At 36.2% G+C, this 67,682-nt stretch overlaps 13 protein-coding genes and 1 non-coding gene across 18 annotated transcripts in view; 4 read left to right on the top strand and 10 right to left on the bottom strand.

Annotated features, from left to right (window-relative positions):
* LOC106370407 (F-box protein At1g30790-like) overlaps positions 1 to 1,443 on the bottom strand; it is a 1,617-nt gene extending 174 nt beyond the window's left edge. Inside the window, exon 1 of the mRNA XM_013810417.3 lies at positions 1 to 1,443. This exon is cut by the window's left edge and continues 174 nt beyond it. Coding sequence (XP_013665871.2) covers positions 1 to 1,161 — 1,161 coding nt within the window. The 5' untranslated portion in view covers positions 1,162 to 1,443.
* A 1,696-nt stretch (positions 1,444 to 3,139) lies between these two features.
* Positions 3,140 to 6,891, top strand: LOC106371636 (magnesium transporter MRS2-11, chloroplastic). The gene is made up of 14 exons (XM_048743049.1): positions 3,140 to 3,646; positions 4,080 to 4,152; positions 4,291 to 4,361; positions 4,522 to 4,607; positions 4,672 to 4,762; positions 4,984 to 5,052; positions 5,344 to 5,424; positions 5,511 to 5,676; positions 5,748 to 5,793; positions 5,883 to 5,963; positions 6,040 to 6,122; positions 6,342 to 6,385; positions 6,454 to 6,571; positions 6,643 to 6,891. Exons 1-13 carry the CDS (start codon positions 3,230 to 3,232, stop codon positions 6,547 to 6,549), a joined length of 1,404 nt encoding a protein of 467 aa, XP_048599006.1. The 5' UTR covers positions 3,140 to 3,229; the 3' UTR covers positions 6,550 to 6,571; positions 6,643 to 6,891.
* On the bottom strand, positions 6,861 to 9,403 carry LOC106371635 (SRSF protein kinase 1-like). The gene is made up of 4 exons (XM_013811714.3): positions 8,873 to 9,403; positions 7,630 to 8,565; positions 7,512 to 7,559; positions 6,861 to 7,436 (listed from the first exon to the last, which is right to left on the bottom strand). Exons 1-4 carry the CDS (start codon positions 9,074 to 9,076, stop codon positions 7,014 to 7,016), a joined length of 1,611 nt encoding a protein of 536 aa, XP_013667168.2. The 5' UTR covers positions 9,077 to 9,403; the 3' UTR covers positions 6,861 to 7,013.
* A 378-nt stretch (positions 9,404 to 9,781) lies between these two features.
* Positions 9,782 to 12,526, bottom strand: LOC106371634 (aspartic proteinase 36-like). 2 transcript variants are annotated; one of them, XM_048743048.1, is made up of 11 exons: positions 12,000 to 12,525; positions 11,778 to 11,907; positions 11,445 to 11,695; positions 11,142 to 11,369; positions 10,898 to 11,060; positions 10,748 to 10,821; positions 10,554 to 10,650; positions 10,409 to 10,475; positions 10,244 to 10,315; positions 10,019 to 10,158; positions 9,782 to 9,963 (listed from the first exon to the last, which is right to left on the bottom strand). In XM_048743048.1, exons 1-11 carry the CDS (start codon positions 12,230 to 12,232, stop codon positions 9,865 to 9,867), a joined length of 1,554 nt encoding a protein of 517 aa, XP_048599005.1. In that variant the 5' UTR covers positions 12,233 to 12,525; the 3' UTR covers positions 9,782 to 9,864. The 2 variants fall into 2 exon arrangements, with proteins under 2 accessions (XP_048599005.1, XP_048599004.1); XM_048743047.1 differs by having other exon boundaries at positions 9,782 to 10,158; positions 12,000 to 12,526.
* Positions 12,527 to 15,116: 2,590 nt separating this feature from the next.
* LOC125579218 lies at positions 15,117 to 16,261 on the top strand. 2 transcript variants are annotated; one of them, XM_048743045.1, is made up of 3 exons: positions 15,117 to 15,279; positions 15,705 to 15,807; positions 15,910 to 16,261. In XM_048743045.1, exons 2-3 carry the CDS (start codon positions 15,725 to 15,727, stop codon positions 16,034 to 16,036), a joined length of 210 nt encoding a protein of 69 aa, XP_048599002.1. In that variant the 5' UTR covers positions 15,117 to 15,279; positions 15,705 to 15,724; the 3' UTR covers positions 16,037 to 16,261. The 2 variants fall into 2 exon arrangements, with proteins under 2 accessions (XP_048599002.1, XP_048599003.1); XM_048743046.1 differs by having other exon boundaries at positions 15,143 to 15,279; positions 15,711 to 15,807.
* A 10-nt stretch (positions 16,262 to 16,271) lies between these two features.
* Positions 16,272 to 16,899, bottom strand: LOC106371632 (histone H2B.10). The gene has a single exon (XM_013811711.3). The coding sequence runs from the start codon at positions 16,834 to 16,836 to the stop codon at positions 16,411 to 16,413; it is 426 nt and encodes a 141-aa protein (XP_013667165.1). The 5' UTR covers positions 16,837 to 16,899; the 3' UTR covers positions 16,272 to 16,410.
* A 722-nt stretch (positions 16,900 to 17,621) lies between these two features.
* Positions 17,622 to 20,571, bottom strand: LOC106370406 (protein SENSITIVE TO PROTON RHIZOTOXICITY 2-like). Its single transcript, XM_013810416.3, has one exon. It carries the CDS (start codon positions 19,042 to 19,044, stop codon positions 17,887 to 17,889), a length of 1,158 nt encoding a protein of 385 aa, XP_013665870.2. The 5' UTR covers positions 19,045 to 20,571; the 3' UTR covers positions 17,622 to 17,886.
* Positions 20,572 to 20,750: 179 nt separating this feature from the next.
* LOC106370405 (protein SENSITIVE TO PROTON RHIZOTOXICITY 2) lies at positions 20,751 to 26,729 on the bottom strand. Its single transcript, XM_048743044.1, has one exon. It carries the CDS (start codon positions 25,465 to 25,467, stop codon positions 24,337 to 24,339), a length of 1,131 nt encoding a protein of 376 aa, XP_048599001.1. The 5' UTR covers positions 25,468 to 26,729; the 3' UTR covers positions 20,751 to 24,336.
* Positions 26,730 to 30,387: 3,658 nt separating this feature from the next.
* Positions 30,388 to 31,701, top strand: LOC106369734. Its single transcript, XM_013809851.2, has one exon. It carries the CDS (start codon positions 30,388 to 30,390, stop codon positions 31,699 to 31,701), a length of 1,314 nt encoding a protein of 437 aa, XP_013665305.2.
* Positions 31,702 to 34,406: 2,705 nt separating this feature from the next.
* LOC106370786 (cation/H(+) antiporter 9-like) lies at positions 34,407 to 39,460 on the bottom strand. Its single transcript, XM_013810775.2, has 4 exons — positions 37,612 to 39,460; positions 37,038 to 37,519; positions 35,881 to 36,427; positions 34,407 to 35,771 (listed from the first exon to the last, which is right to left on the bottom strand). The coding sequence occupies exons 1-4, from the start codon at positions 37,855 to 37,857 to the stop codon at positions 34,644 to 34,646; spliced, it is 2,403 nt and encodes an 800-aa protein (XP_013666229.1). The 5' UTR covers positions 37,858 to 39,460; the 3' UTR covers positions 34,407 to 34,643.
* Positions 39,461 to 47,859: 8,399 nt separating this feature from the next.
* On the bottom strand, positions 47,860 to 48,861 carry LOC106369733. Its single transcript, XM_013809850.1, has one exon. It carries the CDS (start codon positions 48,859 to 48,861, stop codon positions 47,860 to 47,862), a length of 1,002 nt encoding a protein of 333 aa, XP_013665304.1.
* An 8,244-nt stretch (positions 48,862 to 57,105) lies between these two features.
* LOC106371631 lies at positions 57,106 to 59,011 on the top strand. Its single transcript, XM_013811710.3, has 2 exons — positions 57,106 to 57,280; positions 57,896 to 59,011. Exons 1-2 carry the CDS (start codon positions 57,227 to 57,229, stop codon positions 58,553 to 58,555), a joined length of 714 nt encoding a protein of 237 aa, XP_013667164.1. The 5' UTR covers positions 57,106 to 57,226; the 3' UTR covers positions 58,556 to 59,011.
* A 169-nt stretch (positions 59,012 to 59,180) lies between these two features.
* On the bottom strand, positions 59,181 to 61,791 carry LOC106371630 (E3 ubiquitin-protein ligase RZFP34-like). 3 transcript variants are annotated; one of them, XM_013811708.3, is made up of 12 exons: positions 61,512 to 61,757; positions 61,327 to 61,414; positions 60,775 to 60,834; positions 60,652 to 60,684; positions 60,501 to 60,578; positions 60,383 to 60,426; positions 60,266 to 60,306; positions 60,093 to 60,175; positions 59,923 to 60,014; positions 59,776 to 59,845; positions 59,659 to 59,700; positions 59,181 to 59,587 (listed from the first exon to the last, which is right to left on the bottom strand). In XM_013811708.3, exons 1-12 carry the CDS (start codon positions 61,598 to 61,600, stop codon positions 59,420 to 59,422), a joined length of 888 nt encoding a protein of 295 aa, XP_013667162.1. In that variant the 5' UTR covers positions 61,601 to 61,757; the 3' UTR covers positions 59,181 to 59,419. The 3 variants fall into 3 exon arrangements, with proteins under 3 accessions (XP_013667162.1, XP_013667163.1, XP_048599000.1); XM_013811709.3 differs by lacking the exon at positions 60,266 to 60,306 and having other exon boundaries at positions 61,512 to 61,764; XM_048743043.1 differs by lacking the exon at positions 60,266 to 60,306 and having other exon boundaries at positions 60,383 to 60,578; positions 61,327 to 61,791.
* A 4,627-nt stretch (positions 61,792 to 66,418) lies between these two features.
* LOC125579626 lies at positions 66,419 to 66,525 on the bottom strand. The gene has a single exon (XR_007317686.1). It is a non-coding gene; the product is annotated as a small nucleolar RNA R71 (small nucleolar RNA).
* Between the last annotated feature and the right edge of the window lie 1,157 nt (positions 66,526 to 67,682).

Raw genomic sequence — 67,682 nt, 5'->3', positions numbered from 1 at the left:
ACCACGTCTAAACTCACTATCCGCGATACCTTCCACTGTTGCACTTCTGAAACTCTCTCTGATCATGTCGTAATAGTAAACAGTGAAAGGCTTAGACGACTCCAACGTATCAGACACCAACATAACTTCTCCTGTATGAATCTCTCCCGGAGAAGACAGTCCTTTGTCTCTAAACAAATCTCCCCAGTCAGTAGGCACATCGCAAGTCATGATGTTCCATGATTCATCTTCCTCTTCTTGAATCCACAAACGCATAAGATGGAATTCCTGATAATCAGTTCCTCCTAACTTACCTTGGTGGTTTACAAGAGTCCAACAGTGAGCGTTTATTGTTGAGATATCGTCTGAGCTATGGTAAACGATTACTTTTTTGATATCCTCTTCGTTTAACATATCTTCTTGTGGTGCGTTAATAAGCTCCACCTTCTCGGATCTAACATCGAACCTAGCTATCTTTTTATGTCCAATTACATAATATATACCACCACTGATGCAAACCCCTCCTTTGACATCCGTGTAAGGATCTCCGACGTCGATGAACTCAATCTTTCTCCACTCTTGTTGTTGACATCCCAATGTGAAAACGAAATGCTCCTGCTCTATATTGTCTTTTGTGCGGCTGTCAAACCCGTCATGCATCATCACACACAAGACTTTGTACTGGTCTTGGACAGGATCGTAACCGAGACGTGCGTACATGTCTCTTCCGTTGAGTGTAACATCTGGCAGTTTCAAGATTTGTCTGGTGGTGGGATTACAAACTGCTATCGATGAACCACGCGTGCAACATATCAGACCGTTCACAGGGCGAGATTTGATGTAGTAGCTGACGAGGTCCGAGATTGTCATGTCGTGTCTGGCTGTGGATGAGTTTTCTTCGGTGTCGTGTTCTGGAGCAGAGAAGATGAAACGTTGCCTGGAATCGAAGTGCTTGAAGGTGAAAAGTAGACGTGGTCGAGTCTTTGAGTGAATCAGGAACGAGTCTGCGAGATCTTTGCTGCGGATGATAGAGGACCAAAGCTTGGATACAGATTGGAACCTGATGATGGATTTGGCAGGAAGTCTCGAGAGTATCTCAAAAGTTAGGTCAAATGGAATGTTTTTTGGAGAGTTTTGGTCGTGAGCTAGGTCACGTGTTGGTGACGGTTCCATGGCGGCCATGTTTAGAACCCTAGAACACACAAAAGCCGCTTGTGTAATAGAAACTACTTTTAGAAGAAAACTTTTTTTGTCAACAAATATAAACTACTTTCTATTTCCATAAAAAAATATCTCTTGTTTGTTTGATCAACAAAAAAAAAAAAAATATCTCTTGTTTTTCTCATTACTGATTTATTTTTGATGCTTATTGAATTTAAATTATAAATCTTTTGTAATCAAAAGAACTTAAAAGAACGTTATTACTATGAAATCCATCTCATAAAAATACGATTTTACCATAAGGCACTTCTAAACTATTAAAACAAGAGTACATTTTGTATTTAGTCCTGAGTTTTCCTCGATAATTACAATGACATGCCACTTGAATTAAAACTATGTCGTTTAATATATATCTTTTATTAGAAAATTACTTTATTCTAACATACTTAGATATTTGTTTCTTTTGATTCAAAATTGTTTAATTTTAATAGACTAAACTAGTCATCATATATTTCTATTCTTTGTCCAAATATTTATTAAATAATGACAGCTTTCTTATTTTTGTCACATATTTAAGACCAACCTTCTCAATTAGGTTCTCAAATTAAGTTTCTCTGATAGAAAAAAAATACTATTTTATTATGTTTTATTAAATATTTAATTTTATTTATTTTTAAAAATTACAACCGCTTATAGTTTGACAGCTAAGTAATAGAGTTTCTAAGAGTATGGTTAATGAGGGGGTTCTTAAGATAGGATTTGTAGCGGAAAATAAGAAACTGTCTTTTAACTTTTAACTAAAAAAATTAAGAACCGGTTTTTAAAAGCTCTTAAATAGTTTTAAGAACCGGTTCTTAAGTTTTTTTGATTAAAAGTTAAGAAATATTTTTTTTATTTTCCGCTAAGAATCCCGCTTTAAGAACCCCTCATTATCATGCTCTAAGAATATCCTAGCTTAAAGCTTACGCCTCTATCTCTCTCATACTTTTTCTGCTTTTCATTTATTTTTAATCTTAGATATCATGTGAAATCTATTAGTTGTAAGTGTTCTTAATTTTGATATCTCCTATATATTAATCGAGAAGCATTACAATATTTTTTGTATCCTAGTGCTATCACTATGATGATTTTTAGAATTTAAAAAAAAATAGATTGATCCATCTAAATATATAATAAGTTTTTTCTTAATCTAACCATAAATTCATTGTGTAAGCACCGTAGCCTACTGGTAAAAGTTTAAAGGATTCTACACCCAGATATTGGATTCGAACCTCAGACTATGCAATTTCTTGCAGATTACAGGAAATCATGGTTTCAAGTCCCGGAGAAAGCGATTTATTAATGCAGACTACAGAAGAAATGTTTACAAGAAATCTTCAACATGGTTCAAATACAATTTTTTTGGGTGATGGATTTGATTCCTTTCAAATATAATTTTTTTAAAAAATATTAAAACGACGTCATTTAGACTTAACAAAATTGTTTTTAATTTGGTTTAGTCAAATTAAATTAAAGTTTAAAATGATTATTCAAGTTAAGTTGGTACTTTAAATAACTTAGAGAAATTTCATTATTTTTTAATCAAATTTGAAAGTTGATTATTTAAATGACAATTTTCCAGATCTATTTCCGATTACACCCCTTTCAAACAAACGAAAAAATCAACTCTTCAAGGGAAACGAACACCGGACAGGTGGCATCAAAAATATTATTCAGACATCACGCGTGAACCATTTTTCTCAAACTAATCCTCCGCCACAAAATTAACGGCTAACGACCAATTAATTATTTTATTGATTAGTTAAACAAAAACCTGGTTGGTTTAGCGAAATAAAATAAACCATACTTGTGCCGTAAATACGAGAGATTCTTATCCTTTTGAATCAATTATGAAAAATACCGATTGTAATTTTTAGTATAATTCATCGAATTTGTAGAAATGCCACAAAAGCAGAGATTATTAAGACTGTAGATGGTTCGGAAACATTTCGAAAGTGACAAATAATTAAAAAAAAAAAAAAAAAGTTGGATATTGTTTTATGCTTCTTCTCATCTATAAGCTTAGCGAAGACGAAGAATCTCTCCAACAATGGCGTTAACTCCAACTCCATCCACACTCACTTCTCGTGTAAACATCTCCTCCGATCATCATCATCCTTCCTCTCCCTCTCTTCACTTTCTTCTTCCTCCTCCTGGATCATTATCCTCTCCTCCCTCTTCCTTTTCTCTCCACTTATCCGCGCTGAACAGATCCATGATCTGCTTCGAAACACTCAAGGTTCTCTCGAGATCCAAGTGTTTTGCCAAATCTCCAACAACCGCCGAGGATTTCGTCGGTGATTACGATTCTCTTAACGTTAGCGGCGACGAGGACGACGACGATGGTAGTAGCGGCGGTGATGGAGGAAGAGAGGATGCAAAGAAGATCGATTCTTCTTCTTCTTCGTCTACTGTATCTTCCTCGAGTGATTCTACCTCTCTGGGGATTCGTGAGCCGGTTTATGAGGTTTTATGAATTCTTCTTTTTATCTGATCATTGCATGTCTACAATTCTCAGAGATATGGTTTCACTTCTTACTTAGGCTCCGAATGGTAATGTGCAAAAGAACATACAGTAAAAAAAACATATAGATACGTACTTAGATATATGTAAATATTTTTGTTAATATTAACCGCGACCATGCTTAGAACATGTTTAGTGGAGGTTCTTAGGTAGGGTTCTTAGCGGAATATAAGAATCGGTTTTTAGCATTTTTAGTTAAAAGTTAAAAACGGGGTTTTTATATTCCGTTAAGAATCCCACGCTAAAAACCTCCATTAAACATATGCTCTTAGTGTGTGAAACCTCTGAATAGCTTTGGGCTTAGGTTTAGAAGCTGTAACTTCTTCGTATCTCAACGAAGTTTCTTACCTTGTGTCTGTGTGTAATAATAAAAAAGGTTGTTGAAGTGAAGGCGACGGGAGCAATATCTACAAGGAAGATTAGCAGACGACAGCTTCTCAAGTCCAGTGGTTAGTGAAAGCCTTTTTTTTCTTCTTCTACATTTACATTTGTGGAATCAAATGACATTTGATCTTCATGTTGCTAAAAGTTTGTAACTTTATTAGCTCTGTGATAAAGTCTACTTTCTCTTTTTTTTTAACTATCAGGTCTTCGGCCAAGAGATATCCGAAGTGTTGATCCTTCATTGTTTATGACAAACTCCATGCCATCTCTGTTGGTTAGTAGTAGGGCTTTAAACAAGCACGTCTCTATAGTCTGTCATGTACATTTTGCTTTCTACAGTTACGAACCCTCCTAAAAGGAGTTGGAGAACCGCCCTGTATATTTGTCTCTATGTGAGAAATGGTGAAACCTTTTTCTTACCTGTTCTTAATTAGGTCCGTGAACATGCAATTCTGCTTAATTTGGGCTCTCTGCGAGCGATAGCAATGCGTGACCGTGTCCTTATTTTTGATTATAACCGGTAATATTATAATACTTCTTGTTCTTCGGATCATTTACTGGCGTTAATCCAAGATTATTTTCAGGAGAGGAGGAAGGGCTTTTGTTGATACATTGATGCCTCGGATCAACCCAAGAAGTATGAATGGAGGTCCCTCTATGCCTTTTGAACTCGAGGTTAGCTTTAGCTCATGCAAATTAACTTTATGGGATAATACTTTACTTTCCTGTTAGTTTGTGGAGAAAAAAGAATCTTAGATTTTGGAACTAAAATAAAATATGATGATCATGATATATAGATCCCACCCCATTGTCATTGGATTAACTGAATATATATTTTCATCCCTACATAACATGAGTTCATAATGATTTCTATCATCTTGGTTGCTTTCTAAAAGGTTGTGGAATCGGCGCTAATCTCAAGGATACAGCGGTTAGAGCAAAGGCTTATGGATATAGAACCCCGAGTGAGTATGCATACTAGTGAGTATATTTCAGTTAGATCTTCTTCACTTCAGCTGCTGGACTGTGAATTCTCTACAATTTGGATGCTTCTATGTCTCCAAATTGGACTGAGTTTTGATATGGAAAAACGACACGTCCATTTGTAGACGGACAATGCATTTTCCTTGTTATATATAAGTTTGAGTTCTGTAAACATCACATGAGACACTGTAGTTTTGTCCAAACATTGACTTATGCCTTTTTCAAGACCACTCCCTTTCCTCTAAATCTTTATTTTCTGCCATTTGACTCAGGTCCAAGTTCTTCTTGAGGTTTTGCCCAACCGCTTAACTGCTGATATATTGGAGGAACTTCGTATTAGCAAACAAAGACTGGTACACTTCATTTAGTTGTTTATGTATGTGGCTGTTCGCTTCAGGGAACTCAATGTTCGTTCCCTTGTATTGTATATTTGAAAAAGGTTGAATTGGGGTCGAGAGCTGGAGCTCTTAGACAAATGCTACTTGATCTCTTAGAGGATCCACATGAAATACGCCGCATATGCATCATGGGAAGAAACTGCACACTTAGAAGAGGAAATGACGACATGGAGTGTTCATTGCCCTTAGATAAGCAGATTGCTGAAGGTAAGACCGCAAACGTTTCCACCAAAGTTAGGTGAGTGTATCGATATTGATATTCTTTGCCTTCATTGCAGAAGAAGAGGAGGAAATTGAAATGCTCTTGGAGAACTATCTGCAAAGGTCTTGCTTTTCATTCCACGCCACAAACTTTTAGTCTTGAAGCATATGAATATGGTACGTAGTGAAACTCTATGGATTGGTATGTGCAGATGCGAGTCATGCCATGGTCAAGCAGAAAGGCTTCTGGATTCTGCAAAGGAAATGGAAGACTCAATTGCTGTCAATCTAAGGTTTTGAAGATAACACAACACTCTTTTCCTCCTAAATTACTAGGCACTTACTGTTATACTTGTATCTTATCCTCAGTTCTCGGAGACTTGAGGTCAGCAGATTCGAACTACTTCTTCAGGTCGGAACGTTTTGCGTTGCAGCTGGTGCTCTCGTCGCAGGTACATTCACTAACTGTTTATGATTTGCTTCCATTTTCTCTAGAAACCTTTAAACTTGTGATAGAGGCTTGCTCCTTCCTTTCGACTTCCATATCTTGAATTTAACGACAAAAAATCGTTGCTCCGTCAACAAAATGTCAAGGCCGACCATTCCTATATTTTCCATGTTCATTGTAAAGGGCTTATTATTATACCCCTTTTGTTTGGGGGTGCACGCAGGCATATTTGGAATGAACTTGAAGTCCTATCTTGAAGAACAACCTGTAAGTCATAAAACTTCATGAAGCAACAACAATCACTTAACTCATTAGAGTCTCTATCGTACTCGCAGTTTGCATTCTGGCTAACAACGGGCGGAATCATCTTAGGAGCTGCAGTAGGCTTCTTCCTCATGTATTCCTATCTCCGTAAACGCAAAATCTTTTGAACCTTCAATGGTGAAAGAAGAGGTAAACCCCATCTTTCCCTCTTTACTTTTAAGACTGATGAAGGGAGCTCAAAACAAACGTATATGTTACAGGTGAACATCCGTGAAGAAAGAGACTTTCATTACACAATGTGGCATTAGGCCCCCTTGCTAGTAAGTTACTTAGAGAGAGATGATTTCATAAAATGTCAGATATATATATTACTCTGGTGGCCTCCATTGAACTCAGATGAATTGTGAGTTATGCTCTCATTGCTTATGCTCTGCATGAGACACTATTTGGTATTTGTTAAACTAATGAATCATCTGGATTGTTTTCGAAAGCGAATGAAATTTCAAATCTTTTGTTTCCAACAAGCGTAGGAAAAAAAAAAAAAACGAGACACTCGGAAAATCCTTGGTTCTCAGAGAAGAGATCCAAAAGACAAATACAAAACTTTTTTTTTCTCAGGGACTCTGTTTTCTCAAGTGCGAAGATCACGAGCAGATTGACGACCTGCTCTTGCTGAGACCTTTTCCTCTGAGCCATCAATGGCTATATTCCCAACGCCAACCTCCATGGCTTCCCTCTCATCCTTCTCCTTGGCTTTATTCTCATCTGTAGAATCTTCTTCTTTAGGTTTTTGTGGACTCGGTAACGATTTAAGTGATCTAGGGACAGGATTCAACCATGGGTGCGTTAGGCACTGAGCAGCTGTTGGTCTCTTCTCAGGTGCAAATTCAAGAATGGGAGTGATGAAATCTTGCATAGCAACCGCGTCTTCCTCGCTGAACTCATACTTCTCCATTAAAACCTTGCTCAGTGGCCAGAACCGCAACCGCCTAATGTGCCTTAGTTCACCCTGTCTGTTGAAGTAATCACGCGAGTAGCGTCCTCCTAATGCAATCTGCATCAAAAGATCCCGTTACAAGAGCTCCTTAATCATATCACAGTTCAAAACACTTTGTTTCTCAGCCTTTACCTTTCGTGGCATCACACCAAGAAGCTCCATCATCAATGCTAAGTGATCCTGTAAACCAAAATGTGTTAGTATTGATTCCTAACGAATGAAAAGATTTGAGAAAGAGAGATGTATATACCTCATCCCTCTCATAGTTTTCACCGCTGTGAGGATCAAACAGAACATCTCCAGTAGCAAGCTCGAAGCAAATACAAGCAAAAGACCACATATCCGCAGAGGTTGAGTACTTTGAGCCAAGAATAACCTCAGGACAACGATACTGCCTTGTCTGAATATCGCTCGTGAACTGCTTATAAGTCCAACAAGCATTCCCAAAATCAACCAGCTTGCATTTCCTATCAACATCCGCAAGCAACTTCTGCCTAGTAGCTCTACTTCCTCTCCTATTCCCCCGACTCTTTTCGCCGACATTCTCTGCTTCTTTCGCTCTTTCGGAACTCCCTTCTGAACCCTCCACAGTTGAGTTTCCGTTTGGTTTCGCCTCGGAGTTAGAAACTCTCTCACTTTCCTCAGAACCTTCCTCTTCAACCACAACCTTCTTATTAGCTTTCTTACGGATCTTCTTCTTCTGATTCTTAGTCATATCCGCACTGTACGTGTAACTCTTCGGTTTCTCTTTCTCAGCAACAGCCTTGTCCTTAGCGGTTGGAAGAACAAGAGGAGCACCGGTTCTCCTAGCATCTGCCTCAGGGTTGATGGTGGAACAGAGGAGAATATTCTCCGGTTTGATATCGGTGTGAATAATCGAAAGCTCACGGTGAAGATAATCCAAACCGACTAAGATATGGAAACAAAGCTCTTTAACCATGTTGAGAGGAACACCACGGTAGTCGCTGTACTTGATAACAGACAAGAGGTTATCTCCCAAATACTCAAAGACCATGCACACATGCTGCCCGTTGGGACCCGCGTGCTTGAAATGATCAAGAAGCTTCACAACGCACTTCTTGTCTTCGGCGTCTCCTTCCGCGATCTGTTTCAAGATTTTTATCTCGTCCATGGCTGCCTCAGTGTAGTGCTGTGCGCTCTTCTGGATTTTCAAAGCTACATAACGCTGCAAATCAGTGTATTCAAGATCAACATTCATAAGTATGTTCACTAGAAACACATACAACAACCTCAAAGAGGTAATAACAAGAGAATCCAAAGCTTGTAAATTTCTAACTAATTCCATCAAAGCAACTTCCTTTTCTAAAATCCACAAGTATAGGGTAATAACCAGAGAATTCAAACATAAAGCATGTAAATTTCTAACGAGGAGAAGCTTCTTCTACACGAATCCAACAAAGGTAGCTCTTTTCTAGAACCCTAAAACCGATTCTGAGAAAAACGAACTCTCTAGAAGAGAAAGGTGGGCTTACGGATTTGAGAGTGTCCCAAGCGAGCCAAACAGTGGAGAAGTGACCCCAACCAAGCTTACTCTGAATCACATAAGATCCATTCTTGAAAGTATCACCCACTCGCACCGCATGGTACCCTCCTCTCCTGTAATCCTCTGTTCCTTCATCCTCTGAAGAATAATCGCTAGCGTCACTCAGGCGTCCTCCGTCTCTCTCATCCGCCATCGCTTGAATTAAGCTAAACCCAGGAAGAAAAAGACGATTTTTTACGGAGATGAGAGACCCGAATCGAGAAATTGCAAATCTCGATAGATAGTCAAGAGATTAAAGACGAGGAGAGATTTCGAGATCTGTGAAAATCCCTTTAAAACCCTAAAAGTTGGAGACTTTAAGAAGACAGAGGTTTAGAGCATCAAATTAAATGCAGATATACAATTTTTGGGAACCGACCATAAGTGTGGGAATGGAACACGAATTATGATGACAGAACAAAGGAAGAAGACAGGAGGAGGTAGTGTTGTTGTGTCTCTGTCCAAAAACAAATTAGGGCTTTCGTTGACTCTTTCTGAGACAGAAGTAAGTACAATAATTATGAGATTTTATTCCTAATGCACGTAATAATTAGGGGATTACTTACAAATACAGCATACAATTTCGTTGGCTTCTCACATAAAAGTATAGTTTTATTTTTTTAAGACTTGATGACAAAATCATTTATTTTAATTTCATTCAAAAAAATTCTTATATGAAATTATTTAAATGGTGTAAAATACGTGTTCATGTGCAATTCCATTATCTGTACTACATGTATAGTTATCAAATGATTTATTTGCCTTTCGGCGGGATGCTGACGCTTAATACTATTATTAAAAATATCAAAATAGTGAGGGGGAGAAAACTTTGATCAGAATAACGACACACACACACCACTAAGTAAGAAAAAATATTATTTACATCCAAAACTATAACAATGTAATAAAAAGAAGAGGAAAAACAAACAAACAACAAAGAAGTTAAACATTTCTTCTGCGTGGCTTCGCCGGTCGGGAGATAATTACTCTCCAGCGACCACAAATAACACTGCCGCGACCATATAAAAGAGTGTACAGAAACTACATCAAGGCAACTCTGTAAAAGCGCTGTGTGCTATAAGAACATGTTTATTACCATTAACAGCAGCATCAGAGTCTTTCCGACCATGTTTAAAGACGGCTTCTGCGGCGCTGCATTGTCACTAAACTGTCCTGCGTTCACATATTCGCTTCTTCCGCTGCTGCTAGTCGCAGAGACATTTACCGACATTGAACCTGAAAGAAAGATGGAAGTTGAGAGATTTGCAAGTGTTGGAATGTGATAATATTGCTATTGGATTTTAAAGGGATGAGATTTTACAGTCGTAGTTTGCCCATCCGATTCTCTGACCGACCAGATCATAGACAAAGATCTTGTCTTTAAGAACCAAATCTGCAGAGCAAAACAGATGAAAACATAACAAATGTTTTTGTGTTAAACAACGTAGAATTCAAATAAACAAAAGGCTTAAGCTTTTCGTGTTACCTCCAAGAATCGTTATCCCCTGATTCTGTATCCTCTGGAAACCGATGCACCATACTGAAGTACCTCCCTATAAAGCAGAGTGCAGAGACTAATGTAAGAACATAACAAACAGATCTCTGTGAAAGGATTTGGTATGAGTACTTACGACGTTGTTCTGCTGTATGAGGTAATCCTGAGGATTCAAGAACATGGATGCTCCACCAGCAAAGTTCAAGCTAACTGGAGGAAATACCTCTGCCACACTGATCATTAAAGTATTATTAAAAAGAAGTTCAGAACTTTCCACCATAATGATATCAATAAGAAGACGTGGTTAGAGATGGTAAGAGGAGGATGAACCTCGAGGCTATGACGTAACACTGGTTCCCTTTCGACACAACAGGTCTCACAGACTGCGAAACAGCCTTTGTAATCTGAAATTTAAGAAAAACATTTAAGATATCAAGAACAAAATTGCATACTAGAGATGGGGAGGTTTTTATGACTTACAGCTTCGACTAAAGGGACATAGGCTTCTTCAGAAAGGTATGCCAGTGTTGTACCAGTGTCGATGATTGTTCCCTGGCCGTTTGATGTGGAGAAGACCGAAGGATTGATAGGCAAAGCTTGGCCATTCACTGAGATGCTCAGCAGATTCACGTTGTAATGAGGCCTGCAATTTTCAATGCTTACCAATCATTCTCTAAAGAACATCTGAAACAAACTAGTTTTAAGAGGGATAAAGGGAACTAACTGTGAGGGAACAAGAGGAGTAAAGACAAGGTTTGGTGCAACAATCTCTCCAAGAACCAATATCCCTCCGCCTCCGTTTTCTCCTTTCAAACAGTGTGAGAACACTCTCGGAGCTACTCCCTGCGAAGCAAGCTGAGAGATCACAGACATCCCTTGTTGCCCAAACCCGAAGATTCCGTCAACCGCTCGATCCGACTTCACTAAATCACCCGTCTGCGAGGTGCTGCATCTGTTCCAGATAAGAGCCAACTAAGTCAAGTGTTGTGTCTCATACTGATGACTATTTGAACATAGAATAACTCACCCGAACACAACCTGAGCCGTTGAGTTAGGGACGAGAGAGCTACCAACAATCATGTCAAACTGCAAGACATCAGAGACGTAGAACCCCGAGGTGCCACTTCCATCTCCATACTGAAACGTGTAAGCGCAAAGATTGTTCTGAACAGAACAGCCTGAATCAGAGGACTGAATACCCCAGCTGCATCTTTGGTCAGAACATGAGATTGGCGTGGCTGTCACTGAGCTCCCTGGATCAAAGTAATTCAACTGAATCTGCAAAAAAGGAAGCACCAAACTAATCTCAATATCAGAAAAATTCAAAAACATCACCAAGAAGACATGAGAGAAGGTTTACTTGGAGTCCACTGGTCTGAGGGCAGCCATTGCAAGAAGCACAACTAACCCACAGAACATCACTTCCAGTGTCAATCTGTACATAAAAATCTCTTGGAGGAGATCCCAACCGCAGTTTCGTGTAGTATAACCTGTTTTTGATTGAGGAGACAATGACTCAAACACCTTGTGTGCAATCAACATAATGTGTTGAGAAGAATAAAGATGGAAACTTTAGTGTTACCCAACGACGAAAGGATCAAAAGTTCCGTCGACGGGGAAATCAATAACGCCGCCGAGAGACTGCAACAATCTGCCGTGTCTTGCTCTGTCGCGAGCCTTGAGTTGGCTGATCTCCATCTCGTGATTCGCCGGAACCGCTCTTTCTAGTTTCAGAGCCGCCGGAAACCCGTAGGACAGAACCGTCAACGGTAGTAAATAAACCAGGATAGCCGCCGTTAACCGGACAGCCGACATAGCTGAACCGAGTTGGGTTCTGATTTGAAGTGTTAACAGCTTAACAAGATCTCTGTTATCTCGTCAGAAATCAAAAAAGATCATTTCTTTTTGTTCCTTTCTGGGCGCGAGGCATAGGGTGGGGAACTAATCGTCGTCAGTCTCTAATTCTCATGAAAAACCAGAAGATTTGCAGATTTGTTTTGTAGTCGTTTCGCTTCTTCTTCTGGCAAGGAGAGAGAGAGAGAGAGAGAGAGAGAGAGAGAGAGAGAGACAACAATGGTCCGATAAACAGAAGATGTTTCAGTGCAGATTACTCCAAAATCACGTGTGTTTTCATTCCATTTATTTCACTTTCCTTTTTTATCCATTTTTTTCTTACAAACCAGTTCATTTATAGTAAAATAAATACATGAAAAAAAATGAATTTGAGGATGCTTTATTTATTTGTTATATTAAAAAGTAAGAATATTGTCAGAATTTCGTGTTAAGAAGAAGCATAAAATTTTGGTTAGAAGAAGAAAGAAAAAGTTTATATAGTTACGTATTCACTGACTAGCTGTTTATATTAAGAAAATTTTGTGATGAAAAAGAGATAAATACATGTTTCTTCGTATAAGTATAATTTATGTTTGGTTTCATTCAGAGTTCAAAATGGAATTAGCAATCGCTTTTTTCTTTAATATTATAAAGACAAATATATCAAATATATATGGGCAAATCTCCAAAATAGCACATTTCTAAGTTTATATCACAAAAATAGCACTCAAAAACTAAAATGACCAAAATAGCATTTTATCTTTTGAAAAATTTAAATTTTCTTATTTTTCAAAATTTGAAATCTTATCCCCAAAACCTCACTTCTCAACTCTAAACCCTAAAACCTAAACTCTAAACCCTAAACCCTAAATTCTAAACCCTAAACCCCATCTCTTGAGTGCTATTTTTGTGACTTTTGACCTTGAGTGCTAGTTTGAGAACAAAAACTTGATTTAGTGCTATTTTGGTCTTTTTCTCAATATATATTAGAACTACACATTTTCCACTAGAGCTAAAGTGATACATTTAAAATAGTGAACAGACATGGTAAAAGTTACTTAGCAAACAAGTAACTATTTATCATATACAAAAAAAAGTAGAGCAAGGATTAGGGTTTTTTAAGACAAAAAGGAAGACCAGTCAATGGGAGGTTCTTGCCTCTCTTGGCATCATCTCATTCTGCTTTGTCTTCTTTCTTCTTCTTTTTTCCTGGTTACCTAAACCACATACTGCGTAATTTTGACGCATATCTTGCTTTATGTATTTGTTTGATCAAAAAAAAAAAATCTTGCTTTATGTATTTATACAGAATCGTGCACTTATATACATGATGATGTATATGTTGAAACTAATATTCCATGAGAGAACAAAAAAAGCAAGTTATACTTTTTACGTAGCATTGAAACATTGACTATTTCAACAAGTTGGTGAATTTGCTAATTAACGATCCACAATTCGATTGATTATTTGGTTTAAATGTTCAAACATATTACTCATATTCACATTTGCAATACTACTTATTCTCGTGTTTCTTAGCATCATGATGGGTTTCCTATTTGAACTAGTCGTACATGGCTAAAGTACTACCCTCCTCATATAAATGGAAGAGAATAGAAGATGCTTATTTTACATAATTGACGTTGACTATTTATAATGGTAAAAACTGGCCAATGGTTATATGTCTTTAGGAAACAACTCAAATCATGGCAATTTCTCTTCTTCTTTTCTTACGGATGGTACTCTATAGAACCCACACTGCAATTATTTCATAAAAAAAAGACCAAAATAGCACTAAATCAAATTTTTGTTCTCAAACTAGCACTCAAGGCCAAAAGTCACAAAAATAGCACTCAAAGGGTGGGGTTTACGGTTTAGAATTTAGGGTTTAGGGTTTAGAGTTTAGGTTTTAGGGTTTAGAGTTGAGAAGTGAGGTTTTGGGATAATATTTCAAATTTTGAAAAATAAAAAATTTTAAATTTTTCAAAAGATAAAATGCTATTTTGATCATTTTAGTTTCTGAGTGCTATTTTTGTGATATAAACTTAGAAATGTGATATTTTGGAGATTTGCCCTTATTTCATTTGCTTTAACGTTTCTTTTTCTTTTTGATCATTTGTCGACAGCTTTTTTCTCTATACTGTCCTTGAACAAAAGAAAAACATATGGTTTTACTTTGAAGCAAAACAAAATTAAAACTGATTAATTTGTAATCAGAAGATGAGAAATTCCGTAATGTTCATTGTTTGAAGAACAGATCCTACGTTTTCATCAAGCTCTAGAACCTGACATAACAGAATTAAATAAAGAGAGATTTTTAAAAAGGCAGTTCAAATAGTAATCCAATTGTATATGCACATACTCAACTTGTATTTTCAATGTTTCCTTAGTTTCATGACAATAGGAATTTTAAGAACAAAATCTTTTATATGATTTTGGTTGGGGTAAATGAGCTTTAAATTGTATCACTTCATTCAAATAAAAGGTTATAGTGTAACATAAAAATAAAAGATTTATCAAAAAAAAAAAAACATAAAAATAAAAGCATACCTTTGTTTTCCTTTGTGGCTAAGTTATGAAGGTGTGGTGTCACATTCCATAAGAATGCCTTTTATATTACTTCAAAGCCCATAAATTCATAAAGAACTCTCTTTATGTTAAAACCATAAATTTATGTTCGTTCACTTTTGGCTAGTCATCATTAACCCATAAACCTACTCGTAATCAATAATCATTTTCCTTTGAAGTTTTAACAGATTTTTACTTTTTAAACTAATGAAAATTTTGACAACCCGTCTGTTTTCTTCTTGCCGACAAGTCTCTCTTCTCGGATAATGAACGTGGCCCAATAACAAAAAGAATTAGAAATCAAGTTTAAGCAGTAGGCCCAATAAAGCTTATCTCTAGCCCAATATCAATTTCCCAAAGAGCAAATCGCCGGTTTCATAGACCTCCGCGACTCGGGTGTATCAATCCCCAATCCTGAATACCCAAATGCTTAACTGAGTCAACTCGACCGCCTCACATCCCAAGTGAGATCTTCTTCTCCGTATCTGCTCGTGATTTTGATCTTTTGCAATATGTTCTAATTCAGTTTATTGTTTTGTCCGAATTGAAAATCATTTGTTAGATTCGGAAATTAGATATATGCCTTTCAGTTTTGATTTATGAGCATCGCAACTGAACAATTTGAGTTCAAATTGGGTTGATATCATTGTTGAATATCAGATGCTTGTATGTGTTGAGGAAACTTGAATCTCGATTTGATCTTCAGATAGATTTTGAACATCCCGTATGTGTAGAACAGATAATGTCTTAAATTTTAGCAACTGAGGATGATTGATCGTGTTTTTGAACTAGTTGTTGCGGAACTTGTCTAGATATAATGTTTTAGCTTTGGTCTTAATCCTTGTTTTGTTGTCTTTACTCTTTATGTTTCTTATTGTCAACATAAAAACGAAAGACGCTAGTTTTGGAATGGCACCATCACGTAACGTCATTGTAGCCACGGGTCTGGTTGTTTTCGCATCTGCAGGCTTAGCTTTCCCCTTTTACATGGCGTAAGAAAATCTCTTCTCTACTCTCTAATGTTCTGTTCGATTCTTTTCTCATCTTTGTTGGTCTCTGACATTTACTTCTTCTTTTATTCCTTGGTGGCTCAGATCGTCAAAGAAACCAGTGATTGATCCAACAAAACCGCTACCTCCTCAAGCAACTTTTAGAGGACCTTACATCAACACTGGTTCTCGCGATGTTGGTCCTGACCATCGAACCTACCCAAAGAAATAATCCTCATCGAGTCAAGACACACAAACTGTAATCATGAGTTTTCATTGGGTCCCTTAAACACAAGAAGTCCAGTCTAGCCATTGAGATGGTTTTGATTAATAGCTCGAGGATTTGAATATAGTATAATGTCACCATAAACCATTTTCATCATTGCGATTTTGAGTTTGCTTGAATACGTTATTTTGTATTATGTTATTGAAGTTCGAACAAGCCACCTTTTATCTATTACGAAGCATTTTTCAGGCAATAGAACTTCATATATTTCTTCCAATACAAGAATAACTAATTTTCCAAAGTACAAAGACTAATGAAATAACCAAAAGCTTAAAAACAACAGACTACTAGTTAAAACCATTACAAATCTCTCTCGAGATCTAAGAACTCGTGAACTTGGTCACCGCCTTGGTACCCTCAGAGACAGCATGCTTCGCCAACTCTCCAGGCAACACGAGCCTCACCGCCGTCTGAATCTCCCTCGAAGTGATCGTGGGCTTCTTGTTGTACCTCGCAAGCTTGGAAGACTCGCCGGCGAGCTTCTCGAAGATGTCGTTGATGAAGCTGTTCATGATCCCCATGGCTTTGCTCGAGATCCCGATGTCCGGGTGAACCTGCTTCAGCACCTTGAAGATGTAGATCTTGTAGGTCTCCACGCTCTTCTTGGTCCGCTTCTTCTTCTTGTCTCCGGCCACGGCGGGGTCCTTCGGTAGCTTCTTCCCGGCTTTTGGCTTCTTCTCTGCTGCCGCCGCGGTGGTGGTTTCCGCCGGCTTCTTCTCTGCTGGTTTCTTGTCAGCCTTTGCCATTGCGACGTTTATTGTTTTAAGGCAGTGAGATTTTTGCTGTGATGATTTGTTGAATGATTCAGGGATCCTCTTTATTTATATAGGAATGGTAAAAGAGATCTTATTGGTTAGGATTCTAAAACGCGGATCTGTGACGTGGCGGTAGTTTAGCTGTTCGATGTGGAAGGCGTTATGATGGATGGATCAGATCTTTTTGCAGTAAAGCCATGGGGATCCAAAAATCGAAATTCAAAATATTTCGTTTCCCCTTTTTGTTTCCCCGCCAACATAACCCATTTCCGCCGCAGAGATTTGGCGTGGATGGCTGACGTGGCTATGCTCGATCAATCCAACAATGTACGGCTACGATTACATGGATTTATTGCGATGCAAGTTTGAGGCCTTTTGACTTTTAAAAACATGGTGTTGCAAGAATTTTGGTTTTACATCATTCTTTTATCTAAATTTCTTATTATCATTAGTCAATTATAGTTTTTTCATCATCATTTAATCATTGGTATTCATGTGTATCAGACGACTTGCCTGTTAAACAACACCACCACTTTCAGTGCTATACCACGTATCAAAAAAAAAAAATAATAATAATATATATATCTTTATATATAAAGTATGGTTTAGGAGATATTCGTTGTTTCAAAATATAAATGTTTTCGTAAATTTAAATAACTTAACTTTATGCAGTTATCTTTTTTACTATTTATATTTATAATCAAACAAATTAATTTTAAATTATAATTTAATTATACTCTTTAGAAAATGTAAATTTCTTATTATATATGATATGCACAATATATCATATATTATGAAACAGAACAAGTATATAATTTAATGGAATGAGATAAAATCAGAGAATGTATAGATCAACAAAAATTCTCACCCATGAACTTAATTAGAAGAATCAGGGATAATTAAAAGCTAATTCAACATTGCATTCACCCATCACAACAAAAATCTTTTGTAACATCTTATCTATTAAAATAGAAGTCATCATGTTAATACACAAGTTATTTGAGATACGTCTTATAACTTAACTTCGGCCGTGGTCATATTTTAGAGTGAGATCATCGGAGGCTGCGGCGGCGGCTCATGGGCCGGTGAGTGACCCGAGAACAAAGAAACATGGCTCGTAAGCTTGTCTTTCCTAGAAAACCTAGTTCCACATGAGCAAACCCACTTGATATCTCCACAATGCTTCTCGTGCGTCCTAAGATCAGACAGAACCGAGAAATGCTTCACGTTGCATCTTCTGCACATATATATTTTCGGACAATGACTTCTCTTGTAATGATTCTTGGCGCAAATCACAGATTTCAAAGGCTGAAACTTATCGTGCCTTTGGTTCCACCTACACCCATGTTGAGGGCACGAGTAGTAATGCCTCGTGAGTGACGAGTATTCGACATTCTTGTCACGGCTTGTTGGATTAATCAAGGCTTCACGTGTCTTGTACTCGTCTCCGTGTGCTCTCATATGCATCCTTAGATTGGCGTCTCTCTTAAACCCTTTCCCGCAGATTTGGCAGTAATGTGTGTATTTCGCTAGTAGATCCTCCACACTTAGCTCCACTATCTCATAGTTCCCGGTTCTTGATTTAAAATAATGGTGATCTGTTTTAGGGTTTGAGGTTTGGATGCTGTGCCAGTCAAGACTCTGGTCTATAAGCGAAACATGCTCTCTTTCCTGGACACCAAGAAGGTTCGATGACGATTCTTGGAGGAAATCATGATCCGGGTCGAAGTCTCGGACACCAAGAAGGTTGGTCGAAGACTCTTGGACGAAATCATGACCCGGGTCGAAGTCCTGGGAGAACTCCATGAACGTTCCATCTGTGGTTTGACTTGTATCGATGTTGCTGTTGTCGCCAGTTGAGATTTGGAGGCTTTGGCAAGTGAGCATCATTGAAGAAGCAGCCGTGATGATGTCTTGAACCAAACTTTCGACGTTAGCCGCGGCTAAAGACGAAGTTGACTCCCAGGATTGGTTATTGTTACTAGGGGAGATCATGAAAAAGTTGACCAGAGATTGGATCTCATGGACTTTGTCTTGTATGGTAGAGAGATTGAAAAGAAGAGAGAGTGAAATGTCGTCGCCCGATGATCTAGTCGCGGCCGCCATGGAGTTAGTGTAGATTGTGGAACTAGAGTTGGTCTCGGAGCAACAAGACATGGACCATTCTCCAGTATTCATCATAAGGCCTCTTTGATTCATCTTTGCATAAGAAGAATATAACTAACTTAAGTTTTTGTTCTTATTTATTCTTTTGATTTTGTTGGTGCTTTGTGATATCTTTGTATATATATATGGCAGCCGTTCTAGAGCTATAGAATGAAAAAGACAGCCTACCCTATAGGAGGGCATCTGTTGTATAAAATACTTGACATATATACATTCAAACACACAAACGAGTACGTGTCAGGCCTGCTTTTATTTGATCTATGGGGTATAAGTATAACAGTTGAAAACCTAATTCTGAGAGATTTATTTCACGAGACGGTATTTAATTTAAACGAACTAAAACACTAACAAAAATAGAAAAGAATGGCAATTAATATGCGACTAAGCCATGTAGGTCTATACAGTCTGTTGAACCTGACGATCTTTAACGCCTTGAATTTCATTAGTGATTTCAAGATCAGATAGACATACATTGATCAATGGAACATGTACAGTATAACAGAGGTCCAGTCATACTGCATTTTATTTAAATAGTGATACTTTAGGCGTTTAAATCTTGTCTATATATGATGATTTTCTGGTAAAATGTTTCAGATTGTCGTCTATAAGTTTTTGAACATACCAATTCACTAGTTAGGTTAAGACATAAGAATAGTTACAATTATGTTATGAGGACCGTAATTGTTGAACGAATACGGAATATGCGTCAGAAATATATGCTCGGTCAAGATTTTTTAAGATTTCATAGGCATACAATTACGAAACGTTGTAACCATTTTGTGTACTTTAAATACGATGTGAATCATTCGACAGTGCCGTGCGAAGGTTATTAGAGGCCTAGGGCAAAAATAATTTATTTTATATTAAATATGTATATTAATTTTTTTTAATACGAACCAAAAAAATAAATTATTTTTTTAATTTTATATTTTAAAATTATTTTTAAGAAAAATTAATCTTATAAAAATTAATGGCAAAAGTTATATTTTGGTTATAACTGAAAATTGTATATACAAACTCAAATTATATGTAGGAAAATGTTTTCGACATTCAAAATAAAACATATACAATGAAATTAATATTCACAACAACTAAGCAAAAATGGTCATATTATTGAAAAGTATTAAGAAATAATTATAGTTTTATCATATTATCATATATTGATTATATGATTTATGAATATAAAGGTCTCAAAATGTACTAATGTGATAGGGGACTTGGGGCCAATGCTCCAAAATTGATAAGGTGAGCACGGCTCTGATCAGCGAGTAAGGTCAAGGACTGAAGAGAAATACAAGATTTTCAATTGCGACAAAACAATTACATAATGATGAAGTCATGAATGATGCTTTTCCCCCTTGAAAACACAACGGTTATATATATATATATGAATTATTATCAAAAGTTGACAGATCTCGATGTGATTAACTAGGTAGTCAATTGGAGTAGAGAAAGCAAATAAGGACCATCCCCACTTAAGACCTTCCTCGCATAAACCTACGAATATTTTGTCAGCTATATATCTTAAAATAAACGAAGAATATGTCAATCCCTAATTAATTAAACTTAACCTAAGTCAAGCATTAGTGTTTCTCATGCCTCTTTCTTCACGTAGTAATTGAATAAACATTCTTAAACGGGTGAAGTTGGCATAAAACGAAGAAGCTTACATACCATCTTATGTCACATGTATAACCAATCATTTTAAAAAACTGCCTCTACATGCCTTCCTCTTACCTGCTTTTACATGCGCACATGTAAACAGTAAACGCGTGCTCATAGGATGGATCTTACAGGGAACACTAACAATGTGGAAATCGGCATGAGTTGCAATTTTGGTAAGATAATTAATCTTGGCCATGCGTATTCGTTCTATTTTGAAAGAAGTAACTTCTTGTATTAATGAACTACAAATATTTCAGGCCTTACGAAAATTTAAATGTTATATAACAAATAGATAGGATATCGTCTGAGCCTCACTACTCAAGACTCCGAAGCACATCCTGCACCAGCTTTGGCTAATGCATGCACCGGATATTGCACGATCAATATGGCATTCAGATACGGCTCCAAAGTTGAAACACTTTCTCTGGAGAGTAATGTCTCGCGCGCCGTGGCAGTGAAAGCAAATCTCAGACACCGAACTGATCAAGACCACCGACAGCCGACAGGATATGGATCAATTCAACTATAATGCAGCTTTTAAAGCTAGTTCAGGATTAAGTTGAATAATCCGTAATAGTCAAGGATAAATACTTCCTAGAATGTGGCACACAGTTGAGGAAACAGATAATTCTCTGCTCTCCTTTCGGCTATGCAAGCAAGCAACATGGGCTCTAGAATATATTAATGTTATCTTCCAAGGAGATAATCTGACGATCAATGGTGCACTCAACAATACAACAACTAATCATAGATTGCAACACTTCATCTCCGCAGCACGCGCGATGTTGGGAACAAATGTTTTCTTCATGTCGGTTCACTCATAAGAACGTTCTTCTAACGAATGTACTTGTTGGATCCGAGTTTGGTTAGGTCGAATGAAATGAAACTAAACTCGAGTTGTGGGTTCTTCAAAGACGTTTCATTGAACGATATGAGATAACGAAAGGATTACAAGGAGTTTTAAGGAAAAGAGACAAGGTCGGAGCTTCGTTGAAGGTATCGACGAGAATACAAAGAGGCTCGATCAGTTGCAAAACCCTAAACTTACCGTCAGTGTTTTAGTGTCTATTTCGGATCCCCTTCTCTTTCCCTTGTGTTATCCTTTTATAGCCGCGGTTCGTCTTTCCTTCGTTCGCCCTAAAGTTAGTTCGCCGTAGAAGCCTGGCCCAATTCCATATGAGGTGGGCTTTTGAGCCGAACAAAGGTTGATCGAGCTGTCGTTGAACAAATGACTCGGTAGACTAATGGGTCAAGCCGATCGATTGATTGTTCTAGCCGATCGATCAGACAGCAAGCCGGTCAATGACTGAGTCATTGAGGTTAACGGGCCAAATCCTGTTGTACGATGGGCCTTGTGAGGGAGTGTCAAATTCCTCTCCAACGGTACTGACCTGCTAGCCAAGCAAGCTTGTTGCTCTCCATTACAGTCGAGCTTATTGTATTGTTGCCCATTTCTGAGACATATTGTAATACATGACAATGATGTTACTCTACCCTTGGTTCACTTTTTTTTATCATATAAATTTTAAATATATAATTAATTAATAATAAACTAGAGTTTGACCTGAATAATTTTTTTTGTATAGGTTAAAATTTTGGTTTGTATAATAAATAATTTGTAACTAAATTTGGTCAACTGTTGTTTATGTTTATTGTTTTTCAAAAATTTAAGATACAATATTTATGTTTTATACGTTATGTATTTTTCATAAATAGTTATGTATTTTGTCATAACTAGTTAATGAATATCAAGCCATTTTTACAATATTTGATACAAATTGTTTTGATGTAATCAAATAGAAAAAAAAAATATTAAAAAGTTCTTTGACCAAAAAAATTATATTAAAAAGTTGAAGATTTGTTTTCAGAATTTTATATAAGCTTGCGTAGATTACTTTACAAATTATTTTGATAGTATTTCTAAATTATTAAATATAAGTTTAGATGGCAAAAATGTCAATATTATATATTTTGAATATTTAATACAAGTTGGATATTTTGGTTGTATCTGAAAATACATGAACCCAAAATTTACCGAACCTGACCGAAGTGAATAAGAAAAATACCAAAATAGGTAATAGAAACATAAACTAAAACTAGATCTTGACCGTACACCCACACATAATTATTTTATTTTTAATAAACAAATATTTATTTGTATAAGTACTAATACGTATAATTTATAATTCATCTGTATTCAAAAATTGTTTAATATGACATTCATAAACACAATCATTTATAGTTTATATTGAGTAATTTTACTTTGTCTTGTAAACAGTCAATGTATTACCCACATTTTTAGAATATGACCCATGCATTCACACAAATGTATTTTTCTGTTTTATGGATCAAAATTTTATGATAACGTATAATAAAATTGTTTTATATAAAATTCAAAATCTTGTGCTATATATTTTATACTCTTCAGCATTTATCAATTTACAGTGGGCTATTATTCATATAAAAATATACATAAAATAATATATTTATGTATTAGTCTATATTTTATTTATATATTATATAAATGATTCTTTTAAAATTTATGTATGTTTTATGGTTGTTTAATTTGATAAAAAGATTTAAAAAATGCTAAATGTTAGAATTAGGTAGTTTTTAGTGCATTAAAATCTAATTAGGAAGTTGTTTTAGTTTATGATCAATTTAAAAAATGATTTATTAAATTAGAAAAAGACAAAGCTTATATACATAAATATAAGTTCATAATTACTTAGTGGTATTCTAGTGTAAATAAGTTGAAAACTCGTCTTCACTCTGGACACTCGTCTTCAGTCGTATGTTGCTGGGGTCCTGCATGGCTTAAGACCCTGATTCTCAGGGAAGCTAGTGGCTTTGAATGCTACAGATGAAGCAATTAGAGGTTGTTAATCTCACTGGTCTTCCTTGCTTTTGAGTGCTGCAGGTCCTCTGTTTGGCCTTTATATGGGTTTTCAACCGGCATCTATTGATGTCGTCTTAGTTTTTCTCTTCCTGCTTGCTATTTCTCTGACCAGTTTGGTCGAATTATGTTGGCTTCGACCCCAAGTTAAGTTTTAATGACAAAAAAATAAGTTGAAAGCTAAGAGAAATTTTTATTTTGTACTTTTCTTTTAATAATATAGATAGATAGATAGATTCCTGAAAGTCCAAAATACTCAGTTTATATCCGAACTTGTATCCAAAGGCCATGTCCTAGTCATTGTACCATCAAACGTCTAAAACGGTATTTGATTAAACACTGACCCAAGCATAATTAGTATGACATATTTTTGTTGTGGTGCAAACGTATTTGAGTAATAATTTTGTTTGAATACAAAACTGTTTTGGGTTTTAATTTTATATAGTGATCGGTACAGTTGTATGAACTCTCGGTTTACATGCATTATAACCAATCGTATATGACACCTAAATTATGCCCATGAATGTGACAGTTATTTAAAAAACTAAAACATCATTAATGAATACTATAAAAATAAAACTAAATTTAGTGGAATTTTGTGTAAATCATACATGAAACAAATTTTAATTTATATGTATTTCTCTTTTAAAATAATAGATATAATCATGAGATAGTTGTTACAACAAAAAAAAATCATGAGATATTCAAGAGGGTACTAAACAATAATGCTGCTTTTAGAACTCAATTCCGGCCGTGGTATTACTTTAGGGGGTGATCATCGGAGGTTGCTGCTGCGACGGCTCATGGGCCGGTGAGTGGCCCGAGAACAAAGAAACATGGCTCATAAGCTTGTCTTTCCTAGAGAACCTAGTTCCACAAGAGCAAACCCACTTGATATCCCCACAATGCTTCTCGTGCGTCCTTAGATCAGACAGAACCGAGAAATGCTTCACGTTGCATCGTGTGCACATATATATTTTAGGACAGTGACTTCTCTTGTAATGATTTTTGGCGCAAATCACAGATTTCAACGGCTGAAACTTCTCGTGCCTTTGGTTCCATCTACACCCTTGATGAGGGCACGAGTAGTAATACCTCATTGACGAGTACTCGACGTTCTTGTCACGGCTTGTTGGGCTGATCAAGGCTTCACGTGTCTTGTACTCATCTCCGTGCGCTCTCATATGCATCCTTAGATTGGCGTCTCTTTTAAACCCTTTCCCGCAGATTTGGCAGTAATGTGTGTATTTCGCTAGTAGATCCTCCACGCTTAGCTCCACTATCTCGTAGTTCCCTAATCTTGATTTAGAACGATGAATATCTTTTTTAGGGTTTGTGGTTTCGGTGCCGTACCAGTCAAGATTCTGCGTAGTCTGGTCGAGAAACGAAACATGCCTTCTTTCTTGGACATCAAGAATGTTAATTGACGACTCTCCCATGAAATCACGATCCGGGTCGAAGTCTTGCGAGAACTCCATAACCATTGCATCTGCGGTTTGATTGGTATCAATATTACTGTTGCTGTTAGTTGAGCTTTGGAGTTGTTGGCAAGTAAGCATCATTGAAGAAGCAGCCGTGATGATGTCTTGAACCAAACTTTCGACGTTAGCCGCAGCTAAAGACGACGTTGACTCGGAGGATTGGTTATTGTTATTAGGGGAGATCATGAAAAAGTTGACCAGTGATTGGATCTCATGGACTTTGTCTTGTATGGTAGATAGATTCAGAAGAAGAGAGAGTTGAATGCCGTTGTCTTCTCCCGATGATCTCGTCGCGGCCATCATGGGATTCATGTAGATTGTGGAACTAGAGTTCGTCTCGGAGAAGCAAGACATTGAGCCTTCTACTTGACTCATAATATACCGTCCTTGATTCATATGCTCTTCTTGATTCATCTAATGTATAAGAAGAAAATAATTAACTTGAGTTTTTGTTTTGTTCTGTCTTTCGAGTTTGTTGGCTCTTTAAACTCTTTGTGGTGCCTTTCTTTTATATATGCTCAGCCGTTCTAGAGAAATGGATTAAAGAATACACCCTACCTTGTAAAATACTTGTTAATTGTGGCATATATACATTCAGACACAAAAGATTACGCAAGATTAAAAAAAAAAAAAACAGCCACTATTATACTACTATGTATACCAGTTGCAAAAACAAATTCTGACACATGAACCATTGAATTGGCCGTTAGACTGTCTTTATTCTAAGAGAACTAAAACACTATAACAAAATACAAACGAGAAATCGGCAATTAATATGCGACGGTGTGAGGTCTAGACAATCTATTGAACCCTAGAGCGTTGCATTTCATCAGTGATTTCAGAATCAAATAGACATACAATGATCGATAGAAGCATGCATAAGATAATACTGGCATATTGGCTATGATCAAGTCATAGTACATTTTGTTTCAATTAATCGGATTTAATTTAAGCGTTTAATTCTGGTATATTGGCTATTTTCGAAGAAAAAAAATGTTTCAGATTGTCGTCTAGTGCTTGTAGATGTCACAATCCACTAATTAAAGAGTTAAGGATATTTACAGTTATGTTGTGTATAATTTTTTGAGAGTATTATTGACATAATACAATTACACAACGTGTTAGATGGAAGTCATGCATGATCTGTTTTTTACCCTTCAAAATGCAATTATCATTGTTTACATTAGGTTAACAATGGGATTGATAAGGATGTGTGATGTGATTAACTAGGAAGTCAACTAGCGTATAGAAAGCGAATAAGTGATATCCCACTTAAACCGTCCTCACATAAACCTACAATATTTTTCGGACATTGGCTTAAAAAAACGAAGAATGCCAATCCTAGTTTTATTATAAAAAAAAAACTAATCTAAGTCAAGTTTCAGTGTTTGTCATGCATTAATCTTCGGGTATTATTTGATATACATTCATATAACGGGTGATGTCGACATAGCGGTCAAGGCGTGAAGCTTACATGCTCTATCTTATGTTGTATAATGTGTAACCAATCCATTTGCTTCTACATGCATTCCTCTAACATGCGAGTTGCAATTTTGATAAAATAATATCCATCCAGCTCAAGCGTATTCATTTTATATTTCGAAAATAACAACGTTAACAGAAAGTGGATGGATGATTAATGGTGTTTTTGGGTTAGATTTAGTAAATTATTCATGAAGAACGTCGCGTAAATTATCGCTATTGTATTTTAAAAAAAAATATGACTGCTAAGTGCAAAGTCATTACAACTATACTGTTTTGGTTATCAATCATGCCTATTTAACGGATGTAATTACTCTTCTTAATTGTTTCGTCTACGCTAGAAAACTGCAGTGACGCAAAAATACGTGGCACAACTTATAAATTTAGAGCTGATCTAGTCAGATTAGCCCATCACTAGGGGTGTAATGATGTTGATCATACTCCAATCGTCATGAACCATTCTTAGTTTTAATTTTTGTTGTTATGATTTATGAATTTGGAGTTTTTGAACGGTCGAAATGCCCTTACAACTTTAGTTTATTTAATAGTTTCTTTAGCCTACATAAAAAACACTAAACTAGTTTAGTAATCAACGTGTTATAAAAGCCTGACGGACGAGATTTGTCTCTCTATTTGAGATCATGTGAAAATATAGAAGAACAATTTGTTGCCCCAAAAAGAAAAAGACGCTATGCTTCTTCTAGGATCGAACACGCACTACAACAAAAGCATAGCAAATTCTAATCAAATTTCTGACCAGGTCAAAAATATTTCTGACCATAAATGACCATTTAATGTAATGAAAATAAAAATAAGTGGACAAAAGGTGGTCGGAAATCACGGACAAACAAAACTGATTAAAAGGTACTCAGTAATTCGTGACCAATTTTTAATCACTTTAAAATCGTCAGAACAGTGGTCAGAAACTGGTCAAAATATCTGATTTTCTTTCGGTTGAAAACTAGCCGTATGTAATCTGTATAATTCATTTGATTCATTTGTAAAAACACATTCAAAAGTCAAGAAAACATCACACTAGAAATGTCTTCACATATTTTTATTTTCGTAAATGGATGTACAATCAATGGGATTCAAATGGACAAATTTCAAAAAAAATTACATAAAGGCTTAAAGAATATGCTATTTGCCGAAAATTAAGATATTACTTTAAGAGAAGATAAGATGTTTTGTTCTTGTATTGTTGCAATAATAGTAGAATCATCCCTATATAAAGGGTATGTAGTCACTTGTATAATATACATGAATTCACGCCTAATTATAAAATCTGGTATTTTCATGAGAAAGTTGATATAAGTAGTACTAGTGAATATATGTTGGTTAGTTTAGAGGAACCTAGAATGATAGTACAATCTAGTGATATAGTGCAAATGGTAAATGATGTGTTTCTTGAAATTGAAGACATAAATAAAGTTGAGGAACCAGATTTAGAAACGAGAAGATTTTTTGATATGTTGGATGTATACGAGAGTTCAGAAAAGATCATTCTCCTTAATCGATTACAACTAGGATGACAACTATAAAATCAAATTTTAAGTGGGCAGAAGATTGTGTGGATGTAATTGCTGATTTGTGAAAGATTATCTGTCCAAAGATAATATGTGTCCAACTTCTTACTACGAAGTAGATAAACTTATTTTCAGTTTAGGTTTGCCATTTCAGATGATTGACGTACATATGCATTACTTGGCATGTCAATTTTGTGGCAAATTAACCATGGTTTAAGATTGGAAGAATTCGGCTTCCATATAAATGTAACGACCCGGTTTTAACAAACCATAATTAAAATTTGGTTTGATTATTTATTTAAACTAAACCAATCTGAAAAATAATTTCTCTTTAATGGTTTAGTAAACCAGACATGCTTATATATTAATTATAAGTATTTCTTTATTCTTAAAACCTAAAACGTGAACTGTACCGCAGCCATCTTTCATCACCATCATCTTCTTCATTAGCCACCTCAAGCCATCTCCACGTTTCTTCCTCCATTAGTTGGCTCAACGACCATCATTGACCGTCATCTTCTGGGAGTAAGTAGCCAACTCCTTTCTCTACGTGTTACAGAAAGCGGATCTCCAATCGGATTTGTATTCTAAAAGTTATGTGTGTTTTACCAAGGGATATTTCTGCATAACACATCTGAGACCAGTATTGAAGAAAAGCAGGAACGGATTATCAAATCATAGAATTTTGACGTCAAATTTTCATGGTAAATTCTAAGCTCACAGATCTACCTATAGCAGAAAGCGGATCATCATTTGGAATTTCGGTTTAAATGTTATGGTTGTTTATTTGGGACTGATGTCTGCAGAGCGAGTCCACGAACAGCCAACTTCATAAGCGTTTTCCTGTTTATTCCGACTGACTTAGAAAACGAGCGAGATACTGTTGGAAAGGTCTCGTTGTCAGCTTTCCAGATCATTGGCAAACCGAGGTACAGTTAGGAAGTTATGCCCATTTTAATTTCGTGTATCAACTCAGTTCAAATCCGAAAATCATAAACCTAGTCTTCTAATTTGGAAACCCTAAATCTATTTTTATAGGAAAGTTTCTTATGGACCTAAGCCATTAATTCTCGTGTTGCAGTTGACTGTATCCTCCGTTGTCCATTTCATCCAGTGGCTAAGGTGAGGGTTATTCCGTTTAATCCCGTGCTAGTTTAGTACTACCATTATGGAAAGTTTAGTTTCGAAACATGTTCCGTCTCTGTGAATCGAGTCTAACTGGAGTCTTGCTTGTTTTTATTTTATTCTTTGTCTAAACCGGAGATAGGAAATTAGATGATTCAACTGTTGATTGATTTGTTTGATGTTAAGACAGTTATATATAAGTATACATATAGTATGGATTGGTTAGCCGGATACAGGGAAGTACTTCTGTATTGGCCTGTTTGTGTGGAGATTACGGGGCGTACAGGGAAGCACTTCTGTACCACGTATGAGCTGCGGGAGTACAGGGAAGCACTTCTGTACTACGTGCTAATTGTTTGAGTTGAGATTGCGGGGCGTACAGGGAAGCACTTCTGTACCACGTATGAGCTGCGGGAGTATAGGGAAGCACTTCTATACTACGTAGCATTGTGTATGAGGAGAATGTGGGAGTATAGGGAAGTACTTCTGTACTACACATACTTTTGGTATACATGAATATTTATATATTTATATCCGTACAAGGAGAATGCAGGGTGCAAAGAATAGCTATGTACTATAAACGCATTGGTTGTTATGTGTGGCACAATAGGTGTCGTGTTTGTTCATGCTAGAGCTACGCCTACATAGTCGTAGTGCTATGTACTGAGTCAGTGGTTTGCGGTTTAACATCCCATACCTCACTGAGTAACTCCCCTGTTGCTCACCCCTCTTTTCTCCCCCTTTCAGGTGAGACTGTCGAGCATGAGTGATTGCTATCGGATTGGTGCTTTTGGGCGTTTACTTCTTTTCATTTCAGACTTGCGGGTTTTATGGTTTTATCGTATTTTCTAGATTTATTCCATTATTTGGATTTATGACTATTTGTCGGATTTATGATATTTGCAGACGATTTATGAGGATTAATAAATATAGATTTCACGATTATTATTTATTATTTTATTTTGGAAAGTTTGGGTATTACAATTTGGTATCAGAGCGGGATTCTGTCCCGGCTCCGACCCGGGATGGCGATTTGTGGGATTTTGTTTTAATCGGTTTTTGGACGATTTTGAAATATTTATGGGGTTGGCAATTTTACAAGAAAAATAAAAATATAGCACCTTTCTGTTTGGTTATTTTTCAGTAATCGATAGTGTTCCGATTTAACATAAATTAATAGTGTCGTCCATTCTCTATTCAGATGCCGCCAAAAAGAGGAGGTAAGCGTACTCGCACCGTTAGGGTCAGAGCTGATGCTCGTGAAGTTGTGGATGAGCAGGGTGCTGCAGGGGGTGTTCAGGCAGAGGGTGTGCAGCATGCATCCCCACAGTTCGACCAGGCTGCGCTCATGCAGATGGTTCAGCAGGCAGCTACCCAGGCTGCTCAGACTGCTATTCAACAGGTTACCCAGGAAGCTGCTCGTGTAGCTGCACAAGAAGCTACTCGTGTAGCAGCACAGGAAGTTGCCCGTCAGTTGGCTGCTGGTCAACAGATTCCACCGCAGGAGATTCCACCGCAGCAGATCCCACCACAACAGGATCCACCGCCGCAGATGCATATTCCTCAGGTTCCTGTGCAGGGGGTTCCAGGACAGCAGCTCCCTCAGGGTTTACAGCAACCTTTACCGGTTTACCGTGCTTATGATGAGAGGTTTTACAGACTCACGAGTCAGATGCGAAACATGGATATGGAGCATTTTGGGGGAACAGTGGATGCTACAGTTGCACATGATTGGAAGCTTAGTCTGCAACGGAAATTGGAGATTATTGAGTGTCCACCAGAGGCTTCGCTTAGGTTGGCTATGCAGTATCTACGTGGAGATGCACTTGTGTGGTGGGAGGGAGTGCGATTGGGCCACCCTGGGCCTGACAGGCTTACCTTTGCAGATTTTATCCGGGAGTTTGATAGGAAGTATTTTCCAAAAGAAGCTATGGATAAGAAGAAGAGTGACTTCGAGCATGTGAGCCAGGGTGACATGACAATCAGGGAGTATGAGCTTGAGTTCAACCGACTTCGCAGGTTTGCAGGAGGTGGTATTACTGAAGAAGACCTGATTAGAAAGTTTTTGAGTGGGATGCGAGTCGAAATTCGGAACAGATGTCGTGTCGTCACTTACTACAGATTGGGGGATTTGGTGGAGAAAGCTGCTGAGCAGGAAGCAGGTTTGGCAGAGGAGCAGAAACTCTTTAAATCAACTCAGCCTAAAGTTGGGAAGACTTTAGAGTCACAAAAGAGAACACTGGACGAGTTAGAACCACCTAGCTGCACCAGTTGCAAGCGCAATCATTATGGAGAGTGCATTAGGTGTCATTCATGTGGACGGACAGGCCACATGGCGAGAAACTGCCGGTTTAAACCATTGAATGCAGATTCAGTTAGACAGATTGTTGAACCTAGAGCGGCTACTATGGATTGCTTTAACTGTGGCCAGCCAGGTCATATTTTCAGGGATTGTCCGAGGAGGGAACATGCAGAGGATTCACCCCCGCCTAAGCGCCAAGCCATCGATCCATGACTTTTTGCTACACGAGATTAAGAGGAGGTTGAGCCGGGATCCACTATGTACCTTTTGTTATTTTTAATTCTTGTGGTTTAATACGTTGTTTTTCTATAACAAATCTTTCTTAATTACTAAATTCGTATTAATCGGTTTTGGTTCATGACAACTTTCGTCCTAGTTGGTACTAAGATTATTTATTGCTTTGTGAGTTTGAGTTTGGTCAAGTGGTAGTTATCCTAAGGTTTTTATGAGCCAACGGTTAATCATATTCTTACCGTCAACACAGAGAAGCGAAGTCAAGATCTGAATTCGGGACGAATTCTATTTAAGTAGGGAAGAATTGTAACGACCCGGTTTTAACAAACCATAATTAAAATTTGGTTTGATTATTTATTTAAACTAAACCAATCTGAAAAATAATTTCTCTTTAATGGTTTAGTAAACCAGACATGCTTATATATTAATTATAAGTATTTCTTTATTCTTAAAACCTAAAACGTGAACTGTACCGCAGCCATCTTTCATCACCATCATCTTCTTCATTAGCCACCTCAAGCCATCTCCACGTTTCTTCCTCCATTAGTTGGCTCAACGACCATCATTGACCGTCATCTTCTGGGAGTAAGTAGCCAACTCCTTTCTCTACGTGTTACAGAAAGCGGATCTCCAATCGGATTTGTATTCTAAAAGTTATGTGTGTTTTACCAAGGGATATTTCTGCATAACACATCTGAGACCAGTATTGAAGAAAAGCAGGAACGGATTATCAAATCATAGAATTTTGACGTCAAATTTTCATGGTAAATTCTAAGCTCACAGATCTACCTATAGCAGAAAGCGGATCATCATTTGGAATTTCGGTTTAAATGTTATGGTTGTTTATTTGGGACTGATGTCTGCAGAGCGAGTCCACGAACAGCCAACTTCATAAGCGTTTTCCTGTTTATTCCGACTGACTTAGAAAACGAGCGAGATACTGTTGGAAAGGTCTCGTTGTCAGCTTTCCAGATCATTGGCAAACCGAGGTACAGTTAGGAAGTTATGCCCATTTTAATTTCGTGTATCAACTCAGTTCAAATCCGAAAATCATAAACCTAGTCTTCTAATTTGGAAACCCTAAATCTATTTTTATAGGAAAGTTTCTTATGGACCTAAGCCATTAATTCTCGTGTTGCAGTTGACTGTATCCTCCGTTGTCCATTTCATCCAGTGGCTAAGGTGAGGGTTATTCCGTTTAATCCCGTGCTAGTTTAGTACTACCATTATGGAAAGTTTAGTTTCGAAACATGTTCCGTCTCTGTGAATCGAGTCTAACTGGAGTCTTGCTTGTTTTTATTTTATTCTTTGTCTAAACCGGAGATAGGAAATTAGATGATTCAACTGTTGATTGATTTGTTTGATGTTAAGACAGTTATATATAAGTATACATATAGTATGGATTGGTTAGCCGGATACAGGGAAGTACTTCTGTATTGGCCTGTTTGTGTGGAGATTACGGGGCGTACAGGGAAGCACTTCTGTACCACGTATGAGCTGCGGGAGTACAGGGAAGCACTTCTGTACTACGTGCTAATTGTTTGAGTTGAGATTGCGGGGCGTACAGGGAAGCACTTCTGTACCACGTATGAGCTGCGGGAGTATAGGGAAGCACTTCTATACTACGTAGCATTGTGTATGAGGAGAATGTGGGAGTATAGGGAAGTACTTCTGTACTACACATACTTTTGGTATACATGAATATTTATATATTTATATCCGTACAAGGAGAATGCAGGGTGCAAAGAATAGCTATGTACTATAAACGCATTGGTTGTTATGTGTGGCACAATAGGTGTCGTGTTTGTTCATGCTAGAGCTACGCCTACATAGTCGTAGTGCTATGTACTGAGTCAGTGGTTTGCGGTTTAACATCCCATACCTCACTGAGTAACTCCCCTGTTGCTCACCCCTCTTTTCTCCCCCTTTCAGGTGAGACTGTCGAGCATGAGTGATTGCTATCGGATTGGTGCTTTTGGGCGTTTACTTCTTTTCATTTCAGACTTGCGGGTTTTATGGTTTTATCGTATTTTCTAGATTTATTCCATTATTTGGATTTATGACTATTTGTCGGATTTATGATATTTGCAGACGATTTATGAGGATTAATAAATATAGATTTCACGATTATTATTTATTATTTTATTTTGGAAAGTTTGGGTATTACAATAAATGTATGTGTATTTGCCATTTGTAGATAGGCTTAGAAGGCTGTATCAATTTGAAGCACATCAAATGCTATGAGATGACATAAAAACACTCAAATGAAGGAAATTGAGCATCCTTCGGATGTATAGACATAAAAGCACTTTCAATCCAGTTTATGAGGTATTTGCATCATAAAGCATAAATGTCTATCTCGAACTATGGATTGATGGTTTCAACATATTTGAAAACATAGAAAAAATATATTCATAATGGTCTGTAATGTCACACTTTAAAATTTCCCCTTTTCTCATGTACATGAAAGGAGAGTTTCTACTTTTCATCATACTTGTTTTTGTCCACAACATCCCAAACCATCTCTTATGTGTTCGTACAGTCACTTATTTATGAATTTCAAGAGTTAAAAAAAAAACAATGAGTAGCAAGAACCGTACGGTTTTAAATTTGTTATCCTACAAAGTCTGCAATCTGTATGATCTTACGTAGCGGTAAAGACGAAAGAGAAGCAATGACTCTGGCAGTGACAGGTAAAAATTATTCGCAGTGGTCACTAAGTCTTTATCGGAGTGGGAGAAATCATTTGCGCAAATTATTATGGTGAAAATTACAGTTTTGTTGTTATTAGTACGTATACTATAACTTTTAGTTAGGAATCATGGACTTCTAATTCAAAACAAGATGAGAAGAAATGAATTTGTTCATGTAATTTAGATCTTTACATCCAAGCATATCATTGACAGGTTACACAACTACACTCACTCATGTTGCTGCTGTTGTTGAACTACTAAAACAGAAACCCTAGTTTTTAGATCTTTACATGCAAGCAAATCTCCTATGACTCCTAACTCCGGAAGCTCCATCCATTCCGCCAAACCCGAGACATCCAGCAAATCATCGTCGCGACCTCTCCCTACAATCATCAAGTCATAATCTTCCGCCGCCAATCTTACGGCGGTGGCCATCGCGGGACCACCGTTGACTATCTTCTCCGCATAAACGAAATTCCCAGAGGATGCATATGTTTCTTTCAAATCGTTTAAGACCCCATTATCAACAAGGTAATCCCAATTCTTATTCTTGTCTGGTTCTTGACCAGATAAAAACCGAATCACTGTGAGACTCACTCTCGGATTCTGTCTCATCCATTTCGCAAGCGAGATGGCCTCGCGATCATCTTTACCTCCAATGAAGATCACACCGATGTTAACGGTACCGTTACTCTTTTTCTTGGTACGGTAGCTTCGGTCATTGAGTACACCTACAGAACAGGGAGCGCGGTCGAGGAGAGAAGCGTTCACACTTCTGATCACATTATCATCCGATTCATATAATCCATCAGGTGACCATTTTCGTCCAGAAGGGACGATGATCATCGATGTGTGGTGGTCTAGAGCAAGATTGCAAATGTCATGATCCATTAGATCCTCTTGAGAGTAAGCTGTGAAGAAGCTAACAGCCGTAGATGCCCAATTCTCTTGTTGGAACTCGGAGAACACGAGCATCATTGTTTGAATGTAAGAGTTTTGATGCAACTGTGGTTTTGTCCGCTTGTCGTGTGGTATCAAGATTGGAAACGAACTTCCAGCGAGTTTCACGAGGTGTAATGCTGTGACAGCGATGACTCCTCTGTCTTTATTACTCTCGCCGTCAGGAGTGAAAGAGAGCAGTTGTAGCAGCGAGAGCACGCCAGAGATGTTGTCCGGTTTATGCAAACATGTTAGGATCTTGAGATCTGAGTTTGGTTTCAGATGCATGATGTCTCTCTTGACGTATCCTATATACTTCCTCTTTGGATCGTACAGTGCTTTCACAGTAGTAGGTAAAACTCCCGCGATCAAAAGAACGTATATTATCATGAACGTGTGAGTGGCTTGCGATAGATTCTACATTACAAAATAAAAATAAAATAAACCCATTAATTCGAAATAATGATATATATATATATGCATGCATGTAAAGTGTGTTCAGGTTTTTAATATAAAGTTATATTACCCGATGATTCGCGGCTCCTTCAAAGAAGCATAAGTCGACAAAACCCTTATAGTTCATCATAATGGCGAGGATAATAGATTCGTTAGTAGGTAACTTGAAGATCAAGCAAGACCCAAAAGTAGCAGTCCATTTGACGACCAATGTGAAACCCACCAAAAATATGTTAATGGCTATGTCATCGAACGCGTACAATACCTTTGAAATGTCAGCTTTCATGGTCATTACCACTATTGAAATCGGTAAAAATATGTTTGTAACCAATCCCTCAAACTTGGCTTCTAACGCAGACCCAAGAGGTGGACCGTCTGGGATGGCCATCCCGACCAATATAGCTCCTAAAACGTGGACTTGGTGGAAATAAGTTGTGCAAATACTCGCAGCGATTGCGCTCATAATTGTTCCGTATACATAGAGTTCCCGTACGGGTTTGCCTTCTGGACTTGTGTCGACTATCCATTGAGCCGTAGGCTTGATGATGAATAGGATCACAAGGATTAAGATGGTCATTGCCAATGCATCGCGGTTGGCTATTCTAGGCGATACATACCTGCATCACGGTTTTAAACTATTGTAATGTGTTCAAAAACCATATCTTCTAAAAGAAAATTATACCATGACATCGGCCAGATAGTAAAAAAATATGGTTAATCTTTTGAGCAATTTTTGTTTTGAATTAATGTTAATTGATTAAAAAAGATATTGTTCTTATAACTTTATAGCAGAAAGAACTTTATGATTATCTCTCGAATCGATGAAATAGAAAATATGATGAATGTTTTCAATTGTTGAGCAAGTTATATCACTTTAGAGCATGCACACGCTAAGAAATTCAAAAGAGTTTCTCAAAATTATTAGCCAATGAAAAAATAGCATGTATGTCAAAAGTCTTCAATTAACAAAATTAGAACATCATTATCCAGAGTTTTTTGGGGCGGGTTTCTTATATTCCCCTTAGAATCTTCGGGAAGAAAACCAAAATCTTAGACTTCACCTACAACCTATTTTTAGGAGGTAAAAATAAAAATCATGAATATATATATATCTAATTTTTTTTTAACCTGATATGAAAAAGTGATGAGAAATGCAACAATTAAACCCTAAATCGAGGATGTCTCTTAGCAAAATAAAAATAAAAAAATCGAGGATGTCTTGCATACCTGTATGATGCTACATATGAAACGCATTGCAGAGTGATAAATCCTAGGAGATCATTAATCGTTGCAATAGATATGGCGAGGCGGCCGAGCTCCGAGTTTGGAATCTTAAGCTCATATACCAGGTGCGTTATTACGGGTAACAGCGTTAACGCTTGAACTGATACAATCACGGTGCGTTCTGTTGGAGCCAGTTTCAGAGGCATATAGAGAGGGTCGGCCTTGTCTAGCTGAAAGTTTCTAAAGGCTAATCCGGCGGTCATAGTCACCACAAAGGACAAAACCGCGATCGCAACCGTGCCTTTACCGATATGAAACATGGCTCTTTTATTGGTCTTCACGCCCATCAAGAACGTGAACATTATTAAACCCAAGTTGGCCACACCTTCTAACGCTATGTTACCATCTAACGCCACGTCTAACGATAAACGGTGGGAAGAAAAGTCCTGAAGATCAAATAGGTGACGTCCCAGAAGCAACCCCGTCTGATTAAAAACACCAAAAACATGTTACTTGCAACACAAGAAATGACGAGATTATAACTTTTGAAATCAAGAATTGGTGTGTTGTCACTTACAAACATGTAAGAAACGAACTGTGGTACGCCAATAAATCTAAGGAACATATGAGATAACACGATTAAAACGAAGATGATAAGGATCTGCAACTCAAGAAGAGGCAATGCGTATCCGAAGATGACACTCGGAGCTTCATAGTTTTCCAAGATTCCGTAAGAAGAGATGTTGAAGAAAGCTCGGTTACAAACTTCGACGTTGCTAAGCGCTGGCCAAGGCGCAGGAGTTAGTGCTAGAGATTCGTTCATGAGGATGATGATAAGTATAAGTTATGAAAGGGAATGATCTGTTCTCAAAACTTTTCATATCAACTTTGCTTTTATTTGTTTCGCTGAAGATTTGGTTTTCTCTATCTGTTTTTTGTTTCTTCTCAACAAAAAAAAATTGGTCAAATGTTAAATTAACAAAAAATGAAAAAAGATTTAACAACGTAACAGTTTCTTTGAGCAATCGTTGTTTCTAAACCGTCGGCGCCCCTTTGACCAGCTTTTGTTACGTTTGGGCTAACGAATGGATGAAGCTAAAAGGTGGCGCATTGTTTTCTAGAACTAAAATGAGATAGTTTTTATTATATGAATTGATAAATTTTCATACTGTTCTATGTGAATTTATATTAGACCTGCACCTGTACATATGCTTATAAAAATGCGCATATCCGTATATACTCGGTTACACTAAAAGCTATAACATGTACGTGAAATTTAATAAATCAAACAAAATAGGATTTTTTTAAAAACAACAAAATAGGAAATAAAAATGATATATCATATTATTTTGAGTCAATTAGCTCAAAACCCATAAAGAAGTGGGAAATTAGGAATATACCTAATACAGTAAAAGTATGGCAGTTACTGTAGATAAAGTGTATGTAAAATTACATTTAGAGCCCTTTGATATATTGAGTTTGTAAGTCACATTAGGTGCCCCGTAAGTTTAAAAATATTATAAAATTTTGGTAAGATTACGATTAAACAAAAATTTCATTTTTCTCTCTCATGGTCCTTATCTTCTTCTTTATCTTCCTCCTCTGTTTCTTTTTTTTTTTTACAGAATCCCGACCAAATTGTGGTGCCTTTGTGTTTTTGTTTTTGTCTTTGAATAGTCTGGCTGTATCGTGGTAAGTGGGAGAAGAACGATGAACAAGAACGACATCACTGTGTTTTGTTCCTGAACCTCCTTTTTTCACTGTTAGTCAATCTAGTAGAGACAATCGTGGCTCCGGCGGAGGGGAACCTTGCCTACTGTTAAGAAGATGAGAGGACGACCTACTGGTTCTAGCAAAAGACAAAAGCTTCAAACCTTATGAAACATAAATAATTGTGTGTTGTTGTTGTTGGTTGATTGTGTTGGTTGATTGGATGATGATTAGAACAGAAGAAGCCATCTACTAAACTTCTTGCTGTCCCCGGAAAAGGATTTTTCTTGGATATCTTTTTGGCGGACCAAGTGATACTGAATCGAGAGAAAACAAAATTGTTAGCCGTTTAACAATAGGTGTTTGTGGTATTAAATATGTTAGCAATTTTAATAAATTGTTATACTTTATTAAATGTTTCGTGACTTTTGTTTGTTGGACATGAGATATAATGTTCGTATAATAGTTTTTTGTTCATTTGAAATGCAGAATAATTGTAGCTCATATTAGTTGTCTTGCGTTTGTTTTATTCGAAGTGAACTAATCTTATAATACGGTTTTGAAATGTGCTTGAGAGTTACAACCACTTCTATTTCTATATCAAAATGCAATGTCCTGATATTATAATAATTAGCTGGCTAAAATAATTTATTAAAAGTTAAATAATAGATTATATATAAATATTTAGTTTTACAATATTTTGCACTAGATTTGACGGATAACTTAATTGTTATACATAATTAGATATGTTAGCCGGCTAACAATAAATATATTAGTTGTCTACCAATGAATTTGAATGAATAATTGATGTTAGGAGTTTTCAAGGCTCCTAAGACAAATGTTGTAGTATAAATGATTGTCGAACCAGTTCTGAGGGATATCAAAGCACTGAGAATGCAAGTACTCACTTAATCTAAGTGCAACCAATGATTTAGAAGGGTTTTAAACTATGACTAAAACTAGAAAGCAATAACAGAATGATACTTTCTTGACTAAAGGAAAAGAGAACTCATGGGTATAGGGATTAGACCTTGGGTGATCAAGTATCGAACTAAGGATGGCAGATGATCAATCAAACTATCAACCTTAAGCCTAGACACAATTCTAAGCAAGCTCTATGTCTAGATGAATGCTCATTTGCTAACATATCTCAAACATCAAATGTCTTTGGTTGAATAATATGAAAGCAATCATTACTAACAAGTCTATTAGCTATCTTAGTACCTTTAACAACAAATGTCTTTGGCAAAGTATACTAAAAGCCTAGGAGAGTTGTCTCGGGCATTTCATCGAACACCTTTCGGGTGAGAAATGCCTAAGGATCAACAACTGAGTGGCCAACTCAGAAGATGCATTATGATTACTCTACTAGCAAGGAAATATGAATGATCTACACTAAAACATCCTAGCTCTAACCTAATCACCCTTAATCTCCCTAACCCATGAATTCAAAAGGTGATTACTCACTAATCTCCATGATTCCTCTTAAACCCATATTGGATTTCAGATTAATCATGTAAAGAAATAGATAAGAAATCAACAAGAACACAAGAACATAACAATCAAAATCCAAGAGATGAACTTCTCAAGAGAGTTCTTGTGTCTTTCTCAATAGATCAAAAGATAAAAGATAATCTGCCACTGGTGGCTACAAAAGATGTTTAAAACATAGGTTTTTCCAAGTGCAAAACGTCCAAAATAAATTGCAAAAAGGGCCTTAAGAAATCATGATTTTCGGCAGCAAAATAACGCGGAGCGACTTGCAGGTGTTGCTCCGGGAAGTCGCTCCAGGGCCGATTTTTGGTGTGTCCGGGCGAGAGGTCGCGAGCGACTTTGGTGTGTCGCTCCAACGGGTCGCTCTGGATCGGGAGCGACCTTGGTAGGTCGCTCTGAGAGGTCGCTCCAGGCTTCGCTTCGTGTCGTCTCGCCATAGAGACGCGAGCGACCTCGGGGTGTCGCTTTGGGAGGTCGCTCCGAGAAGGGTGTGAGATGCGAGCGACCTCGGTGCGTCGCTCTGGGCAAGTCGCTCTAGCTTCCTACGGGATGAATATGGCGAGCGACTTCACGGGGTCGCTCTAGCTAGGTCGCTCTGAGAGGTGCTTTGGAGCGACCTCATGACGTCGCTGCGGAACCTCGCTCCCATGCTCTGCTCGTCCAATGATCACCTGTTTCACGTCCTTTAAGCTCCAAATGCATCCAAATGTCCCCAAGAACTCCATGTGGCACTCCAACACCTAATGAGGACAATGAATGCAAAATGCAACCTAGACATGGCTAAATCCTAATCTATATGATGAAAATGCTAATGGATGAATGGATAAAACAATGCAAATATGCAAGATATCAATAATTCAAAAGATAAATTATTATGTATATTTAGATATGTTGGATAAATATATTGCTATATTTTATTAGATATTTTAGCCGTGTAACATTTAATCTTAGCATCTAATTCAAATATTTATTACTGTTTGTTATTTATGGTTTGTTACGACACACCAAAAAATTATTGTAGCCGGCTAACTCAATTTACATTACAATCTCTTTATTTATAATCCGTATAAATGAAACCATATATGTATCAGTTTTGTCAACTGGTCTTGGCATATAAAATAATATCCGGCTAAAATTTGTATTGTCTCGAAAAAATGTAAATGTCTATCCAACAAGAGCAAACACTATCAAACCAATCACTGAACTTGCCTGCAAAAATGAACCAGTGTGAGATGTGGTAGAATGTCAAACAATGAACTTGCATGAACAAAAGCTAAAAAATTAAACCTTCCAAAAATCGTAGCACATGCTTGACCATTTTCATTTGGCTGAGAATAGACTACATCAGATCCCGAAAAACGCATCACAACACAAGCCATAGTCACTAGACAAAATAACTATAGATCGTTCTTGAAAATAGGTTAATTAGATGGTTAAGTTTTGAGTTATCTGTTAGAGGAGACTGAAAAGATTACCAACATAATAAAAAAAATCTTTGCCAACAGAAGAATGGGAAACTAAGATTGAGGCTTATAGAATTTTGAATTCCTCATCATGTTTCTCTGTTGTAGAATCAGCATCCGATACAGTTGGCGGGTCAGCTTGAGTTAATATCAAGGGGCAGATACCAATTGATATAACAAAGAAAAAAACATTTATTGGAACGATAGACACCACACCACTACATCAAAACTTTCATCGAAAATCTACTAAAGCAAGAAAACAATCAAGTACGAAAACACAGAGCAATCAAAGAAAATAGTTGGAAAAAAATTAAAGAGTGGGTTTTGACCAAAAAAAATTAAAGACTAGGCAAAAAAGAATACAATCCATAGCGTTCTTTTCAGTGGACATTACCAATCTTCAAGATAAAAATTGTTGGTCTTTCTCTCTTGCCTCCATGATGCTTATTCTTCTACCATCTCTTCACGCTTCTTCCTCCCTACGAGCTTCTCGGTCAACAAATGGAGTCGAGCATGCACGTTGGGGCAGAGATTGAGGAGCGTGAATACACGCGCCACCGCGAGCTCGACGAAGAGGAGGGAGAAGGTGGGGGTTTCTTATTCAGAAAAATCCATTAAACCTTTTGAAAATCAGTAATATGACACAACAATTACAAAGTATCAAGCTGGGTATAAGGAAGAGAGAGTACGAATTTGCAGAGATAGAGGGTATTAAAACAAGTTTAGTAGAGGAAAGAGGTGAGTGTAATACAAAAAGTAATTAATATCTTTGACATTGGAATAAGAAAAATGATTTCGTTCGAGATATGTTGTGAAAATAAATTTTTGCTAAAGCTATAAAAAATTACAAAGATTATTAGTATTTTGGTAGCATAATAACATAGGGGTAGAAGAGTCCAAAACATTTATCAAACAGTGCCACACAGTATTTTAGGGTATATAACTAAATACACTAAAAAGCTTTGGTAGGGAGTGCAAATACTCTACATTTTATACATTATAGTATGGGGCTTGAAAAGAAGCGCAAAGGGTATCTAAAAAGCTTACAAGAGCACTTGCCCCACTGGCCACTGGGTGTGGGGAGAATGAGTGCAGATGTGCAATATATTTACAGACAACAAACAATCCATTTTCTTTGTAAGGTTGTATTGATTCGCTTTTTTTACAGCCTATGGAAAATCGAAATTGTATGCTTATTATCAGAATGTTCAGTATGGCCATACATACATGCAGTGAAATTTTTGTATACTCTTTGTTATTCCCTTTCAGTGGAGTAACAAATTACTTTGAATGATATACGACGTATACGTATGAAAACGCTTTACTAAGAGCATCTCCAATGAGACACAAAAATTTCCTCTATATTTTACATTAAAATAGAGTACCTCTATTATAGAGTGAACTATTGGAGCAAATTCAACATTATAATAGAGTTACTCTATTTTAAAGTGAAATATAGAGTAATTTTATGTGTACCATTGGAGATGGTCTAAGATGGGGAAACGGAAGGATTACTGATTAATCATATTTTCATTAGTGGTCAATTAATCATCACACCAATCAGTTTTGTTGCGAAGAAGACAAGTGGTTAAGACGTAAGAAAAGTGGTTAAGAACACGGACGAAGCCTGAGACGGTGAAAGCTCGAAATCTTTTTCTCTCTTTAGGCATAAACAATAATGGCCACTTGATAAAACAAATAATTATCTTTTGCTTCTATTCCTGGTCTCAGTGGCCAAATTTATCGACGTGATGTTGTCTAAAATAACTTATGCGTAAATAACGTGATTGGTTAAGTGAATTCACAATACAAAGTTTTGAATCTTGCCATTGTAACGGCGCAAACAAAATCTACCTTCACAACCACATGGATGAGAATTCAGCTTTATCTTGGATATTAAAGTGACTGGACCGGTGACAAAAACGGTTGATTAATAACGTTTCGGTTGAAATTTCTATGTATATACTCCATCCATTTTTTAATATAAATCGTTTTAGATAAATTTTTATATTTCAAATTATATGACGTTTTTGGTTTTTTATGTAAAATTTATCAACACTTAATATTATATGACCAGTGATAATATACCTTCTATTTTATTATGACTGATTTGTGGTTAGATAAATAATTAATGTTGGTTTATTTAAAAAAATATAAAAAATTAATATTTTTTTTTATATATGTGCATAATTCTAAAATGACTTAAAAAACGGAATGTGTTTTGAATAAAGAAGAGAAGACAAGAGAAGAGAGGAATTGGTGTGTCTTATTCCATGAATAATGAACTCTTTATATAGGGATACAATATGAGGGTTTAGCTTGGAGACCAAGTACAAGTAAATCTTGGTGAACAAGACTTTCTATAATTGACATCACAATAAATATAACACTTCCCCTTGATGTCTATTATGCGCGTATGATACTGCCTCGTTAAAAACCTTACCAGGAAAACCCAGTGGGAAAAACCATGGTTAAGGGAAAAAGAGTGCAGCACGCAATTACTTCCCCTCATGTATACTAACGTCAAGATCCTTGAGACGACGTAATCCAATAAGATGAACCAACTTCTTGAAAGTAGAAGTGGGTAGCGCCTTGGTGAATAAGTCAGCTAAGTTGTCACTTGAACGAACTTGAACGACACGAACATCGCCATTCTTCTGTAGATCATGGGTGAAAAAGAATTTCGGTAGAATGTGCTTTGTCCTGTCTCCTTTGATGTAACCATCTTTGAGTTGAGCGATACATGCAGCATTATCCTCATACATGACTGTTGGGAATTCTTTTCCTGTAGATAGACCACAATCTTCTCGTATATGTTGAATGACGGATCTTAACCATACACACTCGCGACTAGCTTCATGAATGGCTAAAATCTCTGCATGGTTGGAAGAAGTAGCTGCAATTGTTTGCTTCATCGAACGCCAAGATATAGCAGTTCCACCACAAGTAAACACATATCCTGTTTGTGATCTAGCATTGTGGGGATCAGACATGTATCCAGCATCTGCAAAACCAATCAAATCTTCTGCGGATGGGTTAGGAAAGAATATTCCCATGTCTTTCGTACCTTGGAGGTATCGGAGTATATGTTTTATCCCATTCCAATGCCTATGAGTTGGGCATGAACTAAACCTTGCCAGTAGATTCACTGCAAATGATATATCAGGTCTTGTATGACTGGCAAGATACATTAATGCCCCTATAGCACTTAAGTATGGTACTTCAGGACCAAGAACTTCTTCATTCTTCTCTCTAGGGCGGAAGGGATCTTTATTCACATCGAGTGATCTTACCACCATTGGACTACTCAAAGGATGTGCTTGATCCATAGAAAATCGTTTAGCAACCTTTTCTGTGTAAGTTTGTTGATGCAATAAGATTCCATTCTTAAGGTGCTCAATTTGTAGTCCCAAACAAAATCTTGTTTTTCCAAGATCTTTCATCTCAAATTCTTTCTTCAAGTAATCCATTGTAATTGAAATCTCTTCAGGAGTTCCAATAATATTTAAATCATCAACATACACTGCAATTATAACATATCCTTTCTCAAATCTTTTTATAAAGATACATGGACTGATAGGATCGTTTTTATAGCCTTCTTTCAACAAGTACTCACTTAGGCGATTATACCACATACGTCCTGATTGTTTCAGTCCATAAAGAGATCGGTTTAACTTTATGCTATAACTTTCTCGAGAATTAGAATTTGCTGCTTCTGGCAGTTTAAATCCTTCAGGGACTTTCATGTAAATGTCAGTATCTAGTGGGCCATATAAGTAAGCTGTGACTACATCCATTAAGCGTAAATCAAGTCCTTCCTTTATCGCCAGACTGATAAGGAACCTGAATGTAGTAGCATCCACCACAGGAGAGTATGTCTCTTCATAATCAATTCCTGGTATTTGTGAAAATCCTTGAGCAACTAAACGTGCTTTGTATCTCACAATCTCACCATTTTCATTTCTTTTTCGCACAAAAACCCATTTATATCCCACTGGTTTTACACCTTTAGGTGTACGGACTACATGTCCAAACACTGCTCTCTTTGCAAGAGATTTTAATTCAGCATCTATTGCTTCTTTCCATTTTGGCCAATCACTTCTTCGTGTACACTCTTCAATAGATTTTGGTTCATGATCCTCATCCATAAGATCAACTGCTACATTGTATGCAAAAATATCATCGACGTCGATTTGCTTTCGGTTCCATTTCATTCCAGACATGACATAGTTAGTTGAGATCTCTTCATTATCAGGTACCTGAATTTCTTTTTGTGTCATGTTCTCTTCTGGAGATTTTTCACTTGTAGTAATTACCTCGGTTTCATTATTGCCAATTTCTGCTCCTTTTCTTTTTCGAGGGTTTTTATCTTTAGAACCGATAGGTCTACCACGCTTCAGGCGTGTTTTAGACTCATTAGCAGGTTGATTTTGTCTTTCTTGGACATTCATTCTAACTGGAGCATTTACAGCTGGGATATGTGACACAGTCACTCTTTTTGGGTCAGTAAATGCATCTGGCAACTGGTTTGCTAAGCTTTGTAAATAAATTATCTTTTGGACTTCTAGGTCACATTCTTTAGTTCGAGGATCAAGATAAGATAATGATAATTCATTCCAATTAATATCCTTTCCCAACTGTTTCTTCTCTTCCCCTAATGTTGGAAAAACAGACTCATTAAAATGACAGTCTGCGAATCGGGCCTTAAATAAATCCCCTGTGGATGGCTCTAAGTATTTAATTATTGATAGAGAATCATATCCAACATATATTCCTAACCTTCTTTGAGGTCCCATTTTAGATCGCTGTGGTGGAGCAATCGGAACATATACTGCACATCCAAATATCTTAAGATGGGAAATATTAGGCTCATGACCCATAATCAATTGTGATGGGGAGAATTGATGATTACTCGTTGGCCTTATGCGAATCAACGCTGCTGCATGTAATATAGCATGTCCCCATGCAGAGACTGGGAGTTTTGATTTCATAAGCAATGGTCTAGCAATCAACTGAAGACGTTTAATTAACGATTCAGCTAAACCATTTTGTGTGTGAACATGTGCTACAGGATGTTCAACACTTATCCCAATAGACATGCAATAATCATTAAAAGCCTGAGACATGAATTCACCAGCATTGTCTAGGCGAATTGCCTTAAGGGGAAAATCTGGAAAATGTGCTCGTAATTTGATCAATTGAGCAAGCAGTCTTGCAAACGCCAGGTTGCGAGTTGATAACAAAGAAACATGTGACCATCTTGTTGATGCGTCAATTAGAACCATAAAATATCTAAAGGTTCCACATGGTGGGTGAATCGGCCCACAAATGTCTCCTTGAATACGTTCCAGAAAGTTTATTGATTCATGAGTTATCTTGGCTGGTGAAGGCCTTAAAATCAATTTTCCTTGAGAACAAGCAGCACATGAATAATCATTAGGAAGAATCTTCTGGTTCTTCAGTGGATGCCCACATGAATTTGTGATTATCTTTCGCATCATTGTTGAACCGGGATGACCTAACCGGTCATGCCAAACAGTAATATTTTCAGTAAACTTCTGGTTTATTATGGCATTTGCCTCAATTGCACTAATCTTAGTGTAATATAATCCAGTGGAGAATGTTGGTAGTCTTTCTACTACTTTCTTAGAGCCATGAATAATACTTGTAATGTGAAGAAATTCAATATTTCCTTCATTCATAGTCTCAATATGATATCCATTTCTGCGAATATCTTTAAAACTTAGTAAGTTTCTTTGAGACTTAGGGGAATACAATGCATCAACAATTTCAAGTTGTGCTCCCATAGGAAGTATTATGTTTGCTCTTCCAGAGCCTTCAATTATCTTTGCACTACCTGTTATAGTGCTCACACTTGCTTCTCTATTTATTAAATGAGAAAAATATTTCTTGTTTTTCAGAATTGTGTGACTAGTTGCACTGTCTGCTAAGCATAAATCTCCACCATCCATTTCTCTTCAAATAAATAAATAAAATAAATTATAATCTCATATAAAATAATAAAATAGATTAAATTCATTAATGCAAAAGAAACAACATCATAGTAAATAAAAACCAAAGCTAATGACTAAAAGCCAAATAATTAAAAGCCAATAAATAAACTAAAACATAATATCTCTTAAATAGTTATTGCTCAATCACTTTTTCTCTTCATCAACGAGAAAATCGGAAAGGTCAAGGTGAGTGGCATCACCAAAATCAAAATCATCCTCTCCACCTTCGTACACCATGTTTGTTTCCACATTCTTTCCCTTTTGTTTTACTGACTGTTGATACAAGGCAACAAGATGTGCTGGTGTACGGCACGTACGAGCCCAATGGTCTTTACTTCCACATCGGTAGCATTCATTTTCTTGTTTGTCACCATCTTTCTTTTCCCACTTCTGGTGAGAGTTAGAGTTCTTAAAAGAAACTCCCCGGACTCGAATTTGACCATATCCACGTCCACGTGTACCTCTACGACCATGTCCACGACCACGGCCATGACCGCGACCACGAGTGTAGCCATTTCCGCGGCCAGTGTTGTTCTGTTCAGTCACATTCGCTTCAGGGAATGGAGCAGAACCAGTTGGACGTAGTCCATGATTTTTCATCAAAAGCTCATTGTTTTGCTCAGCCACAAGGAGACAAGATATAAGTTGGGAATACTTCTGGAATCCCTTTTCACGGTATTGTGTCTGCAGGACAACATTATTTGCATGAAAAGTAGAGAATGTCTTCTCTAACTTATCAGCTTCCGTGATTTTCTCCCCACATAACTCCAACTTGGAAGTAATTTTGAACAAGGCTGAGTTGTAATCACTTACAGACTTAAAGTCTTGTAATCTCAGATGTGCCCATTCATAACGAGCTTTAGGTAAAATCACAGTTTTCTGGTGATCATACCTTTCCTTTAAGTCGCTCCAAAGGACTTGTGGATCTTTCACCGTCAAATACTCATTTTTGAGATCTCCATGGAGGTGATGACGAAGGAATATCATAGCCTTTGCTTTATCTTGATTTCCCGCTTGATTTCCTTCTAGGATTGTACCTTCAAGTCCCTTTGCACTAAGGGAAAACTCGGCATCTAATGCCCAAGCCAAATAGTTGTTTCCAGTGATATCAAGAACTTCAAATTCAAGACTAGAAATTTTCGACATAGCTCACTATTAGCTCAAGATCGTTAGAGCTTCGTGCTGATAACGTGTTTTGAATAAAGAAGAGAAGACAAGAGAAGAGAGGAATTGGTGTGTCTTATTCCATGAATAATGAACTCTTTATATAGGGATACAATATGAGGGTTTAGCTTGGAGACCAAGTACAAGTAAATCTTAGTGAACAAGACTTTCTATAATTGACATCACAATAAATATAACAGAATGAAATATTTATTTATTAGAGTTGAGCTACTCATTTTGTGCTTTTTTTTTGTGATCCAACTCATTTTGCGCTTTCTAGTAAATGAGTAAGCTATAGTAAATGAAACATTTAATACTATAAATAACCCAATTCACAGTTTCACACACTTACTCACCTACCCATAAAAGGCTATGTATATTTATATACAAAGAGACAGAAATGGATTTGCATGCATCTATACAGCATTGAAAGAAAAAAATATTAAATCGGATTTCTGTGTCTAATCTGAATCTGAATTAGGGGATTGTGGCACACCATCATTATTAATACAAAACACAACACCAATGTCAATGTATATTACAAGCCTGATTCAACTTATATTGAATACGGAAATGGGAAATTGAGATTGTTCATATTTTCAATCATACCTTTGTTACTATTATCTGTTTCTCTTCGTATGCTATATATTTGTAATAAATAGTCTATAGCTTTGTCTGTAACAAACTCTATTGTCGGAGCTTAGACTCCTTTTAAGTAATGCAATGTCTGTTTGATCAAAAAAAAAAAAGTCTATAGCTAAGAGATATTTTAGTCTTTTGCTGTCAATTTATTCACAAGGCATTCATGACTGGGCAATATTATTCTTCACATTTAATTCTCCTTTACATACATATAACAAAATAATGAAATATATGTATACATTGTAGAAATATTAAAGACGAAGCAATCTGTTTGGTTAGGGCCATAGGGGGTCGCTTATCCTTGCATCAGAAGGAAGAAGCTAGACATCATTGATATAATGAGTTTTCCAACCATTACATTTACACGTGAACGAGTAGCTTTTTTTATTTGATGTATGGCCTTTCTTGATTGCACAAAATGTTTGATAATAATATTAAGCTGTTAATTTATGTATACAAGGTTCTTATCAACTGATGTCGTAGCAGATGTTCTGTTCCCCGTGGGTTGAACCAGAATTTCATAATTTGAAAATAACTAGTGTGCTATACTGATCAAATTACCACTAGTCCAACATTTATTATTATGAGTATGATCATTTGTTCAACTGCTACAAACATGTAATCTAGTGACTCATGAAAGACTCAGAATGGGACTTGAAGGACTTTGTAACCGACTGTAAACATTTGGGCTGAAGATATGGGCTCTACCATTGGGTGAAGAACACTTCTCATAAGGTTCAAATGCGGTTGTTTTGAAAAGAACTATGTTCTAATGAATTAGATTTGTTAACATTCTGATTCAAGAAAAGAAAGTATACCATACCAAAGCCCAATACTATACAGTACACAAACTACTGTTTCAGATCGTGGTCTCTAGCGTAATTATTAACAAGCCTTAGAGCATTAATAGGAGATTCTTAGCGGAAAATAAGAAATCGTCTTTTAACTTTTAACTAAAAAAAACTAAGAACCGGTTCTTAAATATCTTATTTTAATATTAGTATTTAATTGTAGAATTTTTAATTTTATAAAAAATCCAATCCAAAATACTTTCCATTGGGGATGCTCTTATATTAGTATAATAGTATGAACAGGGTTGAGGCTGGCTTTGAGGGACAATCAACAATTCTCAGAGAAACTAGGGAGTCTTCATCTTCTGTCAAACAGAGGGTTGATAAGAAAGTTTGCACACTCACTTGAGTTTCTGGCCGTGCAGGAGGAAGCAGCCTAGTACCATTACACTAAAGCCTGTCCAAAGCCGCTGAGAACGGAATTCAACCAGTTCAAAGCAAAATCTACAATTCATTCCGTTATCAATCCTAATCTATGGCTAAACACAATCTATAAGCTTGATCAGTTTATTTGCTTGCCAAGAGAACCTCTGTGCTGGTCCAGAAAATATATTTTTTTTCTCAAATCCAAATTTTCATGTTTTCAAATCCCATTTTGAGGTTTTCAAACACGAGCCGACTAAAATGGTTGAACAATGTGAGATGGCCCAACTAGTCAACAAAATTCTATAAATATATAACATATGCAAGAGGAAAAAAAACTAAACAGATGTAATTAGCTCGAATAGTTCTGTGTCTGTCTGCTTACTTGAAAAACAATTGGCTATTGGACAAGTCCACATATAATGAGAAGTCGACGTCCACATACTAGAACTATCAAAAGCCCAAGAAATATATAGACTTTATCATACACACCATCAGTATATATACTTTTGGCTTTAATAATTCAGTATACATAATTAACTATACGAGCCTTATTGAAAAAGCGATATTATTAATCTAGTTTTCTTATTTTTAAGAACCTAACATCTTGAATAAAAAGATACATCAATATACTGATTACCAATCGATTTTGATTTCAATACCTATGGACTTTGATATAATACAGACACGATGTCATCTAAATATAAAAATCCCTTATATATTAATTGAGAAACATTACAACCTTTAAGTGTAGCCACGTGTCATCACCATAATGAAATTCAGATTCTTTAGAAAATATGTTGGTCCAATTAAGTATATATTATACTTTTCATTAAACTAATCATGTGTACAATTAATATTTTATTTTCTTTCCTTAAATAAAACCTACGAAATTACCAAATATGACTAATATATATATGACAATTAATGATTCTAATAATAAAGATTTGATAACAATTTATATCTCATCCATCGTTTTTGTTTAATTTTATATTATTAAAATAATTTAAACAATCAAATAAGCTATAAAGTTAAAATATAGATTTTTTCGTATAAAATTACTAAAACTGTTAAAATTATTATGTTAAAAATTAATGATCAATGGTTTAGAGTCCCTTATATATTAATAGATAAACATTTAAAAATTTTAGAACATGTAGTTAGCACCAAATAAAAAAATGTCATGCTGAGTTTTCACGTAATTGGAATGTTAATTTGTTTACGTGGTGGCTTGAAAATCAATTGAGAATTTTGTTACTCAAAAATTAAATTGTTAGAGAATGATATATTATATAATATGTTCATTATGGACCATTCATTTATCAAATTAAAATTTATTATATATTATTTCCTTAAATAAAACCTATAGAATTACCTAATGTGATTATGATATATATAGTAATTAATGATTTTAAAAATGAAGATTTGCTAATAATTTGTATATTTTCTATCATTTTTGTTTAATTATTTATTATTAAAACTAAATTACACAATTACATTAATCATATATTAAAAATTAGATTTTTTCGTATATGTTGTATTTTGAATTTTTCAAAATGAGTATAAATTACTAAACTGTTAAAATTCTAACATAAAATTTTGTGATCAATATCTAATGTTTTTTCTATAATAAGATACAATGATAATAAAATCATATAAATAAATAATTTTATTTTAGTAGTGTTTATGCTAATATATATTTACTACATATCGTTTACATTTAATTATATATCATATACGATAGATAAGATTGATTGTTTTGATTTATTTATCCTAAAATGATTGAGAATAAACAAGAGTGGTCATTTGATTTATATGTGCAAGCCAATTTATTACATAATAGTAAATGATTTCTTAGTTATTTAATATATAGTTATTATTTTAATATTTCATAATATGCAGAAAAAGATAAAATAAGTAATAAATATAAAATATTTATCCTGCACAAGACTCAGATCTTAACTTAAGTATTTATATCTTTAATAATTTTGAATCTTAATCATTTTCTATACAAGAAATGATAATAAACTCAAAAATCAATATTTATATCAATCAATAACCAAAATGACATAAAAAGGAGAAAAAATATCGAAGATAGATAGATTGACACGTGAACGTAAACTTCTCATAACCATAATTAACTTTTAAATTGCTGAATCATGATATAAAACTGAGCTGATATAGTTTGATTGTAACCAAATAGTAGACATGAAATTCTCCGGCTTAAACGTTAGGGTTTTATGCGATAAATAACTTTTTGACCCGAAATATTTTTAAAAATGAGATCAGTTTATAAGTAAACAAATTATGTAATTAACAAAAAAAGTTTTTAAAAAATTGTTTAAAGACCAAAAATATTAATTCGATCAATAATATAAATTTTATTTTCTTTACGATATTTCTTAAATAATTTTAATATAAATTTACCCTGCGCAAGGCGCAGGTCTTATCCTAGTAACATTGTAAATCTGAAATGTTAAATGTTAAAATCCTCCCAAATCATATGTTTCGATATATATTAACTGGGTATGATGTAGTGTACAAATGGCAACTAATAAATTACGATAACATACATAAGAAAGGAAAAACATATATAATGATTTTGAAAGGCATGTGTGGAGAATCTTTGTAACTGCCACAACGGTAAGTTCGTTTAGCTTGTTTCTTACTTTCTCAAACTAGTTTTTTTTTTGAGCAACTTTCAAACTAGTTTATCCATTCATTCATTAAAACTATCATGAGGAATTGAATTATTGGCCGACAAAATAAACTATCTGGTTTCACTTGATATCGAATTTAAGGATGTGGATTAATTGGGCTAAACTAAAACGCACACAAACTTGTTTCATTCATAATGACAGTGAAGAATGAAAGCAAAGTATGTCCCGTTCATTTATGGATAGCTCCCATGTTTGTGACTTCGTATAATTAGCTCTTATCCGTAAAATATCTTTGTTGTGAAATTGCCAACACGATCATATTCATAACGCATTAACGGTTAAATATTGGATATTGTGGGTCATCGTATATTCATATAAGAGAGAATGATAAGAACTTACCACTAGTGATATTTTTGAATATATTTCAGTTTATATCCACCATATTTTGACCAATTTGTTGTGGTTATTTGATGAATTTTCAGTTTTATGGTTACTGAGTCTACAATCCCATTATACTAGATGATAAATCCGCACTTTGTGCAGGGTGAAATACATAAAATAATGACATGTTTGCAATTCAAAATTAGTTATGTATTTACAATTTTTGTTTTTGTTTTTTTCTACGTATAAGAACATGTTTCAAATTTAATAAAGCATAAACATGACACAGAATATTAAATAATGCTTATTGTAGTTTTATTTTAGTGATTTGATGGTGGTATTTATTTAAAAATTGAGTTTGATTTTTTTGTTTACCTCATCATTATTAATTTTACGTTTATAAAAACAAAATATAATTTTACATTCAATTTTATTTAGTCCATTTTTATAGATTCTTAAAATCTATGTTAAGCCCAAAACGAATTCAAATGGACTGAACTAAAAACATAATCTTTTATTTCGGAGCTTCAATGGAGAGAATCGAAATCATTCTCTGTCAACAAAGCGAAGGAAAAAAAGAAAACATGTTATGCAACCAAATTTTGCTCAAAATATTCTATAATATTATATATACAAATATATAAAATTTGCAGGAATCCTTCCGGTTTCATCTTACTATTCCAATCTTCTTTTCCATATATAATCATGTTTTCCTTTTTAATATATTAAATGACCAAACATAAAAAAAAAAATTAATGTTTATTTATTTTTATATTCGAATTTGATGATATATAGTAAACTATTAAGTAGTCCATTTAATGTCACTCTTTTAATAATCATAGATCGGTCCAATTAAAAAAAACTGAGGAGCGACACATAAGCATGATCGCCAAAATTGTCATTTAATCAATGTTCGAAGATTAATATATATGGGATATCTAATCTTTGCACTAACACAAACGGAAAACGTTTAGCTCTTGTTTAATGGATACCACTATCGTTTGGTAGCCAGTAGCCAAAACATATAAGTTCTTAACATTTTATCACAATGAGAAAAGAAATAAGATTTAAAGTTTTCTTGACATGCTCTTAGATTAATGTTGTTGAAAGAGACCATGAAATGATAACTCTTGTCTCCCTACTTTTACTATTGGAATTACTTTTTCATTCTTTTTTTATATATATTTATTTAACTGCATATTGTTGAACGAGAGAATCCTATAACTCTTTTAATGGATACTCATACCAGTATACGACTAACACAATTGGCAGGAACATATCGTGTATACATGTATATTATATCATAATATTATTATGATCATCGATCATGATCACCACACCACACAATAAAGGTGGGACGGATCCAGATATCCGGGAAATTTAAAGCATTTAGATGTGAATCTGAATTCGTCGAATCAGTGAATTTAATATCTGGATTTAGATCGTGGCTTCTGGATATCTGAATTTTGGATATCCATCTAGATATCATATTACCTGCGGATACCCGGATCCGGATTCGGATTCGTAAAAATAATTGAAAAAATTATTTTTAAGAAAACTTAAATTCAAAAAATATAAATTAAATATTTATACAAATTTTATAAATATATTTATATGTATATAATATTAAATTAAAATATAACATTATGAAACTAATTTTTATGTATAAATATGAATATATCAACTATAATTATTAATAAAATTAAAATTTTAAAACTTTAAAAAAATACGGATCCAGATATTTAGACTTAAAAATTAAGATATCTGGATCCGGATTCAGTTTTGACGGATCCGAAATTTTACTATTTGGATTTAAATTCGGACGTTCCAGATATCCTATTTTCGAAACAGATTTTGGAGCGAATCCGGATCCTGGATAATATCTCCAGGCCTACCACACAAAACATGCCCAGCGACCCAAATATGGAGTTATTACTTTCCTGACTTTACTTCCACTTGCAGTAAAAGTCAATTGATCGTTTTCATTAAGGATATTCATTTGTATATTTTACCCAAGAAATTAAAATTTAGCTTTCGCTCACGCTGACCCTAGTCTTTTCTTTGGAACACTGACCCAATTGGTCGTCATTTACGTGTTTTTCTTTAACACCAAAAAGCAAGGCAATGTATGTACCTAGTCCATGCTAAAGCTACACGCATATCTGAAGAAAATAACTAAGTCATTCAATTGATAACCAAATATTTTTCAGTTTTATACTTAGGTTCTATGATATTCCACTTAAAATTTGTGAACCAAGATGCCTTTTTTCCATGAGTAGTGATCGGTTTAATAATTGAAAAAGGGATTCCATAAAACTTTTCTCAATATATTGGTGGAAAAAGTTAGGTTACCTGCCTCTTTTGCTGACCATGGAATCCACTTCTCATTGACTCCATGCATCTTTAGTTGTTTATATACATATATACTTTCATCTGCGTATACTTTTTCTGCATCAAATTGGAAAATATGTAATTAGAAGCATCCGTTCCCGCTCTTTTCGGTGCGCTTGATTTTCTTGGATAAAGACAAGAAAACGTGTTGTATCTAGGCCTAGTTGTATCTCAAGAAAAACCGAAGAAGAAAACAAAATGACTTTTAAAGAGTTGAGACTATAGTGTGAGTGAGCGAGACCAAAGTCAGTAAACTACGATGTTGGTCTTCCACCAAATACTTACGGCAAAAGAGGGAAAAGAAAACGATAAATATGCATAAATATTTCCAGCAAAAGAAGAAGAAAAAAACTACACATCCCTCTATTTCATAAAATGTATCATTCTAACATTATTTTTTTGTTTCAAAAAGAATCATTCTACATTGTTAATATAACTTTTATAAATAATTATTTTTCAAACAACTAGTAAATTTTATTTAAATAATTATACATTTATATTAGTATATTTTATCATTTTTTAAAATCTGCATGAAATGTGACTTCTTGCAGAATAGAGAGAATATATAGTATATTAATATTTAAACATCCACTTAAATGATTTTAGTCTTGTTTCATGTTAACATGTAGAAGAAAGATTTGCAAAAAAACCTTTAACAATAGTTATATTTAAAACTTACATCAGTACGTTTTGGGATAGAGTTTGTCTAAACCCTTTATTTTCTTAGCTATACCACAGATAGATAACTTTCTTATAGTTTGCGCGGTAAAATATATAGTGGAGTTAGTTGAAATAACGTTGCAAGATATGATACAATCATGTGCTATCATTTTATTTATTTTATTTTTTTAGTTATTTGATTAATTATTAAAATCTCAAAAGAAAATTACATACCTGAAAAAAGCTTGATTTGCTTTAGGCAGCCCAACATGTATTTACTTATTTATAAGTCCTTCCCTCCGTATGCTAAACTCCATTCTCTTTCTCGTTCTCTCCTTCTCTAACACAATTTATTTCACAGAATCAAAAGATCTTTTAAGCTAAAATTTAGTAGAATTTATGGATAACCAAATCAGTGCTCTTCTTGGCTGGCCTTACTACTCTCATGGAAAGGTAAGTTTTAAACATTATTTCTAAAGTTGAGTTTCCTCTATTCCCTCCAAAATAGTGTTCTTCTTCTGCTTTTGCTTTATCTTTCTTTCAGTTTTGATTTTGCTTAATTTGGCCAATAATGTCTTGTCCAAAACAAGAAATTTCTTGACGGTTTTATTTCTTCTTCTTCTTGGTCTATTTAATTAACAGCCAGTTATGTAGACCTAGTTGCTAAGATCCATAAAGTTTTACAGAATGGTGGTCTTAATCTGCAACTAGGTAACTCAGTCCTTGATGTGTTTAGGATTTTTGGAAGTCACCTAACTAAAAAGAACATGTTTTGTTTACATTTTCTCTGAAGTCAAGCATAATCACCAAATGTTGTAGCTTAGTTGCTCATAATGAGTTTATTAACCTGCAACTCGATAACTCAAATCCTTGCTAGTTTGTGATAAATGTTAATAACACATCTCAAAAGTACAGAGTTTAACCAGTAGCGATCAATGAGTGATTGTTCATGCAGGTGTCCCCTGTTTTTTTCCTCTGTTCTGTCCCATCTAGCTTATTTACTTTTTCCTCTGTTTCTTTCTTTTTTGTCTATTTATTTATTTATTTGTACTTTTGTGAAATTTACAGTCTACAGAAGAATTAAGACACTCTCTTCTGTGCACAACACTAGAGCTAGAACAAACAAAAATGTTTGCTCATGAGGAAATAAGGAAGAGAGATGAACAACTCATCAATCTTAAAGACATATTAACCAAAACCATTAAAGAAAGAGACGAAGCTCTCGAGAAATGTCAGCGCCTCATGTTCGATAACCTCTCGCGTCAACAACAGAAGCATATGACTCCTCCTTTATCCGGAGCCTCAAGCATTGATGATGAAACATTGCAGCCTCAAAAACTAGCATCAAACAAGAGCTTCTCCTCCTCGGACTGCGAAGAGAGCTTCATGTCACCCACTGATCACGTCATAAACCCACAACCATCTCAGCCTGAAGAAGTCTCGGAAGCTGAGATTATGGATCCACTGCTTCCAGACAAGCCACTGCCTGAGAAGGGTAAACTTCTAGAAGCTGTTTTAAAGGCAGGGCCTCTGCTTCAGACACTGCTCTTAGCTGGTCCATTGCCTCAATGGCGATATCCGCCACCGCCTCTCAAGACTTTCGAGATCCCTCCAGTCACCGTCCAGTGTCCTAACGTCAACAATGGGTGTGGAAAATTCAACAGGACGAGAGTGTTCTCAGATGGGTCACATTCAGAGGCTAAGTATCAGAAAGTTCTTCTCCACTGACCAACGATCAACACAACACAACACAACTCTGGCTACTGATTTTTACTCTAAAGTTGTAGTACTAATAGTCATCTGATATACCATTTACTTAGGTCAGTTTCAAGATTAACTCCCACTTAGGGTTCAAGTGGGAGTGATCTTTTGTACATTAAGGCTTTTGATTATGCGTCATTGTGGAGACAGAGTTTGATCCATTTAGGGTTTAGATTTAAACTATTGAAAAAAAAATGAAAAAAACTCCCCTGGTTTGACCTCCAAGTCAATGGAGAGTTAATGCTATGTGTGAGAGTTCGCTATCTTGTTTATTTCTCTAGCGATGCTTGCTGTGTTTTTTTTTTCTTTTTGAGGGTTTTGTATCTCAAATCCGTTTTCACACTCATGTGTTTGGCTCCATGATGTGTTGAATTACGGTTTCTTTTCTTGTTTTTATTATGTTGAGGGTTTTTCCCACTGATATTATGTTAATCTCTGAAGCTCAAGACTTTAGCTTCATAATGTAATTTGTTTTTGTCTGCGCGCAGTAACTGAAATTTAGTAATTAAAGAGGTTGCTTACTTGCTTGTCGCCTTTGTGGGGATGCGCTATAATGATTTTTTAACTTTGAGATAATTTAATTAATATTGTTGCTTTTAGGGAGAAATGGGTGAGAAGTCGTTAGTAAAACCCAACAACGTAAAGGTCTGAAAACTCGAAGCTATTTCTTTGTCGGTTCGGGTGGGTCCTGAAGATCTGAAGCCGGATCTTCTTGTCTATATAACTCATGGATTTGCCTGGTTCATTAACTAATACTATAGTTAAGAAAGTACACAGATAGTCTCCCCTTGGGAAATTCAGACACCAAACCAGTTCTGGTTCAGGTTTTAGCTAACCGGTTAAACCAACAACCTGAGGACCTCCTGAAGAGCAAGAGTGAGTATTAGGTCCTCTCTGCGTCTTTCTAGTATTGTATGAACCGCAGCTACTGCACTTATGCGCGATCAAATGAAACCGAACATTCGTGTTTGAACCACAGTCGTTGCAAAGAATCCATACCTGCTTCAATCCAATCACATAAGCAAACACACAAACTCGTGAATGCAATATTGATACTCAATCTCACTTACCATCTTGTCTTCGTACACTTTTGGGATTTTGTAAGCAGCAACCTTCACAAATTTGAATGTAAGATTCAGTGAACATAAGAGAACTGTACAATAGAGTTATATTATGAAGCCTTTTACCTCTTCATCAAGTTTCTTCCACACGCTGGACATGTCACATATCGATTTAGAGCATAAAGGGCATGTGTATCTACAACAACAAAAGTAAAAGTTTTAGTGTTTGTTTATCAATGGCTAGCGTCATAAAAGACTTGTGAGTTCTTTTACCGGTTATGCAGCCCCATATCTTTGGTACATTCTAAATGCATAGCGTGACCACATCGCAGGACCGTGATATCTCTTGTCGAATCAAAAAGATACTGAGAACAGACAAACTTAAATCAGGACGCAACTATGTTGAGTCAGTTAAGAAATGGGTTAGATTTTGATTATTTTACCTCAAAACAAACCGGGCAATTGTGATGCAATGCGCCTTCCAGACACCGGTGCTTGTCCTCCAAAACTTTGGAGTAGCAACATCCTGTTTCAAGGAAACAAAATAAGATGTCAAAAACAAAGAAAGATGCGAGCATTTTCTAGAAATAAGCACATAAAGTTTTGTCTCTCTTACGACATCTTTTGCAATGGAAGAAGTTTTCTTTTCCTCCGGTCCTATTAAACGAACATATCAACAATTAAGATAAAGACTCTGTTTATTAGTTGGTAACCACAAATTCAGTTTATCTACCTGCATATCCCACAGTCATCGCAGTGATATTGCTTCTTGGAAAGCTGAAACAGCCAGTGTTGAGTTTTGTTGGTACAACTTCCAGTTTATAAGAAATAAATCGATTGGAGAAGCTTACATCATCGTCGAAAAATTTGCATTTTGAGCAGAAGTACTTCCCCATACATACACCACAAGTGGAGCAGTTTTGCTGGACCTGAAGAAAACAATCAGAGGTCAGCATCAAGAAACATGGTTACAGTGTTACACACATAAAAACTGATACTCACGTCTTGTTCTGTCTCACAAAGCGAGCATATGAGCTGAAAATAAAACAAAGGCAAGACTAGAAATGTTATCACGGTGAACAAACAGAATCTACATATACATAACCCTCAATATGATCTCGAAACCTTGGAAACATCATGTCGAGGAAGATCATGTCTAAGGAGCTGTTCAGTTTGAAGAGAATCCTGTGGAAACAAACAGAACACATAAGTTTTCAAAAAAAAACAAAAAAAAAAAACAAACAGAACACATTAGTTTCACTTTTATATAATCTTCACTTATGTAACCCAAAATTGTTCTTTCACATCTGTACAATGGATGTTAATATAATATGGTGGGAAATTAAAGGCCTGTTCGTTTTTGAACCGCTGCGTTCGCGACCGGCGACTAAAAATATAACTAACTGCTTAAACTTTTTGCACGCGCGTGTAAACAACAATGACGGAAACACCGTAAAAAGTAGCAGCAGCCTTCATTCCAACTGCCGTTGTTTTTTTCAGCGACACCAATGGCAGCGGCAAACACATATAAAAACAGTCGCAGCGTCACCTTCTTCATTTTCCATCAATTCAGTTACTTCAGTTGATGTCTATTTTTTGATCGCTGAAAGCTATCGCAGCGGTAGCGTAACGAACAGGGCATAAGTAAATATGAGCATCTAAACACAAACTTTATACCTTAGCTTCGTTGTGGCAGTGTCTGCAATCGAATACTTCATCACAGCATGGTGCTCTGATCTTGCATCGTCTTCTATAATGTGAGCACCTAAAGACAAAAGAAGGAAAAGAAGGGAAAAAAAAACTTAGCTTTAGTGACCAACAAAGAAGAAGTTTGAAAAGAAGATTTGATGAGTGTTGTTTACCCGTAATACCCAGAACTAATCTCCATAAGATGCGTAACGTGAGAGTCAAGTTCTTGATTTTGATCATTTTCTTGGAAACCAATCTCCATGTTTACTGTTAAAGTTTTGATCTTTCCTGCTTTCAGATCAGTGGCTGACTCAGAATTGAAGGTCTCGTCGAGAGTTAACGTAAACTGAAGAGATGGTTAGATGTTTGTTAATGGAGTTGCAGAGAAGAAAAGAAAGCAGGTGGGATCTTTATTTTATATGAGACGCAAGGTGATAACTCGGCTACAGCTACACGTTAGATTTTTTACTTTGGCCTAATCAACAAATCTATGTACGTGATTAGGAAAATGGAAATTGCAAATCATAAATATTTATTTTCTATTTTGGTTAATTGAATTCCTTTGCTTTTTCGAAATTTTATATTTTCAGGTTGCATTTTTGTTGAAATATCTCCTCTTTCTCTGGAAAAGCTATTCATGCAGAACTGATCCTAAAATTTTAGGACTGTAAACGATGTAGTGAAAGTTTCGATAAAAATTGTAAATTTGAGAATTTAGGTTTAAATATTATCTTAAAAAATTGGAGAATATTGGTCAATTTTTCACTGATCTCTCTATGTTCATCGCCGGCCATGCATTCACGTTTCTGGAAGAAATAATAAAAATAGTATATTGACAAATAAAAAAGGTTTTATTATTAATATAAGAGAAAATTGAAGTCTATGATAAATTATTAACATAGCAAACACTCGGTATTAGATTTGATTCAGTTGGCGCGCCAGTTTAAGAACCAGGTTTTATAGTGTGTCCAATGTCAATCACATGTCTTGTCTTTTTAAAAGCAGAACAAGATAGGATTGGATAGGATCCTTCCACTTGCTGGCTCATTAGTATAGATCCATTATTTTTATATTCTCACCACTCAAACACTATTACTACTTTAGTTGATGTACGTTTTACGCGACTATCCACTATACAAAAATCGATTAATACATAGTTATTTACATAAACTTTATTTAGGTCACAAGATTTATCAAATGCATCACCCTAGACCGTTGGATGACCCAGCTTGGATATACTAACAATATAGTGTATTAATATCTTTTTATTTATTAAAAATAATAGAGTATTTGCACTCCCTACCAAAGCTTTTTAGTGTATTTAGTTATATACCCTAAAATACTGTGTGGCACTGTTTGATAAATGTTTTGGACTCTTCTACCCCTATGTTATTATGCTACCAAAATACTAATAATCTTTGTAATTTTTTATAGCTTTAGCAAAAATTTATTTTCACAACATATCTCGAACGAAATCATTTTTCTTATTCCAATGTCAAAGATATTAATTACTTTTTGTATTACACTCACCTCTTTCCTCTACTAAACTTGTTTTAATACCCTCTATCTCTGCAAATTCGTACTCTCTCTTCCTTATACCCAGCTTGATACTTTGTAATTGTTGTGTCATATTACTGATTTTCAAAAGGTTTAATGGATTTTTCTGAATAAGAAACCCCCACCTTCTCCCTCCTCTTCGTCGAGCTCGCGGTGGCGCGTGTATTCACGCTCCTCAATCTCTGCCCCAACGTGCATGCTCGACTCCATTTGTTGACCGAGAAGCTCGTAGGGAGGAAGAAGCGTGAAGAGATGGTAGAAGAATAAGCATCATGGAGGCAAGAGAGAAAGACCAACAATTTTTATCTTGAAGATTGGTAATGTCCACTGAAAAGAACGCTATGGATTGTATTCTTTTTTGCCTAGTCTTTAATTTTTTTTTGGTCAAAACCCACTCTTTAATTTTTTTCCAACTATTTTCTTTGATTGCTCTGTGTTTTCGTACTTGATTGTTTTCTTGCTTTAGTAGATTTTCGATGAAAGTTTTGATGTAGTGGTGTGGTGTCTATCGTTCCAATAAATGTTTTTTTCTTTGTTATATCAATTGGTATCTGCCCCTTGATATTAACTCAAGCTGACCCGCCAACTGTATCGGATGCTGATTCTACAACAGAGAAACATGATGAGGAATTCAAAATTCTATAAGCCTCAATCTTAGTTTCCCATTCTTCTGTTGGCAAAGATTTTTTTTATTATGTTGGTAATCTTTTCAGTCTCCTCTAACAGATAACTCAAAACTTAACCATCTAATTAACCTATTTTCAAGAACGATCTATAGTTATTTTGTCTAGTGACTATGGCTTGTGTTGTGATGCGTTTTTCGGGATCTGATGTAGTCTATTCTCAGCCAAATGAAAATGGTCAAGCATGTGCTACGATTTTTGGAAGGTTTAATTTTTTAGCTTTTGTTCATGCAAGTTCATTGTTTGACATTCTACCACATCTCACACTGGTTCATTTTTGCAGGCAAGTTCAGTGATTGGTTTGATAGTGTTTGCTCTTGTTGGATAGACATTTACATTTTTTCGAGACAATACAAATTTTAGCCGGATATTATTTTATATGCCAAGACCAGTTGACAAAACTGATACATATATGGTTTCATTTATACGGATTATAAATAAAGAGATTGTAATGTAAATTGAGTTAGCCGGCTACAATAATTTTTTGGTGTGTCGTAACAAACCATAAATAACAAACAGTAATAAATATTTGAATTAGATGCTAAGATTAAATGTTACACGGCTAAAATATCTAATAAAATATAGCAATATATTTATCCAACATATCTAAATATACATAATAATTTATCTTTTGAATTATTGATATCTTGCATATTTGCATTGTTTTATCCATTCATCCATTAGCATTTTCATCATATAGATTAGGATTTAGCCATGTCTAGGTTGCATTTTGCATTCATTGTCCTCATTAGGTGTTGGAGTGCCACATGGAGTTCTTGGGGACATTTGGATGCATTTGGAGCTTAAAGGACGTGAAACAGGTGATCATTGGACGAGCAGAGCATGGGAGCGAGGTTCCGCAGCGACGTCATGAGGTCGCTCCAAAGCACCTCTCAGAGCGACCTAGCTAGAGCGACCCCGTGAAGTCGCTCGCCATATTCATCCCGTAGGAAGCTAGAGCGACTTGCCCAGAGCGACGCACCGAGGTCGCTCGCATCTCACACCCTTCTCGGAGCGACCTCCCAAAGCGACACCCCGAGGTCGCTCGCGTCTCTATGGCGAGACGACACGAAGCGAAGCCTGGAGCGACCTCTCAGAGCGACCTACCAAGGTCGCTCCCGATCCAGAGCGACCCGTTGGAGCGACACACCAAAGTCGCTCGCGACCTCTCGCCCGGACACACCAAAAATCGGCCCTGGAGCGACTTCCCGGAGCGACACCTGCAAGTCGCTCCGCGTTATTTTGCTGCCGAAAATCATGATTTCTTAAGGCCCTTTTTGCAATTTATTTTGGACGTTTTGCACTTGGAAAAACCTATGTTTTAAACATCTTTTGTAGCCACCAGTGGCAGATTATCTTTTATCTTTTGATCTATTGAGAAAGACACAAGAACTCTCTTGAGAAGTTCATCTCTTGGATTTTGATTGTTATGTTCTTGTGTTCTTGTTGATTTCTTATCTATTTCTTTACATGATTAATCTGAAATCCAATATGGGTTTAAGAGGAATCATGGAGATTAGTGAGTAATCACCTTTTGAATTCATGGGTTAGGGAGATTAAGGGTGATTAGGTTAGAGCTAGGATGTTTTAGTGTAGATCATTCATATTTCCTTGCTAGTAGAGTAATCATAATGCATCTTCTGAGTTGGCCACTCAGTTGTTGATCCTTAGGCATTTCTCACCCGAAAGGTGTTCGATGAAATGCCCGAGACAACTCTCCTAGGCTTTTAGTATACTTTGCCAAAGACATTTGTTGTTAAAGGTACTAAGATAGCTAATAGACTTGTTAGTAATGATTGCTTTCATATTATTCAACCAAAGACATTTGATGTTTGAGATATGTTAGCAAATGAGCATTCATCTAGACATAGAGCTTGCTTAGAATTGTGTCTAGGCTTAAGGTTGATAGTTTGATTGATCATCTGCCATCCTTAGTTCGATACTTGATCACCCAAGGTCTAATCCCTATACCCATGAGTTCTCTTTTCCTTTAGTCAAGAAAGTATCATTCTGTTATTGCTTTCTAGTTTTAGTCATAGTTTAAAACCCTTCTAAATCATTGGTTGCACTTAGATTAAGTGAGTACTTGCATTCTCAGTGCTTTGATATCCCTCAGAACTGGTTCGACAATCATTTATACTACAACATTTGTCTTAGGAGCCTTGAAAACTCCTAACATCAAATTGGCGCCGTTGCCAAATTCTGAGTAGATTTGAACATTGAGATTTAGTCACTTGCTTGAGACTAAGTCATTTTTATTTTCTTTTGTTACTGATTCTTTTCTTCACCTCCCTTTAATCTACAGGTGTATGAACTTGAGGAGCAGGGGTCCATCAAACCTAGTTCCAATAGCTGCAGACATCAGAGCTTTAGAGAGAGAGTGTGCTAGAAATAGAAGAGAAGAAGAGCAACAGGCTCACTTGCAGAGATTGAGTACTGATATGGGAGACATACCTCAAAACCAACAGCGAGCAGCTCGACCCATTGGCACTTACGACCGCCCCAACATTCATGGTCATAGATTGGGAATCCGAGCACCCGCTGTGGCAGCCAACAACTTTGAGATCAAATCAGGACTCCTCAACGTGATCGAGAACAACAAGTATCATGGCTTGGCTCTAGAGGATCCATTTGATCACTTGGACAGGTTCGACAGCTACTGTGGGTTGTCAAAAACCAATGGTGTGTCCGAAGATGCCTTAAAGCTCAAGCTATTCCCTTTCTCTTTGGGGGATAAGGCACGTCAGTGGGAGAAGTCTCTACCCAGTGACTCCATCACTACTTGGGATGACTGCAAGAAAGCATTCTTGGAGAAGTTCTTCTCTACTTCAAGAACTGCTAAGCTGAGAAACGAGATTTCCAGCTTTCAACAGAAGAACTTGGAAGGCTTCAGTGAAGCCTGGGAGAGATTCAAGGGCTACCAAGCTCAATGCCCACACCATGGCTTTTCTAAGGAGAGCTTGCTAAGCACATTCTACCGTGGTGCTCTTCCTAAGTACAGAGCCAGACTGGATACAGCTAGCAATGGGTTCTTCTTGGGGAGAACTGAGGAGGATGCAGAAGAACTGGTTGACAACATGGTAAAGAGTGATGCAGTCTACAGTGGAGACCACGACAGAAGCAGTAGAACTGAGGATAAGCAAACGAGGAAGGAGTTGAAAGCTCTACAGGATAAGATAGACATCCTCCTTGCTGATAAAGCTACCCAAGAGCAGCTGCACTTTGTCGGCAACCCAAGCCAAGAGACACCAGCTATTGTCCATGAAGTTGAGGGTTTGGAAGGTCAGGAAGAGCTGTGTTTCATCAACAACAATGGTAGCTGGTACAAGAAAGAACCCAACTTTCAGTACAACAACTACCAACAGAAGTCCTATTCCAACAACCAGCAGAGTGGCTATCCGCCAAGAAACAACCAGCAAGGCAGCTATCAGCCTCAGCAAAACCCCTCGTCTGGTTCCTCTGCTCCTCAAGAGAGCAGCACTGATACCTTACTGAAGCAAATCTTGGAGTCTCAGACTAGAAGTGAGAAGCAAGTTGGTTATGAGTTGAAGAACCTTCATTCCAAGATTGATGGGAGCTACAATGAGCTCAACAACAAATTCTCACACCTTGCTTCTACAGTCAGGAATTTAGAGAATCAATTTGCTTCCATGAACACTCACCAGAATCGCCAGCAAGGATCTCTACCTGGAAAGTCTGACCAAAATCCCAAGGAGGCCAAAGCTATCACCCTTAGGAGCGGTAAGCAGTTACCTCCTAGAACCCTCACCAAGGATGCTGAGAAATTAGGTGAGGGGGTTGCCATCAACATAGATGATGAAGTGGTGATTGTTGATGAGAAGATCAATGACGAGATCTTGGAGAAGATAGTGGAAGCCAAAGGTAAAGGAAAGGTTGGAGAGGAGAAGAAGACAGTAAAGGATGGTGAAGTTGTTACTCCAGCAAGTGAAAGTTCTTTTGTTCCTCCTCCCTATGAACCCAAACTTCCATTCCCTGGTAGATTCAAGAAGCAGCTGCTAGAGAAATACAAAGCTCTGTTTGAGAAGCAAATGAGTGAAGCTCAGGTTGCAATGCCCATCATCGATGCTTTCATGTTGATTCCTC

Source organism: Brassica napus, chromosome A10 (genome assembly GCF_020379485.1).
Source record: "Brassica napus cultivar Da-Ae chromosome A10, Da-Ae, whole genome shotgun sequence".
Lineage (NCBI taxonomy): Eukaryota > Viridiplantae > Streptophyta > Magnoliopsida > Brassicales > Brassicaceae > Brassica > Brassica napus.
The sequence above is the reverse complement of the archived record's forward strand: the minus strand, read 5'-3'. Positions and strand labels throughout refer to the sequence as shown.

What these genes read in the sequence shown, in the direction of transcription:
- LOC106371636 (XM_048743049.1), top strand. Translation starts at nt 3,230, where the DNA reads ATGGCGTTAACTCCAACTCCATCCACACTCACTTCTCGTGTAAACATC. An exon ending in TTGGAGAACTATCTGCAAAG is followed by an intron (nt 5,794 to 5,882) that starts GTCTTGCTTTTC and finishes TGGTATGTGCAG; the next exon opens with ATGCGAGTCATGCCATGGTC. An exon ending in AGCTGGTGCTCTCGTCGCAG is followed by an intron (nt 6,123 to 6,341) that starts GTACATTCACTA and finishes GGGTGCACGCAG; the next exon opens with GCATATTTGGAATGAACTTG.
- LOC106371635 (XM_013811714.3), bottom strand. Translation starts at nt 9,076, where the DNA reads ATGGCGGATGAGAGAGACGGAGGACGCCTGAGTGACGCTAGCGATTAT. An exon ending in CTTGGGACACTCTCAAATCC is followed by an intron (nt 8,566 to 8,872) that starts GTAAGCCCACCT and finishes ACTGATTTGCAG; the next exon opens with CGTTATGTAGCTTTGAAAAT. An exon ending in AAAACTATGAGAGGGATGAG is followed by an intron (nt 7,560 to 7,629) that starts GTATATACATCT and finishes TTTGGTTTACAG; the next exon opens with GATCACTTAGCATTGATGAT.
- LOC106371634 (XM_048743048.1), bottom strand. Translation starts at nt 12,232, where the DNA reads ATGTCGGCTGTCCGGTTAACGGCGGCTATCCTGGTTTATTTACTACCG. An exon ending in TCATACAGCAGAACAACGTC is followed by an intron (nt 10,476 to 10,553) that starts GTAAGTACTCAT and finishes TCTGCTTTATAG; the next exon opens with GGAGGTACTTCAGTATGGTG. An exon ending in CTCTGATGCTGCTGTTAATG is followed by an intron (nt 9,964 to 10,018) that starts GTAATAAACATG and finishes GCCTTGATGTAG; the next exon opens with TTTCTGTACACTCTTTTATA.
- LOC125579218 (XM_048743045.1), top strand. Translation starts at nt 15,725, where the DNA reads ATGGCACCATCACGTAACGTCATTGTAGCCACGGGTCTGGTTGTTTTC. An exon ending in GCTTTCCCCTTTTACATGGC is followed by an intron (nt 15,808 to 15,909) that starts GTAAGAAAATCT and finishes TTGGTGGCTCAG; the next exon opens with ATCGTCAAAGAAACCAGTGA.
- LOC106371632 (XM_013811711.3), bottom strand. Translation starts at nt 16,836, where the DNA reads ATGGCAAAGGCTGACAAGAAACCAGCAGAGAAGAAGCCGGCGGAAACC.
- LOC106370406 (XM_013810416.3), bottom strand. Translation starts at nt 19,044, where the DNA reads ATGAATCAAAGAGGCCTTATGATGAATACTGGAGAATGGTCCATGTCT.
- LOC106370405 (XM_048743044.1), bottom strand. Translation starts at nt 25,467, where the DNA reads ATGAATCAAGAAGAGCATATGAATCAAGGACGGTATATTATGAGTCAA.
- LOC106369734 (XM_013809851.2), top strand. Translation starts at nt 30,388, where the DNA reads ATGCCGCCAAAAAGAGGAGGTAAGCGTACTCGCACCGTTAGGGTCAGA.
- LOC106370786 (XM_013810775.2), bottom strand. Translation starts at nt 37,857, where the DNA reads ATGAACGAATCTCTAGCACTAACTCCTGCGCCTTGGCCAGCGCTTAGC. An exon ending in AGTTCGTTTCTTACATGTTT is followed by an intron (nt 37,520 to 37,611) that starts GTAAGTGACAAC and finishes GTTTTTAATCAG; the next exon opens with ACGGGGTTGCTTCTGGGACG. An exon ending in TCATATGTAGCATCATACAG is followed by an intron (nt 36,428 to 37,037) that starts GTATGCAAGACA and finishes ACCGTGATGCAG; the next exon opens with GTATGTATCGCCTAGAATAG.
- LOC106369733 (XM_013809850.1), bottom strand. Translation starts at nt 48,861, where the DNA reads ATGTCGAAAATTTCTAGTCTTGAATTTGAAGTTCTTGATATCACTGGA.
- LOC106371631 (XM_013811710.3), top strand. Translation starts at nt 57,227, where the DNA reads ATGGATAACCAAATCAGTGCTCTTCTTGGCTGGCCTTACTACTCTCAT. An exon ending in CTTACTACTCTCATGGAAAG is followed by an intron (nt 57,281 to 57,895) that starts GTAAGTTTTAAA and finishes TGAAATTTACAG; the next exon opens with TCTACAGAAGAATTAAGACA.
- LOC106371630 (XM_048743043.1), bottom strand. Translation starts at nt 61,578, where the DNA reads ATGATCAAAATCAAGAACTTGACTCTCACGTTACGCATCTTATGGAGA. An exon ending in TTTGTGAGACAGAACAAGAC is followed by an intron (nt 60,579 to 60,651) that starts GTGAGTATCAGT and finishes TGTTTTCTTCAG; the next exon opens with GTCCAGCAAAACTGCTCCAC. An exon ending in AAGTGTACGAAGACAAGATG is followed by an intron (nt 59,588 to 59,658) that starts GTAAGTGAGATT and finishes GGATTGAAGCAG; the next exon opens with GTATGGATTCTTTGCAACGA.